Below are 66815 nucleotides of genomic sequence, written 5' to 3'. Positions count from 1 at the left end.
CCTGGCTCGGCGAACGGGGGATGCCACTCTACAAGCTCCTCAAAAAGACGGATGTGTTCGTCTAGACTGAGGAAGCTTAGCACACTCTGGAGAGCCTTAAAGCGTCACTGACACTGGCCCCAATCCTCGTCGGTCCCAAACGGGGAGAACCCCTCCTCCTCTATGTCGCGGCAAGCAACCATGTGGTGAGCGTCACACTGGTCGTCGAAAGGGAGGAGCCGGGACACCACCTTAAGGTCCAGTGGCCCATATACTTCATCAGGGAGATACTCACCGACCCCAAGGTCCGGTACCCCTAGGCGCAGAAACTCCTATATGCCAAGCTGATGGTGACCCGGAAGCTCCTGCACTACTTCACCGACCACGAAGTCTTGGTCATCACTTCATACCCGCTTAGGGACATCGTCCACAACCACGACGCTGTGGAATGGATCTCCAAGTGGGCACTCGAACTCATGGGCCACGACATCAGGTATATCCCTTGTACCACTATTAAATCTCAGGCTCTCGTGGATTTTGTCGCCGAATGGACGAAAGTGCAGCTACCGACCCCGGACGTCACCCACGAGTACTGGACAATGTACTTTGATGGATCCATAATGGCGCCCGGCTCGGGGGCTGGAGTGGTTCTGATCTCCCCGGATGGGAGTAGGCTCCGCTACGCCATATGTCTCCATTTCTTGGCCTCAAACAATGCTGCGCAATACGAGGTCCTCATCAACGGGCTGTGCATCGCCATCGAGCTCGGCGCTACGTGACTCTACGTCCGTGGTGAATCAGAGTTGGTCGTTGACCAAGTCATGAAGGAGTCCTCCTACAAAAGCCCCCTCATGGCAGCATACTCCCAAGAGGTGCGGAAGCTCAAGGACAAATTCTAGGGGATCGAGCTGCATCACGTCCCCCGAAAGGACAACGATGCCGCTGATTTTCTCGCAAAATTGGTCGCTAGGCGGGACCCGTCTTCGAGCGGGATCTTCATCAACGATCTCCATGAGCCATCCGCCTGCATCCTAGAAGGTCCAACCCAGACACACCCCGATGCTAAGCCAGTGCCCGGGGGCTCCAACCCCGACGCCAAGCCGGCACTCAGGGGCTCCGACCCCAGTGCCTCCATGACGACGTCACCCGCTGACATCGTCGTGTTGGCACTCGATCAAACCGACTGGCGAGCGCCGCTACTCGCCTACCTCCTTGAGGAGGTTCTCCCACCCGAAAGGACTAAAGCTCGATGGATCGCTCGATGCACCAAGACCTTCATCGCGCTCGGTGACGAACTTTACAAAAGGAGTCCATCGGGGGTGCTCATGAAGTGCATCCCTACCAACCAGGGGAAGCAGCTCCTCCTCGAGGTCCATGCCGAGATCTACGGGCATCATGCGGCCTCGAGGTCACTGGTCGAAAAATCCTTTCGCTAAGGTTTTTACTAGCCCACCGCACTACGAGATGCAGAGGAGGTCGTCTGCAGGTGTGAGGGATGCCAATTCTACGCTCGGCAAACTCATTTGCCAACACAGGAGCTTCAAACCATCCCCATCACCTGGCCATTCATGGTCTAGGGCCTCAACATGGTAGGACCCCTCAAAAAGGGCCCAGGCGGCTTCACTCACCTGCTCATAGTGATCGACAAGTTCACCAAGTGGATAGAGGCCAAGCCTATCACCAACATCCATTCGAAAGAGGCTATCAAATTCTTCCTCGACATCATCTACCGGTTCGGCGTTCCTAACTGCATCATCACTGACCATGGGACTAACTTCACCAGGAAGAAGTTCCTAGACTTCAGTGATGGATACGACATCAGGATCGACTGGGCCTCGGTTGGACATCCATGTACTAACGGTCAGGTCGAGCGTGCTAATGGCATGGTCCTCCAAGGACTTAAGCCACGCATCTTCGACTGACTCAACAAGTACACCGGGCGATGGGCTACAGAGGTCCTAGAGATCCTCTGGAGCCTGAGAATGACCCCGAACCGATCCATAGGGTTCACACCCTTCTTCCTGGCCTACGGAGCTGAAGCAGTGCTGCCCTATGACCTCGACCATGGTGCCCCAAGAGTGAAGGCTTTCGACCGTGACTGAGCCATGGAGGCTCAGCAAGACATAGTCGACTTGCTCGAGGAGGCCCGTAAGACAACCGTCATCCGCTCCGCTCGCTACCAGCAAACTCTCCGTAGGTACCACGAAAGGAAGATTAGGGGGAGGATCCTCGAAGTCGGTGATCTCGTACTCTAGAGGACCCAATCAACGAAGGAAAAACACAAACTCTCTCCACCATAGGAAGGACCCTATATGGTGACCGAGGTGATCCGACCAGGAACCTACCGACTGAAGGACGACAATGGCAACGTTCTCACCAACACTTGGAACATTGAACAGCTACGTCGTTTTCTCCTAAATTTGGTCTTACCGCTTTTATTCAACACTTGCTCCTGTAAAGCACCCAAGCCTAAACACTTTCAGCCTAGGTCGCTCAGGGGCTCCATGAGGGTACAATACTAAACACTACCTCTATTTTTTACTATCACATGGTAAAAACTCTTTGCCCGAACGAAAGTGCATTCCATTCCTTTGATTACCATATGTGACTTTGTTTTTTACTCCCGACCGAGCACACCCCGCCACGACCTATGGTTATGAGTAGACAAGCCTCGTGGGCCTAAGGATGGCAACGGATCAGGTTTGGTGCAGGTATCCACGGGTTTCGGGTTCTGCGGGTTTGGGGATGGTTTTTCACCCACGGTTTTCGGGTTCGGGGCCCCGAAACCAATCGGGTTCGGTTTCGGGTTTGGTTTTCCACCCGTGGATATCCAATGGATATCCGAAATAAATCATTTGGAATTAAAACTCATGTTTTATAATATACTAATAATAATTTGTTTACTTAGATTATTAAATTTATTTAAAGTTGACTCATGAAAATATTTATTATTTGTTGCCTCTTGTTTATACATGTGAATATGTGTATATATATCCGCGGGTTTCAGGTATCCATTCGGGTTTCGGGTATCCGTTCGGGTTTCGGGTATCCGCGGGTTTGGTTTTGGTGATGGATTTCCACCCGAATTGGTTTTCGGGGCGGATTCGGGTTTCGATTTCGGGTTTCGGTTTTGGGTGCACGGAGACTCCACCCGATCCGAACCCGACCCGTTGCCATCCTTACGTGGGCCATGCCTAGGTTCTTAAAAGTTGCAGCCTACAGAATGAATGGGCAGGTGTAAAAAAGAAAGGATAAAAACAAAGCTATGCTAGCATAAAAACAAGGAACGAATAGTGATTCTATCACAAAACAGAACTGATGTATTCATTGATACAAAAATTGTTCACACGGGGGCTCCCCCATGAACTTAACAATTACATTTGCTAACAACTTCTACTCCAAATACTACTATGGCCGCTCGGTGGCATCGGCTGATGCCAAAGGAGAGGCCACGGCACATGCCGCCGGACATAACCACCACAGCAAGGGCCCCGCCCGGTTCCACTCCCTTGACTTCAGCGAGCGCAATGGGTACCTCAAGGGTGTCGCACCCATAGATGCTTAGCAGAAGAGCATGGAGCTCCTGACCTTCTCATGCAATCGAGGTACCTCCTGGGCAGGGACGCTGCCCGCCGTGGTATGGCCGCCGTGGCTGGAAGATGTCTCATCAAACTTTATGAACTGGCCAACCTGAGCAACTGCAAGGGCGAAACCTCCCACCGGTGCAGCCCCGAGCGTCTTCCTCTCCGACAAGGCTCGCCTAGAGAAGACTCACCGGAAGGAGTCCACGTGCGACTCCATCCCGACAAAAGCCTCACAGATGGTGATGAAGCTGGTGACGTGTAGTACCCTCTAGTGCGCCACCTCCTTCGACGAAAGCAACCTCTTCTCAGCAAAGGCGGCCAGCACCACCTCATCTACGCTAGATGACCTCCAGCTCGACATTACGCTCCGAAATCATGAACGGGTCTGTGGGTTCTCCTTTCCCTCTCCCTTCCCCTATTTAAGGAGGAGATGCAGCAGTTGAAGAAGGGCAAAGGATTAGGGCAAAAAACCCACTCCCTTCCCCCATTCAATGCAGATGGGAAACGACGGGACGTGCCCTGACCAATGGCACGCATCCTGACCGATGGGATGCACCCTGCCCGATGGAACGGCGCCTGATCAAACGGGACGTGGCCTAGGTATGGCCCACCACTACTGCACGACCGGGCGTGAGAAACAAAGTGCCACCACACGTAGGTGGCCCTCTGCCTTCCCAGGCGGGACTTAGAAAGGCCCAACTACGGGATCTCCGCCTAGGAGAGACCATCGGGCTTCCTGAGTCAATTGGATAGCTTAGGAAAACACCGAGACATAGGTAAGGAGCAAAGGGACGCCCCATGTGGGCCATGCCGACTCCATCACGAATGACGAGCGTGGATTACGGTCGGACATTTTTGATTGGAGCTCTTCAAACCCCATCACTCGAGTCATCAAGGTAACATTACCAACCCCCACTATTTCTTTATATAATCATTCATTCATCTATACACGCATTTATTTATTCCATACATCTGAGGCATCGCATATGCAGTTAAATGCATCACAACGCTCTGTGTTGCGTCATGAAGCGGTAGTTGCCTCATTCAACATGAGCAACGACCGACCGGGGTTCGAAGGCTGGCCCATGAAGGGCTCAAGGCCGCCTCGCATCAAACAAAGTCAGGGGAGAAAATGTAGATGAGCCCCGAGCGGCCCTCGCCTAGTCTAACCCTCGAAGTAGACAGGGTCATCTCAACCTTCTTGTTTGAACCTAAACCTCTACCAAACCCACAGAATCTCCATCGAGAGGAGGCCAGTGGGCCACCCGGGTCGGTCTCTGGAATGACCCAGGCATCTGCTGGGTTATAGGTTAAGGAGCAGTGGAATGTCACATGAGGGCTATGCCAAACCCGTCACGAACGACGGACCTGGACTTCACTCGATCATACCGTTAGCGAGCTCACCAAGCACGTCACTTGAGCCATCGAGGCAAATGACGTTAGCTCAGCACCTCTGATTGCGAGAAACCATGGATGGGGTAACGCACAAAACTCAAGTGACCCCTCCCAAGCCCAACAGGGCTCAGGGGCTCAAGACACCTAAAAATTGCCTTGGTTGCGCCCGACTCTAGGACCTGCGAAGCTCCATCTCGCTCGATCCCTAAACTACCTCGGGCACGTCCGATGCCTGGATCCAGGACTCTATCTCGCCCGATCCCTAAACTGCCTCGATCGCGCCCAACGCCAGGATCCGTGACTCCGTCTCACCCGATCCCTAAAACTGCCTCGACACGTTCGACGCCAGGATCCGTGACTTCGTCTCGCTCGATCCCTAAAACTGCCTCAGCACGTCCGACGCCAGGATCCGCGACTCCGTCTCGCTCGATCCCTAAACTGCCTAGGCCGCGCTCGACGCCAGGATCCGTGACTCTATCTCGCCTGATCCCTAAAACTACCTTAGCACGTCCGATGTCAGGATCTGTGACTCCGTCTCGCTCGATCCCTAAACTGCCTCGGTCGCGCCCGATGCCAAGATCTGTGACTCCGTCTCGCCCGATACCTAAAACTACCTCGACACGTCCGACGCTAGGATCCGTGACTCCATCTCGCCCGATCCCAAAACTGCCTCGGCCGCGCCCGACGCCAGGATCCGCGACTATGTCTCGCTCGATCCCTAAAACTGCCTCGGTTGCGCCCGATGCCAGGATCCATGAAACTCTGTCTCGGCCGATCCCTAAACTGCCTCGGCTGTGCCTGATGCCAGGATCCATGAACTCCGTCTCGTCCGATCCCTAAACTAACCGCTGACAAGACCCCTCCAGGCGATTCTGACCGAACCGCCCCGGGGCTCGGGGGCTATACCTGCGGGTGCGCTCGCGCGCACCCACTGACAAAACGAAACTTCCCCCACTGGCAACACGAAAAATCCGCCAGACAATTCTACCCGAATCACATGGGGGCTCGAGGGCTACACCCGCCGGTGCGCTCGTGCGCACCCACCGTCAAGACAAAAATCCCCCAGACGATTCTACCCGAATCACCCCGGAGCTTGGGGGCTCCTGTCGGGTTTATAAACTCGGGGTCCCTCATGGACTGGCTTCCCAACAAAGGCTCGGCCCAACAGACGACGTTGCGAACGATGCGCAACTCATGGGCCGGCCCAAACACCTAAAAATGACAGACCAGAAGGGTGATCCAATCTCCGACCGGAAGGCCCCGCAAAGAAGGAACAACGCTCGCTTTCGACCCTGGCCCGCCTCTCCGACTGAAAGGCCTAGCCAAAGAGGAACAACACTCGCTTCCGACTCTAGCCCACCTCTTCGACCGGAAGGCCTGACCAAACACCGCTTCTAAACTCCGAACTACGTCTCCAACCGGGGGCGCACCGAACTCCTGCTTATAGCTCTTCTCCGACCGGCGTAGTCGGAGCCAATGGGACCAACCGACCGGGGACGCTCGCTCGGTGAGGACCAGAAAATGTACGGAGCAAGTATGGTACGGCACTCAAGTCAACCGCAAGACCGAGGACCATACCATGTACACCTACAGGACAGTACCAACAGGACATGTCAGAAGAGTGCCCTGCAACATTTCAGGCATGTCAGACCAGTGTTGTGGGCGCCGACATTTGCCCTACAGTGTTGTGGGCGCCTGCAACAACTGCCATACCGGACGAGCACGGTAAAACCCCTTGCATGCCTCTAGGCATCAACAGTATGGCAGGCACCGACATCTGCCATACCAGAAGAAGACGACGCAACCTCCCACATGCATCTGACATTAACAGTGTTATGGGCGCCTACAATCATCTTGTACCCGACGGCATGGGCAACAAGACTCAACATACGTACACTCTCTCCCTCTCACTTGTAAGGCCATCCCCTTTATCTATAAAAGGGGATGCGCTCTCTCCCAACAGATAGATCCCTCAGTTCATTTACATCGATTCATCCTTTGTAGCTTTAGACACTCTAAAGCTACACAGAGCGCACGCTCGAACACTTAGCACATAGCGGAGCTCCCATTACTCTCGGCCCCTCAGACCAGAGTCCGACCAGACAAACTTCGAGCACCTAGGCTCAGAAATAGAGTCACCGACCGACCCAAACTGAACGTAGAGCACGTTGCCTGAACCAGTATAAACCATGTGTCATTGAGTGCTAGGCCACCTCCGATCACAACGTACAGCAAAACTATAAATATTTACGTGTTAATCACTTTCTGCACCGACACCAACCGTCTCGGTTAATCGATTAACCAAGGCGGTTGGCCAACCGCCTCCGTTAAGACCGGATTAATCATGAACTTTCGACGAAAACCGCCTCAATTAAGACTTTTTGCCCGTCTCAGTTAAGATTACTGTAGTAGTGTCAACTCTTCCAGGGGCAATCAGGAGGGTAAAGCCACTAATCAAGCCATGGAAGAGACATAGATATATTAGGAGCTCATACAGTCATATACCACGTAGTTGAGCCTGTTCTGCTTTCCTACATAAGTTTGTGGGTGGAATCAACATACCGGATCATATGCCCTTGCTAAAATAAATCTTATCTATATTTATATCTATGCCTATATCCATATATATATCTATATCTATACTTATATACCTATATCTAATACTAAAGAAGCAAAATTTCTACCACATGTTTTTTTGTCCGGCTCTAATCCCTTCTTTGTTTTGGTTCTGTGGCCACCCGATTTCCTTTTTCTTCTCCCCTTCTGATTCGATCAAATAAACAATAATTTTCTTTTCTTCCGTTCCTTTTCCGTCTCCACTTCAGTTTTGGTGTAATAAACAATATTTTTCCCTCCAGGTACGCTTCAGTTTTTGTCTGATTTCTTTTGGCGCCTCCCGTCATCATTATTTCTTTTGGATTTTCTTTTGTTTTTTGTTGCCTGTGTTCACCCGTTTGGATATATTTTCTAAAAAATCAAATATTAAATGTTATATATCTTTGAACTATTGACTTTTCTTTAAGAATAAAGATTTCTACCGTGAAGTTGTTAATGTAATTTTGATTAGAAACATATTCTTATTAAAACTTAAATTAGTCAATGGTTCAACTATAATCAAAACATGGATCGAAACCTTGAGTAGTTTATTGTCTAATTCCAATCTAGATAAATCTATCTATGTAACTACTGATAAGGGCTAGCATGTGAAATGTCGAGAGAGGTCTCCTATGATAATCATTAGTGGACAGACTAATACTTGACATGTATGCAGGGTCCTCAAAGATCATGAAACTAGATATTTAACTATAGTAGCACATAGATAAAATGAAAACCTTGACACGTCAGCAACTAACTCTCGGTCGAATTTAGAGATTTAAATTGTAGATTTTGGTGGATCCTTAAAGGTCACGGAACTAGATATTTAACTATGGCAACATATAGAATGAAAATTAAAGTTAAAATATATTATGTCGAAATATTTATGTGCTTTGCAATAGGAGAAAAACCATAACATGACTGCATTTTAATTTGATACAAGCTTAATAATACATTGCCATATTATTTATGTTTCATCATTTATAAAATTAATCAAAAGGTATAATTTATTTTATAATGACCATGACATCTCAAAGGTCACAAAACGATATTTAACTATAGAAACACATAGATAGAATGAAAATTAAAGTTATAATATATTTATGTCAAAATATTTATGTGCTTTGCCATAGGAGAAAAAAACCATACCAATATTTATGTCAAAATATTTATGTGCTTTGCCATAGGAGAAAAAAACCATACCAAGACCCTATTTTAATTTGATAAAGGCTTAATAATACATTGCCATATTATTGCCAATGTTAACTTATATTTTGGATGCCACAACCATCATAAAATAAATTATAGATTTTAAGAAATTTTGTAAATGATGAAACATAAATAATATATATATATACCATTTCTATTGTCGTTCTATAAATATTTTTCTTCCGTTGCAACATACGAGCATGTTTGCTAGTAATAAAAATTTCCTCCTCGTTTTTAGTCCTGTTATTTTGGTCTGGCCTTCCCTGACAAACTATGTAAATGCCCACCATCCACACCGATCACAACCGAGATCGTCACCTCCAGAGTTCGTGCCCGAACCCAATTCCAAACGCGGAGCCCAAAACCAATTCCAACACAGAGGAAAGCACATAAACATCTAAAATTAGAGGCACACAAACAATATGGATTCATAAAACTCTTGGTCGGTCCGGCGGGCATGGGGTTTATCCCGTATTCATGTTCAGATTCTATGAGTGCAAACGGTAGTGCCGGACCCTACGGGGAGGTGCCGATGTGTACGTCGTTTGTTTTTCTCTTTTCTATATGTCGTATTTGTGGGTGAACCTAATTCTAATCCTATTAAGATTCGATTCTGCCATGTATTTATATGAGATCAAATATTCCCCAAAGCACAAGTATTTCTATAACATTTTAAGTTCTAACATCGACACGTAAAATTCTTTGGCCCCGTTTGTTTCGCTGAAAAAACAAGTCAAAACACTGTTCCGGCTGATTTGTTGTGAGATAAAAATATTATTCTTGCTGAAAAAACAAGCTGAAAAGTACGGATTATAAGAGAAGCGAACATGACCTTTACTTGATTTTGATCTTTTTTTATTTCTTTTTTTTTTCTACCTATCCTTTATATTTCCTTTTTCATCCGTGTTTCTGTTTTGCAGGTGTTCTCCGGTTCCTTTTCTTTCTATGGTTTTGTTTTTTTGTTGGTCTGTTGTTCTTTTCTTTTCCCGTTTCGCTTGTCTGTTTTCTTTACGTGTTTTCTTTTATTTTTAAAGGTTCCATTCGATTCAAGCTTCTTTTACATGGTTTCTGTGGAAGACAGATGATGGAGTAATCGACGAAGCCTTGCGAGATATAGCTACTTTTTGCTAAACTAATCTTCACCAACTTTTATGTTGTTGCTGGCACAATTAGGTTTTCTTTCATTCGTGTCACTTTTCTTGATCGCCAAAAGCACTGTCAAGGCGCGCCGCCGAACTGTGGCCTTCGAGGCACGTGCCGCCAAAGGAGCAAAGCCCGCTCGGTAACCACAAGAGCCGCGCTTGTGCACCGTGGTGGCCTAGGTCTGTATGGTGGGGCCACCGTGCGCCAGTCCAGGTTGTCTGGGCGTGATTGGTGACACTGCGCGAGCGTGCTGTTGTGGCCGTCGCGTTGCCAGCTCAAGCTGCCTTGTTGTGGCCGCTTTGCTCGTGACTGGCTCCATTACGTAGCCACGCTTCTAATGATAGCATAACAAACTGTAATCCCGTTGCAACGCACGGGCATATTTGCTAGTTACATAAAAAGTAGAAAAATTTGAATGCCCAGGAACTCACCCAATAACACTAGAACGAATTTTGGTGCTGATATCATTGATCTTGAGCTTCATCCAGAAAAAGGGCTGTCATCGATGTCGCTGAATGAGCCAGAACCTCCACCATTGTTGTCACATGTGAAAGTGTGCCTCAAACATCCAAGCCAAGATACCATCAGATATATAGCAAATAAAGGGAAACAGCCAGAACTTTGTAAAATACTAGTGTCACCAGGACCATAGACCTTGCCAAGGAATCCTCATGATCGCATTTACCGTAACGCTGGAGTAAAACCATTTAGTATTCATCTAAGCCAACACACATGTATTTTATACTTTCAAGATGCTATTTTAACGAAGTAAAATAACCAAACACCAGAGTAAACCACAGTGAGCGGCCATCCTTGACTTTCCAAATAGCCAATTTGCTACACCGTCCAATCAGTTTCAAGTGAAATTTTCAGAACTAGTTAGTTGTGAAACTCATCGCATTTTACATACCACTAAACTGTGGCTACAGGAGCAATCGCTGAACAACCTCCAAACTACGGTGGAAGCCATGGCGCCCCCAAAGTTTGCAGAGGATGAAAAGAACAACTCACCATGCCAATTCATTTTTTTGAAACGGCATTGTAAGATAGCAATAATATCCCGGCTTTCTATGACAGTTCATCGAATTAGACGGTCATAATTAAGCAGTATATCAGCACTCGATCAGATGGTCACGAGCAACTGGGTGAGACCTCTTGTCGGAGGCCAGCGTGAGAACCGCTGCCATGGCTTTCCCGCTTCGACGCTTCGGGAGGCGTGGGGCCGTCCGTGGGCGCGATGGTTCGCTGGAGTCTGGAGACGGAACGGGAACCGTGGTGGACCGGCGGTGTCCTGGCCCGCGGCAGAGAGATAGGGTAGTATTCATAAGGATGTTACGGGGCCCGCAAGTCAGGAGAGGTGGCGGGGTTGGTCCGGCCCAGTTGGCCCAAAAAGCGTCCCACTTCCAACACGGATGCCGGTTGCGAGTGCGTACCGGTGCTGGATGGGGGATCCGCATCCGCAACGGAATCAACGGCGCGCGTGAAAAGAGGCAAGAGCGGATCGGAGTCGGAACTCGGAAGACAGAGAAGGAAAGGACCCAATAGCGTCTAGCATTGCGGGGGCTATATATTGCGACCCCCTTCCTTCCCTGTACCAACACAGACCGCAAGATGGCGGTTGCGAGGAACAAGGACGTCGGCAGCTTCATCGGCGATATCGGCGTCACCAAGGCTGAGCTGGCGAACAAGAAGGCGGCCGGGACAGGCATGGTGAAGGCGGCATCCTGGAGCGACTTCGGGACCTGCGGCACCAAGCCTGCAGCGGGGAACAAGACGGCGCCTGGGAGCGAGCCGGGGCCAAAGGAGGAGCGCAAGGCCGAGACGGCGGTGGCCATGATCACGAAGGAGACGGTGCCCGACTCCTTCATCGACAGGATCAAGACACGTCCCTCGCCGAAGCTGCCTCCTCTCTCCCAAGAAGAAATCGAACTCTACTCCGAGTTCTTCCCCGAGGAACCCGAGGCCATAGCACTCGAGCTTGAAAACATCACCCGTTGGAATTACTTCGTGGACCTGGAGCAGGACTGCCTTAGGCAGCACGCGCAGAAGGGGTACGCCGAGGTGGGCGTCGACTTCACCAACGGTATCAAGCAGATCTTTATCCTTCCCCAGGAGTAGGTGGGCATCGTGAGGGAAGTGTGTCGTTTCGGTGGAGCAAGGTTGTCTAATTGTTATTAGTTCGCCCCTGTCTAATTATTTATCATCTTTAGTACTGTGCCGTCGATCTTTAGTACTGTGTCGTTGTCTTTGTTTATCAGTATGTGAAGATGTTGGCTATCAGTATGTGATGATGTTGTCTTTGTTTATCGGTATGTGGAGATGTTGGCTATCAGTATGTGATGATGTTGGCTACTCGTATATCAGTATGTGATGTTCGTATTGGGTCTGCATTATCGATGATATGATATATTGGGTCTGCCTGTTCCTTTTTTTTTAACATTGCATTCAACTTGCACTGCCGATTTTAGTGTAGAAATTCTACAGAGCAAGCACAGCATAAGATGATTTTAGTGCTAGAAATTAGCACAGAAATCCAGTTCATCTGTGAAATGTTTGATAGTCGCGAAATTCTACAGAGCAAACACAGCGTAAGATGGTTTTAGTGCTAGAAATTCTAGAGAGCAAGCACAGAAATCCAGTTCATCTGTGAAATGTTTGATTAGTAACAGGGCAGATCGAGAGCGATGGGGCGCATATGCCCACCAGTGAAATGAGATTCCACAGCTACGGATCTATGCCGCCTTCGATCTTTCAGGAATGTAGTAACTTTTTGAAATTGAAACAGAATGATAATGACATTCAAGGATAGATAAAACATGTCCACTGAAATGAGAGATGTATTGTTGTTGAGTGTTGACAACGATTACATAGCAAGGTTCAAACAATCTATTGTGAATATTTAACCACCGTATGGAACTGGGCTAACTAAGCAAAATCTCTGGAGTTCTGATTCGCAAAGAAATCAGTCTACGCAGCTGCACAAAGGCCAAAAGAAGAACCCCCAAGCAGCTGCACAAAGGCCAAAAGATGAACCACCAAGCAGCTGCACACAAAGGCCAAAAGATGAACTAGTATTATAAAATAAGATAGGCCAGTTATAAACAAGCCCATAAACCGAAAGGGCATACTACTCCGTACATTGGAATTACATCAAACAGTACAAAATTATTCAAGATCAGTTCTTCACATGTGAAGCATATGATGCTTAAACAGGGACACAAATAAATGAGCAACTGGAAAACCTTTTCACCATCAAGTGTGAGTGCGATTCTACCCTCGCTCTTGTACTTGAGATGCTCAGCGCGGGTGAACTTGGTGAAGCCACTGAAAAATCAAGGCAATGAACCAAACAAGTCAGACTCAGACCCTTCATCGATGCTGTGACATGGGTTCAACAGCAAAGCATCTTCATTCCCACATACCACTTTCTGCTCTGAATGATCTTTTGGCAGCCAGGGAACTTGAACTTGGCACGGCAAAGGGCTTCTTCAGCGTTATTAGCATTGCTTTCCTTGCAGCGCACAGAAAGTAGGACCTGACCAATGTCCACACGAGCACAGGTACCCTGGGGCTTGCCAAAAACACCCCTCATTCCAGTCTGGAGCCGATCAGCTCTGGCACATGAAAGCATCTTGTTGATACGAAGGGCATGGAACCGATGGACCCTGACCATCAGGAGGAAGGCATCCTTTCCAGCACTCTTGGTCATGTACTTGTTGCAAGCAATGTGGGCAGCCTCAAGAGTCTCACTAGAAACATTCTCCTCCCAACTCACCAGGTGGACACAGAAGGGGAACTCATCCACTCCATTCTTCATCCCAATCATAGATCCTGATCTTGGGGTCAGGGACACCACAGCAGTACCTGGACTTTGGGTATGGCTTGCTCTTGATCTGGCAGTAGCTTCTTGCTGGTCCTGGTCAGAGAAATAACAAAGGACCTAGTTATAACCAATGTGCAGAAAATGACATTGAAGCATAGCATATCATTAGAAACACAAGTGCAGACAAGGAAAATAAAGCGCACACAGACACCTTATCCTCTACATCACTATTTCATTATATAGGTGCAAACTCCACACAAATCAGAACTAGAACTTCAACCTCGAAAACCATTTTTTAATGATTCAGTGCAACTAACACATAGTCCTTCTAATTCTATCAAAACAAATCCTGTGGACCATGATACAGATACTCAATCAAGTGACATCATTGCTCAGGTTTAGGGAGAGACAAAATTAGTCCATAATTCATGCAAGATGGTCACAGAGGGCCGATTCACTGTAAACAGAACCCACACATCACACAAAATGAAAGCCAAGCCAATAAGATATAAATAGACTATTCAGTGCTCTTAACATAATAAAGTTATAGTATAAAACACGTTCTACTCCTTGTTACATGTCCACAGAAAGGGAATTATTTTGCTTGTAATAACAAAGGCATCCACTAAAACAGAATGGAAACAGACCATAAGAATCAGAGATCAAGCATTCAATGTTTTAGACAAGAAGATGTAGCTCCGAATCGGCGACCCTAGTACAGACAAACAGGCCGCACCAAATCACAGAGCTTTGCAAAATCGTGTACATATTTGTACTAGGATGGCAAGGAAATTGACTCGGAACCCTGGAGATAGGACATGATAATATGAAATTCTGCCAACTACAAACACCTCGTATGCCAATAGAAACTAAGAAAAACAATACAAGGGGTCATTTGCCATTCTTCAAACTCCTGGTGATGAGACTAATTTTAGTACATAATACCAGCCAGCAGTTTACTGCAGCAGTAGCAAAATGTGATAAAGGAAGCTGAGGCACAGCTCTCTCCTTTCATAGGAGTCGGCTTGATAGGTTCCTACGCGCTGAGTCCAGGTTCATCAGGTGTAACTTGAGCGCGGATTGGCTCTCGAACAAGACCCGTCGACGATGAATTGTTTTCTAGCTCTTCTGTAGATGAAACAGATGCTGCAATGTCAACTTTCGCTGTTTGCTCTGAAGGCAATTTAGGGAGAGATTTCCGTTGGGGCTTCTTCACTGCATTTGCAGCGGGTACTTTCTTGACACCATTTTGGGAGACCCTTTCATCTCGACTCAGTTGAGCTGAACGAGCTGGAGGATTTGAATTTCCTTTGGTCCCTCCTGAGGATGTGTTCTTGGAGCGACCCAGCTTTGGTGATCTAGCTCTTGTTGTAGGGATCTAAGATCAACAGAAAATAATATTGGGAGCCATAACCTTTATACCTAGTGGCAAGCTGGGTAAGAAATTTTTAAGTGTGACATAGCTGTTATTGGAAATTCAAAAGCAACAATCCAATGAAAACAAGACCTAATTTATTGTTTTCTTATTCATATAGCTGCTAACTCCATCAAAATATGGATTATGGACTTGCAATGAATTTAGCATAGAACTATTAATTAGATTGCAAACCTAACAATACAACAAATGCCCCAACTAAAGACAAGAATAGCAAGACCATGGGGGTAATCGTTCATTTTATCTATAAGCTATGAATTAAGAACCTTGTTTACAACTGTACAAGTTACAGAAAATTCAGGTGCACAAAGTGCATGATGAATCTTAAATATTGTATAGGCAAAAAACTGTAATTGGATTTAGCTATTACAAAATGTGATATGTTATATTTGAGTACAAGACTGCAAAGCTCTTTTGCTGTATGACTCAATAGAGTAAAATTTTGTAGCTACAACAAAACAAAAAACACCTTTTATTAGCTATTGCATGATGGTAAACTGAATTAAAGAACTATTGCATTCTTATAAGTCATGTTAAAACTTAACAGGCAGAAACTTGAAGGATGATTATTTGATTAATATAATCTTTTCAAGTTGAATTGTAATGCAGATAATTTTTTTTGTCCTTAGCAGTAAACTGAGATATTTTGTGATTTAGATATAGCATATATCTGCAGCTCGCAATTCAATGGAGGAGAATAGGAAGAAGAAACTAAGCCATAAGTAAGGGGGGACAATTACCTTCTTCAACTCAACCTTGGGGGGAGGTGGTTCCTTATAAAAGCTGGGCATTGGTGTTGCCTTGAAATTTAAACTCTTTCTCAGCATTTTGAGTTCAGCTTCTTCAGTTTCCTGCACAGAAGTAACAAATGGATAAAGTCAACATTATAATCAATGTCGCAACAAGCAATATCACTTCCATAGTAATATGAAAATAGAATAAGGGCACAAACCTTTGATTTTGCCTGCAAGTTCCTTTTCTCCAGTTCCTGTGCATGAATCTTCTCCTCGAGCGTTGAGTAGAACTATATCATTGCAGAACAGTGTAAGCAAAGAAATGATGCCCATATGTTCTTAAACTAAAACCAGTGCTAAGTTATCTACAGTGAGTTACCTCTCTTCTTTTTTCAGTTCTCTCATCACACTTAAAACTAAATCCATATGATGGAGTGCTGCCAACCCTTTGAGGTTTCATGCTTTCATTTGATTCTTCTTCAATATCCTTTTTGACAGAATGCTGGTTTGATGCCTTTTGAGTCTTCTTCTTCTCTCTGGATTGGAATGAAGCACATGATATTGCAAGAAACTCTTTTATACTTAAGTGCGCTAGGTAAGAGAATAAATTTACGGAGGAAAAAGTATAGGGTATGACTTGGTTGGAAACATATATATATGTAGCAAGACTTGGTTTCACAGCGCAGTTTCAATTATCACAAGATGGAAGTCAAAGCAAACAGTAGTTTCCAAAATGGTAAATGCCAAAGTATGAACAAATTAAAAAAAAAATACTGTAAAGGCGTACCCAGTGCAGAGAGCTCCCGCTCTGTGCGGGGTCTGGGGAAGGGTGTCAGTGGCAAGCCTTACCCTCGCCTGTGCAATGCGAGGAGACCGCGACTCAAACCCGGGACCTTCCGATCACAGGCGGTAGGACTCTACCGCTTGCACCAGGCCAAAAAAATATTGTGTAACTATAAAATGTCTGTGGTACATGCACAAACAATAATAAATGTTCAAATAAACAAGATGATCCCAAGGGGGAAAAACTCCTTAGCATATTTGACGGAACGAACACTTCAAAAAATTCATTAAATCATGCTATACTCTTATGCTACCAAAAAAATCTAGCAAACATAGTTGTACCAATAATTCATAGCATTTTCACACTCAAGGTAATATGGGTAATTAAAACACTCATCCAACCTAGGAAAAAACTAGTTGTCTTTTTAATTAAGAAATAGGCACCCAAATTCGCCCCGACGAGGACTTGACTTAGGTGGTCTGAGCGTACGTCCACATCAACCAACTGAGCTAGGATCAGTGTTTCAAAGACGTCGCCTAGGCATCCAGGCGTACCCAACTCGCCTTGTGAAACAGTGGCGCCTTGTCGCCTAGGCGTCCAGGCGGACCCAACATTCACCTGGACCCTTAGTCGCCTTTTAAACACTAGCTAGGATCAGTTCCTCACAATCTGAGAAGTTAGTAGGCCTGGCTTAATTGGATGCTTAGAGCACTGATTTTAAGTTGAGAAACAGAAACCATGAAGCAACACGGAATCACAAAGTGCAAAACGAAGAACCAAAACAGCTTACTTTGAGTCCTCAAGTGATGGGCTCTCCTTGGCAACTGGATAGAAACTGCTCTTTTCGGCCTTCTAATGAAATCACTAACAACAAAAATGTATAAGGTTCAAACTTCAAACGGCAAGGCACATAAACATTCCTAGAAGTAATATAGTAGCAATCATGCATATCACTATAAGCGCTATAAAAATATAGATGGGAACATCGTAACTCATAAGCTATAACAAAAGTTGAACTTACTTTCTTACTGGCACCAGCATCACCAACGCTTGAAGAGCTATCAACTAGATCTGGATCAGAAACCCGTGCAAGCCTTAGGATAAGGACTGGGAGAGCTTTTCCTAGCTTGACTCTTATCCCTGCCTCGAGGGCTCTGTCGCTGAGATTTAGTAACAACCTTCAGTGAATGGCCTAGAACACATGAAAATGCCAGAAAACACGTGACTGTCAGCGGACCACTGATTGAAGTCACCAGAACTGGCAATGTGTAAACGTGAAAACCTTACCTCAGGAACTCGGGGCTTTATGTCCTGGGATTGCGAGGTGACTTCCATTTCCACTTCTTCAGATGGGTTGATCACCTCGCTCTTGCCCGAATGCACTCCATCAGCCAGCACGTCGTGTTCTTCTGAGTGGCCCTCTACACTATCACTGGGCGTCAACTTCCCCTTGGCCCCATTGTCAATGCCCACTGCACCAATAGCATCAGTAACCTCCGTATTCGCATCCATGTTACGCTACCGTCTCAGGATTTCTTTAGGCCAGATTAAAAAGAGAACTCCCAAGCCACTAGCTTGCACAAGCTATCCGCAATCACCGCAGGATCATGCTATGCCGGTCAGCAAATGAATTCGCATCAAACTAGACTGAATGCAGAGAAAGAAACATTTGGTTTCAGCGCTCACGGCAAAGCTGAGATTTGCAGAATAACACGAGCAGTCCATCCAAGAAAGCAAGGGAGTCCTCACCTGCGAGAGAAGGAATCAGCTCCTCAGCCCCTGGCGGATCCGATCTCCGCTCCACCCCAGCGGCGCCCAGTGGGGACGAAGACGGCGAAGAATCCAACCGGAGGGGTAAGGCAGGCGCGGTCTCGGTCAAAGGACACCTGGATCTGGATCGAGCCGTAGCTCTTGAGCGCATGAAAGGAAATGGTAAGGGAAAGGTGAATGCGGGAGAGCAGCGACGGTGGCGAGAGACTCCGGCGGTGGCGGTGGCGGCGGTGGGGCGGGACGGTGGGAGGGATACAGCGGGGGCGTGCGTGGCTCGTGCTTTGTCTGGGTTCCCGGGTGGTGCCTTACTAATGAGCCACTTTCTGCTATAGCACGAACGGATAGGTCAGCTCCGGTTTCCGATAGAGTGATCTAGGTTCTAAAAAGAGAACTTACTTCGACGGCTCAACCCACCTAACTTTACTTTGGCCGCGTTTAGTTCAAACACAAATTCCCAATAAATGCTACAGTAGCTATCACATCGAATCTTGCGATATGTGCATGGAGTATTAAATGTAGACGAAAAAAACTAATTGCACAGTTTGGTTAGAAATCACGAGACGAACGTTTTGAGCCTAATTAGTCCACGATTGAACACTAATTGCCAAATAAAAACGAAAGTGCTACAGTAGCCCGAATTTCAAAATTTGGCCAACTAAACACGAGCTTTGCTTTCTTTTGACAATAACATTTATATGTATACGGCCGAGGGAAGAATCAACGGCTTTCTTCGCCCTCCTACGTTCCATTGATACGGGATGGGATCTAACTCTAGACAGAATTTTTGAAGTGCCATCGGTGAAGGCAAGGCCAATGAGACTACTATACGTGTTTTCCGTGGGCAACCAAAGATTTAATGCTCTAATTCTTCTTGGTTTGTCTTTCTTCAGCAGATTTCTCATGAGTAGATGTTGTTCTGTTGGTTTTATGTAAGCTGTGTTCAAATGAGTTTTGCCTGAGTTTCACTTACTTTGACTTTTGTTTCTCTGGATTTCGAATGAGCCTAGCGCGCCCGCCACTTGCGCCCCTCCGCTCTCACACGCATGCATGGAGGCCCAGCACCTGCAAGTTGGTGTTGTGGCAGGTGGGTCTCACTACAACATTCAAATATCAGATATACTTTTACAACATCCAGATAAAATATTTGCAACATACATCTAAAATAGATAAACATTTGGGACATACTCCCTCAGTCCCTAAATAATTGTCGCCGTTGGTGTGCGTGCCGCAAGTTTGATTCAATTTTATGGAAAACACGTGCAACATTTGGATCGCAAATAAATTTATTAAAAAACTAGATTAAAATTTTTTCCAATGATACTAATTATGTATCATAAATATTAATATTTTTTAATATATATTTAGTCAAAGTTGTTTCTCGAGAAGCGCAAACGACAGATATTTAGGGACAGAGGGGTACAGCTGAAACACCATTGCAACATGTGCAACATGCCAATATATTTTTGAAACATCCAGATGCAACACTTGCAACGTACAAAAAAAAAGACAGATGAAACACTTGAGACATGCGTCTGAAACACTTGCAACATAACCATTGTAACATGTGCAATATCCCGATCTACTTTTGAAACATCCAGATGCAACACTTGCAACATACAAAAGAAGACAGATGAAACACTTGAGATATATGTCTGAAACACTTGCAATATACGTGTACAAAAAACAGATGAAACATTAGGGATAGACGCTTGCAACATACGTGTACAACTATTGAAATATATGCAACATCCTGATCTACTTTTGCAACATCCGCATGAAGCAATTAAAACAAACATCTGAAACAACTGAAACACTTGAAACATAGACTTGCAACGTGTCTGAAAAAACATCCAGAAACACTTGAAACACAACGTCGCCGTGCGAGCATGACCTACCTCTTGGAGAACTACGGTGGCGCAGGCCTCCCCTTTCTGCCGACGACGCGAGGTGGATGGGGAAGCAGGCGCAGGCCTCCCCTGCTTCCCCTTCCACTACGGGAGAGGTGGATCGGCGCGACACTAGATGGTGGCGCTTCCGATCTCGTGCTAGCACGAGCTGTCGCCGCTCTGGTGGATCGAGAAAGCCGTGGCGGGTCTACGCGTGAGCTGTCGCTGGTTCGGTGGACAAGGCGGTTGACGAGCTGGAGAAGACCGCGGCGGGCCAGAGGCGTGGTGGAGAGAGAGGAAGGCGGGCAGCGGGGAGGTGCGATGGAGAGGGATCAAGGTGGGTGGCCGCGCTCGGGCAAGGTGGAGATGCTCGCTGTCGAGCCTTGGTCACCGTGGAGAACGTCGGGCGGTGCGGCAGAGCGTGGTCGCAGCGGAGCGCGTCCGCTCGAGCTACAGTGATTTTTTCTTGAGGAATGGAGACAGCAGGCTACGGGTGTGAGCGAGAGGCTATGATCATTGGGCCATTAGGCTAATGTTACGGCCTGCGAACAGGAGCGTCCGGAGGATCGGATGTCCTCACCGCAGCATTTCCATTTAGATTTTGAGCCAACTTAATCTTCTTCTTTTTCTTCTTTTGCCAATTAAAAAAAGAAAAAGGTCTAAATAACCCCCTCAAGTTTGGGTAGTTATCTATTTAACCCCTCAGACTATAAAACCATATATTGAACTACCTAAACTTGTCTAAACCAGACATATGATCCCCTAGAGTGGTTTTGTAGGTTAGTTTTGCTGACTTGGTAAGCCACGTTGGATAGAGATACCACTGTGGAGCTTGGGCCCACTTGTCAGTTCTTTAATTCATCCACCCACGCCATTCTCTCTCTTGACTCATTCTCTCGATCTCTTTTTCCTAGAACCAGCGACCAGTAACATTGTCATCTGTCACGGCATACCTTCCCCTTCCCTTCCTCTCCTGCGACGCCGCCCGCTGTCACCTAGCTACAGCGGGGAGTGTCCAAGGCCAGGGCTCCCGGTTTCGCAGCGTCGTGCTCAGCCGATACGTAAAAGCGACGACGGCGGCGGCGTGACGTAGAGGTGCGGCCCTGTCCGCGCAAGAGAGGAGCCCGAGGCGGCAACGGGGCCATCGCTGGCACCAAGCGCGCAGCTGCCCATCTCGTATGGAGGGGTAGCTGGTGGTGCTCGATAACGTCCGCGCAGACAAGGGGAAAAAGGCTATCGAGCTGCTCCCGCTCGCGGTTGCTCAAGGTGGGCCACAGGTGCTGCCGCACACCGACGGAGGACGACCCGCCCATGGCGAGGAAGGCGTAGCTACAACGCTTCATGGAGATGCGCAAGGGACGAGTCGCCACGCTCTCCTTGCCGTCGCTGCCGTGCCGACCCTGGCACCGCTTTGCTGCGACCCTTCGACCGTTCACTCGCTCACGCCAAGTCTCCATCAGTCACATGCCTTGTCGTTGACGCCGTCATGTTGTTCGGCCGGCTTCGATGCCAGCAGGGAGATCGGCGTGCATGTCGTTGCATTCCTGACCATCAGCGCCTGCGGCCTTATCGAGCTGGGCCTCGCGCCATTCAAGCACGACTGCACGAGGAGGCCTCGGTTGCAACCTTTGGAAGGAGCAGGAAGGCGTCCCTGAGTGGCTCGCCGGTCACGCGCCGTGGTTCGTGGTGCACTGGTGTACATGAACATGAACTATGACAGCATCACGGTGATGACGAACTCGCAGCTGCCAGCTGCTCAAGTTCGCCTGGGGTCTGGGCCTTCCCTCTGGCCGACAGTGGGTACCCATTCGTGTGAACATCCGTCCGGACCTAGTCAAGGGTGACTCCGCCGTGCTGCCCCCAGAGTTCGTGTCCGCCGTCGAGAGCCGCGTGCTGCTGACTAGTGTGCACAGGAGGCGGTGCTCCAGCACGAGGCAGCTAGCTGCATCGGCGACAGAGCGCTCTCATGCGGCGGCAGCATTCAGCGCGGCTTTGGGCGTGGCAACATGGCGTTTGTGTTGGCGGCGTGGTCGGCGACGTACACGGTGCAGCTATGGTGCGGGTTGGGACTTGGGACGATGCCGCCAACTTACGTGACTGCAAACTCCCTAGCCCGGCCACCTAGGGAGCAGCACGTACCACCGAGACAAGGGAAGGTGTGGCCGGCTCAGCTAGTGGAATTTGGTGCCAAGGAAGCCAACGAACAAGGAACGGACGATGGGCATAGCAGAGGCGGCAGAGCAAGGAACAATAGCGCAATGCAACGGCCGGAAAAAAGAACATGTGCCCTCACACCACAATAGCATCTGATGCCAGCTAGGACTGCCACGTAATCAAAACCGGGTACAAAACCACTATGAGGGGTTAAATATCTGGTTTTCAAAAATTTAGGGGGCCTTTGGATTGCAGGGGAACAAAGGAATTTTGGAGAATTGAGTTTCCTAAGGATTGATTCCTACGTGGCTCTTTGGCTCACAGGGAAAGTAAAGGAAGAATTCCTTTGGATTCCATTCCTGTGGCCTATTTTATAGGAAACGAAGCATGAGCTCTTGAATTAGCGAGTAGTTGCTTCTCAGGCAACTTATTGACCAAAACTTGGAAAACACTGACTTCCATTCGGAAGTTCCTTTTACTTAGGCTCTCGTGGTCTGTTAAGATTTCATGAACACGCTCAACTCCCGACAGTTTTGATGTATGTATGAGATTCTTACTAGATGATGCTGTGATGATTCTTGTATTGTAGGGAGAACAAACAACGTGAACTCATCTTCATTTTGTGATCGTCGTCGATAGTTTGGATCCATGACTAACACAATGGAAAACCAACTAGGGATACTCAAATATGTTGCAGGTTCACTTTACAGATGTTTACCACCTAATATATAGTAGAGACCAAACAAGTAACTAAGTTGTCCATCCGTACATAAAAAAATGTTCATATATAGGATTAAGTCTACTTTTGGCCCCACAACTATTGCATCGGTCTAATTTTAACCCTCAACTGTAAAACCGTCTAGTACCGGTACTCCAACTGTCAAAACCGTTTACTTTTAGTACCTGGGCGGGGGCAAGGCTGTTTTGACCGACGTTGAGCGGTTTTGACACGCAACCTCCATCTCGGTGACATGTGGGGCCCACGCGTCATCGACTCAATCCCTCCCTCTCCATCCTCACGGCCATGGCCTCGCGCTCCTAGACGCCGACGAGGAAGGCGGCCGCGGTAGCACACGCGCGGTCCGCGAGCGAGCCGTGCCACCCGGCGCTCGCGCGCCTCCATGGCACCGTCCGCACGCTCAGGGCATGGTGCGGCGTCGGCGGAGCCTCCTCCTCCTCCGGCCACGGCCTCGCGCTCCTGGACGCCGTCCTGGCTACGCTTAGCGACCTGCTGGCCACGCCGCGGGCCGCGGAGGCCCTCCACGACGCCGCCGCCGCCGACGACCTGGACCTCGAGCTGATGCCTCACCGGTACGGAGGCCGAGGCGGTAGCACAGGCACAACGGCTACTGTGACTGCGAGGTGGGCGTGTCGGCCGCCGCCGCCGCCATCGGCGGGCCCACGAATAGTTCGAGGTTCAAGTCGGGGCACTGCGGCTCCCCCGCAGTGCCGCTGCTGTCGGTGCTGCTGCTGCCGTCGTCGTCGAATGACGACTCCGCCGGCGCTAGCGGCTTCATGGCGAGCTTGATGGGGGTGGGACAACGATGGGGTGTAGCAGCGTCGCCGCTGCCCTGTGGTGCGCCGCGGCGTCGGGAGACGCGGCGGCGTCGGCGCCGAGCGCACGGTGCGTCTGCTTGTCGATCCCGCGGGCTAGGATCTTGCGCTTGATGTGCGTGTTCCAGTAGTTCTTGATCTCGTTGTTCGTCCGGCCCGGGTGGCACGGCTCGCTCGCGCGACTGCGCGTGTGCTGCCACGGTCGGCGCCGCGGCCGCCTTCCTCGTCGTCGTCCTGGAGCGCGAGGCCGTGGCCGTGAGGATGGAGAGGGAGGGATTGAGTCGATGACGCGTGGGCCCCATATGTCACTGAGATGAAGGTTGCGTGTCAAAACCGGTCAACGTCGGTCAAAACAGCCTTGCTCCCGCCCAGGTGTTAAAAAGTGAACGGTTTTGACAGTTGGGGTACCGGTACTAGACGGTTTTGTAGTTGAGGGTTAAAATTAGACCGACACAGTAGTTGAGGGGCCAAAAGTGGACTTAATCCTCATATATATTTGCAGAAATTGAAATTCAGTTATGAGACTTGTGACTTACTAACCGAAGTGTCTGTGCCTGCTTGATCACCGACCAGATTTGGAGAGGAGCTAGCTGTATATGAAGAAGGCTTTCTTGTGGTGTTCTGTGACTCAACAGATGTGGAGATGAGCTACTTGGTCTCTTCAGGATGCAAATGAGAAGGCTGCATTTGTATGCAGATCTCTTGATGTGCTTTGGAGCTTACCTGATGGTGTTGGGGCTACTAACGAATGCAGACCAGCAAAGAACTGATTGCTTGGAGAGGACCTGATGGTGTTGTGGGCTTGGAGCTTCTACGAATTGCAGATCAGCAAAGAACGTGTGTGTGTATATGTATATGTAGTTTGGCACTTGTAGTAACGTCCAGCACATGTGTAACTGCTAGCTTTGCTTTCAATGCTGTGGAGTTCATATTTTAAAAACTGGGTGTAGCTGCCATTTCCTGTGTTTCACTGAGCTCTTGCCAAAGGGCATCTCATGTAACTTTCCTTCGTTGTCAATTCCATAGGATTTGAGAAGCAATGTGATCTCAATTTCTGAGTTTTTTCTTTTCCTAGCCTTTACCTATCATGTAATCTAAAGGGGCCTTAAGACGTAGAAAATCTGGTTTTATAGGTTGACGAGGTCAGTAGACAACTTTTTTTTTTAGCCTGGACTCCTAATGTATAAGTTGTAGTATCTGTACTCTACACAACACACTCACACCATCACACACACGTATATCCCTACAAGCTACAACCTATACACTTCAAACGTCATTCTAAAAAACACCAAAGCCACACGAGCCTCGTAGACGACAAACACGTCGTAGTCCCATTATAACGCCACGCGAGTATTCAGGACCTGCAAAATCATTTATTGGGAATAAATCTCGGTGAGAAATCACTGAACCGAGCAGCGCTAGAACTCAGGACCGGTGGCTTCCACACCGGGAGAGCTAGCCAGCTTGAGGAGGCTATATAGACTTTTTTTCAATAAAAAAAAGTTGAGAGATGCCCCAAGTCATCACAAATCAGGGCCGTGTTTAGTTGGAGGCCGATTCGGCGCCGCCGGATTCGGCGGCACTGTCATGCACTGTAGCGTTTTATTTTTATTTGGTAATAATTGTCCAATCGTTGACTAATTAGGCTCAAAACATTCGTCTCGTAGAGTACAACCAAACTGTGCAATTAGTTTTTAATTTCGTCAACATCTAGTACTCCATACATATATCGCAAGTTTGATATGACGGGGAATCTTCTTTTTGCATAGTGCCAAATTCTGAAAAATAGGGGAACTAAACATGGCCCAGAGCTGTATAGAGAGTAGGTGAAACTGACAAACATTGGGAAGATGGCGACAAAGAAATGCAAGCCTCTGGTCTACTAGGCGGGCATCGCCGTCGGCAAACCGAGGCCACAGGATTAGGCGATTAGAAGCTTCTCCGAAGTCCCCTCTCGTGCTGCCGCGTCTCCTCCTCGTCCTCTCCAGTGTCCAGGTAACCCCCCTGCCGCCATCTGCTGCTCTTCTTCTTCTCCAAGATTTGCAAGTTCTTGACTGCACACAGCAATCTCCAATCCCCCTGATTTCTTTCACTCTGAGAATACCACTTCCGATTTTGGTCGAATTATTCAGCATTGAAGATAAAGAAGATAAGATATAGTTCCCAATTGCTGACCATGTCTGTGGAATCCATCGTATTGGCGTTGACGTTGCAGCTAGGTCATGGCGTCCACCGTCTCCTTCTCCCCTGCCAACGTTCAGATGCTCCAGGCTAGGAGTGGCCATGGCCATGCGGCCTTTGGGAGCTGCTCCGCCGTCCCAAGAGCCGGGCCAAGGCTGCGCTCCACGGCCATCAGGGTCAGCAGCGAGCAGGAGGCGGCGGCCGCCGTCAGGGCGCCGTCCGGGAGGACCATCGAGGAGTGCGAGGCCGACGCCATCGCTGGGAAATTCCCTGCTCCCCCGCAGCTGGTTAGGCCAAAGGCCCCTGAAGGAACACCGGAGATCAGGCCCCTTGTATGCATTCGATGGGTTTCCTACTTTCCTCACTGAATTCTGTGTGTTCTTACTGTAACTGCAAAATCCTGATTTGTGTATATACATATTCTTCTCCCCATGTGTAATTTAGGACATGGCAAAGCGCCCTCGTCGCAACCGGAAATCGCCTGCTCTTAGGGCTGCATTCCAGGAGACAAGCATCTCTCCTGCCAATTTTGTGCTCCCATTGTTTATCCATGAAGGTTGGTAGTGGAATTCACTGACATGAGTGTTCAACACAATTCAGATTTGATATATCGGATTTGCTCTGTGATGATCTGTAGGAGAAGAAGATGCTCCTATCGGAGCTATGCCAGGGTGCTATAGGCTTGGGTGGAGGCATGGGCTGCTTGACGAGGTATTGAAAGCATGAGATCATGAATGTGTATTTGTAATGTTGTTTTCAATGAATTTTCTGGATACAGAAATATATATGCATTTTGCTGCTTGGATCAATAGTATTAAGTAACTCTTCAAACCGATGGTATATGCAGGTTTATAAGGCCCGCGATGTTGGTGTTAACAGTTTCGTGCTCTTTCCTAAAGTTCCTGATGCATTGAAGGTCTATTAACTAATATAACAAATTTCTTACTTGTTTGTGTCTTATATAGAGTAGCTTACACTCTTGTTTCCCTCCAGTCTCCGACAGGAGATGAAGCGTATAACGATAATGGTCTGGTTCCACGTACAATCCGCTTGCTCAAAGACAAGTTCCCTGATATTGTAAGCTTATGTACCCCTCATTCAATGTCTGGCTTGCGTCATAGTTCCTTATATCTTTCCTTAAACTCATATGACCACTAGGTTATATACACGGACGTTGCGTTAGACCCTTATTCATCTGATGGTCATGATGGTATTGTGAGGGAAGATGGTAAGAAAGATGGCCCCTTTGTTCTTATCTTGCACATATGGTCGTGTCCATTGGCTGCATATTGATCTTGTTACTCCAAAAAATACTTTAGTGTCAAAGAAATTTCACAGGCTTATACTGAAAACTTAGTTGCTTAAAACTGTTCACCTTTTCCCTGAAGATGCTGTACACAATATATTTTCAAGTCTCCATACATTGTCTACAGTAGCATTGTCAGAATTACTTTTTCCAGGAGGCCTTATACCTTAGTGCCTGATATTGGTCACTAGAAGTTAGGTTGTACTTTGTAACATGTTTTGTGCTTTTTGTTTGCCTAGCTGAAACCACTTCTTGCTGCTCTTATTTTTCAGTCGACTTCAGTATTTCTCTTTCATGGAGTAACTGTTAAGAAGCACTAGTCAATGCACTAGTCAATATGTCAGTTTGGTTTTCTGTATTATATGTTGCATAATGATGCTTGAGTTTGAATTTGTTACTTAATGATTTTTCTCGTGGATGAGATATTAGACAAGTCATAATAAATCTCCAAAAATGAACTTTGTTTTCTCCAGCTAATCATTGACTTGTTTGTGTCCTGCATCAGGAGTAATTATGAATGATGAAACAGTTTATCAGTTGTGCAAGCAGGCTGTTTCACAGGTTCATCTCATCTCTTGATTTTGTGTTTGGTCACATATACATGCTAGTTTTTTTTCACACTAAAATTCTCCATATAAATAGGCTCGTGCTGGTGCTGATGTTGTCAGCCCTAGTGACATGATGGATGGGCGTATTGGAGCACTTCGCTCTGCTCTGGATGCTGAGGGTTTCCATGATGTCTCCATTATGTCCTACACTGCAAAGTATGTTTCTGCTCTTCTTGTCACCATGTCATCTCCATGCCCCCACATTCGCCATCCTGTTATGTTTCTTTAGTTTGAACCCAAATGATGCATCTGTAATGTATGTTTTTGCAGGTATGCCAGTTCATTTTATGGCCCATTCCGAGAAGCTTTAGATTCAAATCCAAGATTTGGAGATAAGAAGACGTATGGAACTTGCACCAAAGATGCTATTTCCATCTAGTAAACAATTTAATTGCTTTGGTATTAAATGTTGGCTTTCTTTTTAATCTGAAGTTATCAGATGAACCCAGCCAACTACAGAGAAGCCCTCATAGAAACCGCAGCGGATGAGGCAGAAGGAGCTGACATTCTGCTAGTAATGCTCCTGCTGTATAGTGGCTTGTTATGAAGATAGAGTTTCTATGTGTACATCTATAACCATGGTCCTTATTTGACAGGTGAAACCGGGATTACCATACTTGGATATCATCCGACTTCTTCGGGATAATTCAGCCCTACCGATTGCTGCTTACCAGGTCAGTTCATTGGCTCACCCATGCAATTCTGAAGTTCTCCCCTTCATTTGGTCAAAATGTTCACGTTCGTTGTATGGTGCCAACTGCCAATGCTGTTGGTCTATCCAATCGTCTATCATCTAGCATTGGCACTGTACTACATATCAAATCATCTAGCATTGGCACTGTACTGCATATCAAAATTCTGTCTTTCCAATTTCTGGACACCTGGCTTTTCAATCCCGTATTCATTGCCTTAGAACCTCTCTTGTTATCTTGTTCAGATCAGATTGCACATAAATTATCCGGTGCTTGCTTCAAACAGCATCAGTTAAATCATTTTGAGAATGATCAGTTGAACAAAGTTAACTGTAGTTTGCTACTATGTAAACCAGTGCTCTGCCACTCTACTATACATCTGTGCACATGCAAATGGTGATTGAAGTTAACTTAGGCCCGGTTTAGTTCCCAAAAATTTTCACCCCAAACTATCACATCGAATCTTACGGCACATACATGGAGTATTAAATATAGACGAAAAAAAAACTAATTGCACAGTTTGGTTGGAAATCGCGAGACGAATGTTTTAAGACTAATTAGTCCATGATTACCCATAAGTGCTACAGTAACTAACATGCGCTAATGATGGATTAATTAGGCTTAATAAATTCGTCTCGCAGTTTCCAGGCGAGCTATGTAATTAGTTTTTTTTATTAGTATCCGAAAACCCCTTCCGACATCCCAAAACATCCGATGTGACGTCCAAAAATTTTCATTTCGCGAACTAAACACACCCTTAGTTGTCCAGCAAACATGAACAAGGTTCTTTCTGCTGATACAAGTATACAACTACAAGCAGAACCAGCAAGTCATATGAAACCTGTCCTTGCTTTATCTATATCCCATGGATTTCATTTTTCCTGTCCTGTGTCCTGTGTTTGCATATCTAATCGCTGTCTGGAAATGCATGTGTTATCAACTCTCTTTTTTTAACTTGGCACCAACAAAAGCGTACTTGGTGGGGGCTTCCAATTACTACTACTGTACTACAGACAGAGCAGTTAATGCTGATCATCTGCTAACCCCCACCAAAGTTTTCAGTTACTGGGCACACTCTTCCGAGACAGGAGCTTTTCATACGTTAATAAATGCTCCATGTGTCAGATTAAATTACCTTCTCTGAAATGCTTTGCTCGCCACTCGCCTAGTACTAATCCTGCCGTCCTCTTCCTCTTGCTCGTGCAGGTCTCCGGCGAGTACTCGATGATCAAAGCCGCGGGGGCGCTGGGCATGGTCGACGAGCAGAAGGTGATGATGGAGTCGCTCATGTGCCTGCGGCGAGCCGGCGCCGACGTCATCCTGACCTACTTCGCGCGTCACGCCGCCGCGGTGCTGTGCGGCATGGGGCCCAAGTAGTCAAGTAGAGGCCCGCCATTCCTGCACTGCATGCCATTGTGTAGCTGAGTTGACTAGCAAGCAAGTAGCTTTATCGTGCGAGGGTGTGTTTGGGGCCGGGCCTTGGATTGCAGGAGGCCTGGGATTCGAATAATTTGCGCCGGGAGATAGCTGTGCAGAACATTTTCGAATTGCCATCTGGATTTCATTTCCCAGTACTAATCTTGCGCGTGCTGCCACTAAAAAATTTGAAGTTTGAACTTTGAAGCGATTTTGGACGGCTGGCAGGTCAGCGCCGGCGCACCCCCATCTGGCTACCTGAATGAACGAAAGAATTGCAAGGGGGAGTGTGCACAGCATGTTGAAGGCGTCGCAGTCCCACATGATCCCACGAGGATGGATGGGGACCCATCCTCCTTCCTCGGTTGCCGTAGGAAGCAACGGTGATCTGTCCAGCGCAGGCCCCGACGGCCGAACTCGCCTCACTCACAAATGGATGTGCCAGCGGCACGCAGCTGATCGGATCTCGAGTTGCCTGCACCGGCAACGAGGCAGACGCAGCTGCCGCGGCGAGACCAAAACGGAAGTAACAGCAGCCATGAGCCCATGAGAGCGGATGAGCCTAGCTGTGAGCTGGCCTGCCATGGCCAGAAGATGGAGGAAAGGAAATGCAATGAAAGGGGCAGTTCTCGTAGCGTCACGTGAAACGTGCACGGACACCGAAGGATATATAAAAAGTTTTTCAGTTGAAAAAAAAATGGAGCTCGAGCTCTACTCCCCAAGTTATGGCATCGCCAGCTCGAGCTCTACGATACGATACGATGATCATCGCCCGTTCATCCGATATGAATACGATGATCCGTTCCTCAAGCCTCGCCGGCCTTGCATGTGACCTTGTCGGGGTCGGCGGCCGCTGGCGGCCTGGCGCCACCGGAACGGAATGCCGCTGCCCTGGTCCTGCTGCCAGTTTGCCAATGGCACTCCAGTGGACTCCACTCTGTGTAGCGTACTTCTCCTCTTCGTCCCCTGCGCTGCTTGGTGCATTGCACGCGTGGCCCATGGACTCCGAACTTTTTCGGCTTCGCTTTCCGCTTCTCATTACTCCGAGCACGGAGCGCCGGCACGGCGATGCGGTGCGGCGACGCGTCTGCCAGCCGGCAAAGCTCGTACGGATCAAAGTGTTACTGCTACCAATAAACAAATTCGCTTGCAGATGAGAGGCACGAACGAGCATGATACCATGATCATGGAGTGAAGAGCAAGATCGAGCTAAGCAACAAGGGTACTGCTGCTATTACTAGTAGAGAAAGGAGAAGAAAGAATCCGCGGAGCCTTTGAATCCAATCTGATCGATCGAACCAACCAACCTCGAAAGGCAAGCAAATTTAAAACTACAAGTGAGAAAAAAGCGGCGGGAGGAGGATGAAGAACCAACAGCTACAGTGCAAGATGTACTGATGCGTCATGGCGACTCGACTCTGTCTGTCATTGGCGGGTGCGCCGCCGCCGGCCGGTGGATCAGCACGCGGCTAGTTGCTCTTGTACGGCGTCGCAGGCGGCGGGGGCGACGAGTAGGACACACCGTAGACGGGCGGGAGCGGCGGTGGGGGCGACGAGTAGGACACGGGGTACACGGGCGGGAGCGGGGGCGGGGGCGACGAGTAGGACACGCCGTGGACGGGCGGCAACGGCAGGTTCCCCGCTGGGTCGGACGGTGGCGGCGGCGGCGAGGAGTAGGGCGTGCCGTGGGAGGGCGGGAATGGCAGGACGCCGCCGCTGCCAGGTGTTGATGGTGGAGAGCCGTGCTGGTTGCCGCCGTGGCCGCCTGGAGAACCACCACGTGGGGACGGAGGGTGGTAGCCGGGTGTCGTCGGCGGGAACGTTGAACCTGGCGTGCCCGGAGTCGTCGGCGTGGATGGCGATGACCCTGGTGCGCCCGGAGTCGTCGGCGTGGATGGCGATGACCCTGGTGCGCCCGGAGTCGTCGGCGGGTATGTTGAACCTGGCGTGCCCGGAGTCGTCGGCGTGGATGGTGACGACCCTGGTGCGCCCGGAGTCGTCGGTGGGTATGTTGAACCTGGCGTGCCTGGAGCCGTCGGGGTGGATGGCGACGACCCTGGCGCTCCGGGGGTCGTCGGCGGGAATGTCGAACCTGGGGTGCCCGGAGTAGTCGGTGTGGATGGCGATCCTGGTGTCCCCGGAGGGTATGCTGATCCTGGCGTGCCGGGAGCCGTTGGCGTGTGCGGCGGCCAGACGCCACCGGGATGCTCTGTGGGTGGTGGCACGCCCACAGGTTGACCCGACGGTGCCCACCCGGACGACGGCGGCGGCGGCTGGTAGCCGGACGACGGAGGCGAGCCACCATGGGATGAAGGCCCGGATGAAGGCGGCATTGATGGCTTGGGGCTGCTGCCGTCTGTGGGCGGCGACGGGTGCGACGGCGTGGTGGAGCCAGGCGGTGGCAGCGGCTGTGAAGGCCCGCCGGGACCCGACCCAGGCAGGCCAGACGTGGGCGGCGCCTGGCACTGCGCCGTCCTGCAGTCGAACGGCGCGGCCGCGGCGGCGCACTGCGGCGGCGGGCGCTGCGCGGGAGCGCCAGGGATGCAGTTCCACCTGCCGTCCGCCGTGGCGACGGCGCACCCAGGGCGCGAGGTGAAGAAGTTGTCCTCGTAGGTGAAGTTCCTGAGCGTCCCCTGCAGCACGCACACGGCCGGCGGCACGGGCCCCCTGAGCAGGTTCCCGGCCACATTGAGCTGCTGGACGGCAGCCATCCCACCGACGCTCGCCGGCAGCGGGCCCTGGAGGTGGTTCCCACTGACATCAAACACCGTGACCTTCCTAAGCAACCCGACCTGCGGCGGGACGCAGCCGGTGAGGTCGTCGTCGATGAGCACGATCTCATTGAGCGTGTCCGCCATCCTCCCAATCGACGGCGGGATACACCCGCCGAGACGGTTGTGCGCGAGCACCACCACGGACGCGGGGGAGTTGCCGAGGTTCCCCGGGATGGGGCCACGGAGGCGGTTGGAGTTGAGAATGATGGCGTCGAGCGGGCGGTCGAAGACCGCCGGCGGAATGGGTCCCTCGAAGTCATTGAACCTGAGATCGAGGTACCTGAGCGCGGGGAGACCCAGGACGAGGGCGGGGAACGCGCCGACGAAGCGGTTGTTGCTGAGGTCGAGCTCGTGGAGGAGGCGCAGGCGGAGGAAGGTGTCGGGCAGCACCCCGCAGAAGCGGTTGGAGTTGAGGTGGAGCAGCGCGAGGTCGGGGAGGCCCAGGGGAAGGTCGGCCGGGATGTGGCCCGCGATGTCGGCGTGGTTCAGGTCGATCCCCGCCACGGCCAGCGCCCCGTCGGAGGGCCGCGGCGCGCAGTAGATGCCGTTGTAGGCGCACACGTTCGGGCCGACCCAGTTGGATGTGAAGTTGGACGGGTCCGAGAAGATGGCCGTCCGCTTCCACGCTTGTAGCGCCGTGTAAGCCGCCTGCAGCGCTGGGCTCGTCGGCGTCGGCTGCGCTGATGCGGGTGGCGCGAGGGTGAGGAGGAGGAGGGCGAGGGCGAGGGCGAGGACGACGCGGCGCCACCCGCTGCCTCCGGCAGTGGAGGCGCGAGGAGCGGGGATCATGGCGGGCGGGCTGGCGGCCGCGGCGGTGGCGGCGCGCGCGGGGGTGGCGTGAGGTTTTTGGCGGGGGGCGAGGGGAGAGGAGAGGTGGTGGAGGGAGGGGAGTGGAGTGGAGGAGGTGGGCGGGTGGCAGTGGCAGGGCTGCGCGCAGTGTCCCTTGTCAGGGACGGAGGGGTCAGGTCACATGGCAAGGGTAAACGCGGAGGCGGGAGGGTGCACGGGATGGCCGGCCTCGCGACGCGGTGCAGGTGCAGTACAGGAGCAGGACGGTCGGAGCTCGTGGCGCCTGCGTGGCCGGTGGCCGTTTCGCTTTTGTGGCTGGCTGGCTGCGGCTCTGTTCGGTTGCTCTACACGGCTGATTTCTATACGGATTTGTTTGGAGAGAAAAATACGCCAGCTTATTACGAGGAACGCAACGGGGTCGACGTCGGCGTACTTGGGCTGGGAGTGACGTGGCGCCGCGGAGTCAACGTGGAACGGTCTGGCGCTAGGAGTCACCGCCGCCGTGGCCGTGCCCGTGCCCGTGTGCTCCAGTCCAGCGTCGGCGTGCATGGACGGGACGGTCGCGTCGCGTGTTGGAGACCGACAGATGCACTGCAATGCCACGGTGATGCCGTCACTCGTCAGTCGTCACTGCCATTCGGCACACTCCACGCTGCACTGCACTACGGTGAGTCGGTACTCCAAACGCAAACTCGCAAGTTCAGAAGTTGGTTCCAGCTCGTCATCGTATTCGTCTTCGAACTTTCACTAAAAAATACTCTCTCTGAACATCTCCCGCCCGCGAAGTGATTAGGGAAGTTTCAATGATGCGTACGATGCATTGATGATGATTTCTATCCTCATTAAATGACTTGCCACGTAGGCAAAACGTTGACATGGCAACGTAATTAATGAAGAAAGAGAGCAAAAATCATATAAATGATTTCTTCATGAAGAAATCAGGTCTACTCTTGACCCAATGCACCAAGAAACCATGAAATCGTTATTGGGGAGAAACCACCAGTTTCTAGGGAGCTCGTGTCGCACTCCTATTAGAGGAAGAAGATAGAGTTGGGAGAGAGAAAGAGAAAATAATTATTACTCATCGAAACCATAGGTTGAAAAACAATATTTTTTTTGGTACGATATCCTATGTTATAGAAACTACTGGTTTTTTTTATTGGAACTGCCTTTAGTAAGCAGTAATTAATGGCGGGGCTTTGTAATGTGCACCGCGCCCGCGTGCACTCGAGAATCTCAAGGCCACCGGTGCTGGACTACTCGAGTTCGAAGTCTCCGGTTCCGAGCCGAAGCTTCTGCGCTCATCACACCACCACTCCTACCATGAAGCACGCACGCATGCATGTAGCTAGCCTGGTCAACAGTTCAGTTTCGTGCGTGTTGCCGCCGACAAGGTAACGTACAAACGCCGGTGGCCAGCCAGCGGTAACCTCTGCTAACCGCTGCACGTCTGAATGATCCCTCGTTTCGTTTGGTTTTCGTTTTGCTTGTGAGCTGAGCTGCGAGCCTGGCAGACTGTAGAGTGTAGTAGAACCGTCCGTTTCTGGTTCTTTGACAGCTTCTGCATTTTCAGTGCATTCAATTCAGGCCACGTTTAGATTGCAAAAAATTTCAAACCGATGAATAGTAACATTTTCGTCTTATTTGGTAAATATTGTTTAATCGTGGACCAACTAAGCTCAAAAGATTCATCTCGTGATTTCCAACTAAACTGTGCAATTAGTTATTTTTTTACCTATATTTAATGCTCTATGCAAGCGGTTAAAAATTAATGTGATGGAGAGAGAGTGAAAAAACTTGAAATTTGGAGGTGATGTAAACAAGGCCTCAGTAGGAATAGGTGGCCGGAAACGGCAATCAATTAACCTCTGGTCTGGCACTCTGTAATGTAGCGTTGCCCCGCCCATGCTCTGACGGCCAATTGCCACTTTGGCGTGTCCTCCGGTGTCAGTCAGTGCGTCGTGCCCGTATTCAGACTGGGAGGCGCGGGCCCATGTGTCTGTCGGTCACAGGCAGTGGGGGAGTGCAGACGGTGACGAAGTATTTTTTTTTTCTTTTCGTTTTTCATTTATTTCTATTATATATAATATAGAGTGGAAGCAGGCCGCAGGTCAGCCCATGCTCGATCGAGTACTACCAGTGACGGGCGGGCCAATCTACAATCAAAAGGCCCATTCCGCGCCAAGGCACCGCTTCGCTTCCATATGCGCAGCCGCACTCCCAGTAGCAGCAGTACTAGCGTCCGGCCAGTGATTGTGCCAGCGGTTCGAAGCATCCCGTGCGTGGGGACGGGCAGGTATGGTGCCATAGTTCTGGAAATAAAGTCTAGAATGAAAACTTTTTAAGAATTGATTTCATCTTCGAAGGATGGAGTTCAAATATTGATGCACATCTCTAGCTAGAAGTACTATAAATTTACCAGTCGGTAGACATGTTTAGTTTTTGAGCCTCCCGGTGACATTTGTAACTATATTTCGTTGAATAAATAAAGATAATGCTCCACTTAAAAAAAAGAGTGTCTACCCAAAAACCATGTGTTTTATGCAGTTTCAACACATGAATTTTTTTGCACCATAGAATTAAGATTCAACAGCCTCTATCCTCCTTCTACCTCCAGACTTCTCCTTCTTCTCCCTCCAGACAATCACAAATTACAAGATCACAGATCCACAGATCACAAGAAACAATTTTTTTCTATGCAAAGACAAAAGGACAAATCGGACCAGCCCCGGGCGATTTTGCAGCCTCGCCTCGCTCGCTGGTATGCATGCATATGTCTCGCTCGCTGGTATGCATGCATACGTCTCGCTGGTATGCTCGCTGGTATGCCTCGCTCGCTGGTATGCATGCATAGAAGCAACAGTTTGACTGCATAGACTAAAGACAGTTGAAAAGAGAGAGGGAGAAATTTATGTGTTTTTTGTGCTAAAACACATGTGTGTTGTATAGCATTTCTGAAAAAAAAACTAGCGTGCATTTCTGAAAAAAAAACTAGCGTCCGACCGTGCTTCCGGCGGGGGTCGTTGGTGCCATTTCTCGTGTCCACAACCGTGCAACACTCCATTCCTCCGAGCTTCCCACACACACGCACGACGTCCACGCAGCTAAAGCAGGCGGCTGTGGCAGGTGAGTCACATTGTAACATGTACAACACATAATCTACTTTTAAAACATTCAGATACAGCTTTTACAGCATGCGTCTGAAGAAAGATGAAACACTTGAAACATGCGTCTAAAACACTTGCGAGAACACCTAAAAACACTTGAAAAGTCGTTGCAAAACATATACAACATCTTGACAAAAACACTTGCAACACATACGTGTGAAAAATACGAAACATCCAAATAAAAACACTTGCAACATACGTCTGAAACATTTGAAACAGACGTTTGCAATATACGTGTATAGCCATTGCAACATATGTATATCCCGATCTACTTTTGCAACATCTATACAAAACACTTGCAACATACCTCTGAAACATCTGCAACAATTAAAACATACATTTGCAGCAGAGGGGGAGAGAACGAGGCCAGTCGATTCTGACCGTTAGGGCAGGAGCCGACGGTGTGCGAGCACCACCAGCACCGGTCGCCCTCGTGGTTGCCCATTGGCTCGGCTGGAGATGACCTGAGGCGTCCCGGCACCTGTGTCCAGCCACCATCGGCAGGGGCAGCGACAGCAGCCCGCGACAGCAACGCATCTTGACAGCGCTGGGTTAGGGAAGAGGCCAAGGAGGCACTGCGCGAACTGAGGGAGGAAACAACATGGTCGGCTTGGGTGGAGGAAGAAAGCAACAGTGGCGACGCGGGGGTTCTGCTGCTGCCAGCAGACATAGGAAAGAGACCTGGAGATGGGGAGGGCGAGACGGAGCGGAGAGATAGAGAGACGGGTGAGGCTGAGTGGAAACCGCGTCCGAACCGACGCAAGCGGACGGACGCCCGTGTTCGAGTATTTTTGTCCCAGTTCGGGCCTTGTTTGGATGTTATTTGATTCACTTCAATCCACATGTGTTGAGGTAGATTGAGGTGGAATTTAGTTCAAGTTTCACTCCAATCCACACCAACACATGTGGATTGATGTGAATTCGACTACATCCAAACAAGGCCTTAGTCACGTCCTTCCCTCAAATTTGACTGCTTATGGGCCTATGGCAGCCGATCCTCAACTTCTAAAATCCCATTTTGGTCCTCAAACTTGGCTGACTATCAACTTCTATAATACTTGCTTTTGGTTCATGAATTTGGCTGGCTATGCCATCTCGGACCCTCAACTTCTAAACTACCTACTTTTGATCACTGAACTTTGTTTCGGATCTTGGAGGCTCCAAAAATGATCTAGCTCGCTTCGTAGGCTGACGTGCCATGTACAAAAAAAAACAATACTGAATTTAGGACTGTAGCAAGCGACGAGGAGAAAGAACATCATCATTGCGGCATAATGCAAATGGCACAATGAAAAAAAAATAACAATGAAATTCTGAAGTTCTTCATGTCACAAACTGAGGCAGCACAAGAATGCTGAACAAAGAGAAGTTGTAGTAAAGTTGGGTCTGCAGCAGGCAACAAGGAGTAAAAAAATAAATAATAGGAAGATAAGACCTGAAGCCAAGTTCAGTGATCAAAATTAGGCATTTTAGAAGTTGGAAGACCGAGATGGCATAGCCAGCCAAATTCAGGAGCTAAAAGTAGGCATTTCAGAAGTTGGGGACCGGAATGCCATAGCCAGCCAAGTTTGAGGACCAGATGTGACTTTTACTTTTTTAATGTACGGAGCGTGTCATTCTATACCTTCGGTGTCAACGATGTGTTTATGAGTTTCATGATCATAATTCGTCTTATTTCATCTCTGCTTTGTCCCAATTTCATGCGTAGATTCATAAACCACTCTAGGTGGAATTGTCTCAATTCCTAAACCACTTGCTCATCTTCCTTCTCTGTTTTATTCCAATTTCAGATAATACATTCATAAATTACCTCAATCCCCATCTATTCGGGTGAATTATGATGAAAAGTAATTAATTTCTATCACAATTCACTTCAACACACGTAGATTGACGTTGATAGAAATGCATCCAGATGTTTTTTTAATATGGGCTTAACTTTGTCTAGGACGATGGTGGAGATGGTATTGGTAGTAAAGAAGAAAGCAACAACAACAGTTCAATAGAACAGGATATTTAGGGTCTGATTGGTTTGCGACCAAAATTTACCATGCTATGGATTTGGCAAGCCAAAGTTAGGTAAAAAATTTATCATGGATTTGGTAAGCCAAATGTGAGAGATTGGCAAGTTTTGTTAGCAAACCAAACAATAGCCAAAATCATGGTTTGTCAAATCCTTGGCATGGCAAACCCATCAGCCCCTTAGTCTCTTTGGATCTTGAATCATCTTCCTTTCCCATTCCAATTTGTCCATTTCTAAGCTCGAGATCTTATCCTCTCTATCGTAAGGTCGTGTAAATCCATCCAGTTTGTACCGGTACTAATTATTTCTATGCCATGAATGGAGGGGTGTGCTAACATTGTTATTATCTGGCACAATTACACCTTAAGTTTGTTCAGCCGGCTACAAACATATGCATTGAAACATTCAGTTGATTGGCACGAGTCTATCATTTTGTACATCCATAAGGCTACAAACATATGCACTAAAACATTCATTTGATGGGCACGAGTCTATCATAACTACGATAGTTCTGATTGCTCCTTTCATCAGCTCCGAACCAGGCATATTAAGTGTGATTCAACTTTTAGAAAATGCTTCTACTGCTCAAAGAACAGAATGTCGACCAAACATGTAGAACTACAAGCTGCTTTCGCGTAGTATAATTTTCACAACACTTCGGAGCCTACTTTTGGCTTTCAGCTTCAACTTTTTCAAATAGGTGGAAATAGACAAATATTTTATAGTTGTTTCAATAAAGATAAAGAGATAGGGGTAGGTTTCATAATCAAACAACCTATAGTTTTTTCACAGCACAACTCATAACAGCTTTTCCATAGCTACAACAACTTTTTCAAGCCCATAGCTGAACCCAACATACGCTAAAACAATAAAAACGAAATGTTGCTAGCCCTAAATGTGACGAAGTAGTTAAAAAAAGAAAAGAAAAGAAAAGGAAAGACTGTACTACGGAGTATGTGATGCCGGATACAGCAAGTTTCTACGCTTCCTAATCAGCCTTTCAAGTGCATTTTATGTCCTCCAATTTGCTATGCTGTTATGGTCATCAACCTGTAACATATTTGAATAATGGAATCGGACATGTCAAGATTCTTTTTTTGATATGAACCAAAGCAAACCAGAGAAAACATGTACCATTGTACCTGGAGGAGAAATTGTAAGATGCTATCTCGACAACATGGAAGGAGACAGCGAAGCTAACTTGATAGTGCCTCCACGACATAGAATGTTCCTAAAACACATGACTGATGTGCCTCTGTGGCGGTTCACCTAGCGGAATCTGAAAAACACTTCATGTGAATTAAAAGCAGATATCTATTGCCCCTAAATATGATCGCATATGCAATAAAAATGTAGCAAGATAGATAAGCAGGTTCCCATCAATAGTCAACATACAAGTATAACTAATTATGGATTTCCGTTGAGTAAAACAGCAACAAGGTTAATTCTTACCAAAATGAATTTATGTCCTAACATAGTACATAGGTCTCACAATAGTTCAAATTTTAGAAGAAAAAAAAATCAAACATGAGAAATGCACATCAAACTAGTGCTCAGCAAGGAAAAGAAACTAAATACAGCTAGAGAGGAAGGTACATGCAAAAGATAAGAAAATCTTGCAAACGGTGCTGATTCAGAAACTAGAGGTAATTGCATATCATACACAATTGTACATCACATGCAACATGTGGGTGATCCGTGATTGACAACTGAATGGCTGGTCAATTATAAAACAGGCACAGGCATGTGCCGTATCTGGATAGTACCATATCAGGATATCTATAGGCAAACAAGTTTAGAAATAAAACCATCAACATGGACCACGAGGAAGTATTCCATACCTCTCCAATTGACCATTTTTCCTTCAACCAGATACTATCATCCTGATTTTCATTTTTATTGTCCCTGTTGAATAAACATAGGGAGAAAATGGATATAAGCAACAAGAAAATTCACAATGTCGCATACAATAATTCCAAAGTTCACTAATCAAATCGACAAAAGCAAGCATATATACATGATTCATGAACATTCAAGTCTGATTGGTTAATTTTAGAAAGTCCTTTGTGAGAAAGAGCAGCGCTTTCTCCATGACATCTACACAAGTACTGCATATTCACGGAATGAAAAAATAATACCCATTCATTATAGTGTTGGTCATTTTTTTTCTCCACCTACCCCCTGCCCCCCACAACACACACAAAAGAAAAAGACATGTACTCAAGTTCTGCATATTACATACTCACAAGTTCAGCATACTCTGTGCATCTTATTGAAGGACTTACTCAACAGGAGCTTGGTTTGTGGCACTTGTAGGAGCCACAATTCCACTAAGTAAATCTTGTGACTGCCTATCAATGTCTCTGTGATGGCTAGAGGAGGAAGGGGACTGCTGGTAGCTAGCATGAGGCTTTGGGAAATTGCCAACACTGGGCATGTTTGAGCCTTGCAAACTCCCAGATGACTGTTGTGATATCTGGCTTCCAAATGAACCTGTAAAATCCTATATAAGTTGAAATGGCAACCAAAAGCAATATGCAGAATCACATATTTCCTAAACTAAGAAAAAAATAAAAGAGAACAAAGAAAATGATATGCAGAACTGTCAGTGTCTAGTACGTTTATTTAATTCTGAGCCCATACTAGTGTCCATAAAGAGTCCAAGAGAGTTCCTGTTGAGTCCAACTACAACCTAAAAAAGTTGTATATAAGTTAATGTATGTGCTTCCTAAGGGATATACAGGATTATCCCCAAATCTTTAGGCATACATTAGCAACTTATCAAATGGTTAGTTCTTTATAAACGGATGCCAAAAAGTAACAAAGAGTCACGAATCAGAATGATTAAAGACCATCTAGACATGGATAGACACAATCACACAAACTATATTACTCATAATTGGATTGACCATGTACCAAATTCGTTGAATAAAGGGTAGCAGTGTAATTGCATGGATTAATCAATAATGCATACCTGAAACTCCAAATTTCATATCAGAACGGCCAAAAGTAGGTGTAGGAAATGCTGGATGGCTCGGCTGGTTAGATTGACCAAAAATACTATTGGTTGGGACTCCTGGTGTAGTTCTGCATGAGATAGCTCATTGAATTTAATACGGTACATGCACACAGAAACAGACTGATCAAAATGCATAATAATGTCTGTAGATTATTTTGAAGACCACTGATTTCTGATGGAATCATCAGTTTATCCAACAAATTAACACTAAGGTTACTACTGCCCATCCTCCAAGATCAAGTGAATATTACCTGGACCCAGGTCCAATATTAGATGCTGCTCCAATTTGACTGAAACTACTAAACACTGGTGGTCCGTTATTTTGAGAAACCCCAAATGGTGAGTTATTTTTCACTTCAGGGAACGAAGCCACAGTTGGAAAGCTTGGAGTTTGTGATACCGATAGACGTTGATTGCTCAGAAAATTATTAAACTCTGTCAGCTTTGCATTTTGCAAATTTCTTTCACCCTCGACCTGAGGAAAGGAAACCAATGAATTGGAGTTCATTCTTGATAAAAATCCATCAAAGATCATAGTTATGATGACTAAACTATACAGTATGTCAGTATATAATAGAAACTAAAGTAAGTAGTGTTGTGTTGCTAAAAAAGGCACAACTCCAATTGTTCTCTGATAAATACCAGGTCATGTTGCTCAAGCAGGTACAGTTTGCATGCCTCTACCATTACAAAACCTAACAGGGATAAGAGACACACAGATACGATATCACAAACATTTGATAATATCACATGTGGTTTTCATACAATTTATGATATATCATTTTCCATGGCCCTTGTAGGAATGTTTTATCACATATTTCAATGTGCAAGATCACATACTTCAAACTGGAAAATTCCAATCAAATCAAAACTTGATAATGGGAAGAAAGTTGGGAGTGCTAAAGCTTACTATTGACTGCAGAGGATGCCCTTGCCTGCCTTCCTCATACGCTTTAGCTCTCAGCTCTTCAAAGCTAATATCCCCAGTGATGTCACAAGGACCACTAATGCAAACATAATACAAGAAGATGAGCGCAACTGCACTGAGGGAGGCAGAGGCCACTGGTTGAAGCACGATGAGTTACTTATTTACCTCCTGATGTGAGCATAACACGTAAGCTTCCAGAGTGGAGTCTCATTCTTAAAATCCTCAGCAATCTGGTGTCTGCAAGACTCAGGATCTGTACAGGAGCTGGCAAAAAAAAAATCATAAAGTTGATGACTCACATATAGCAAGGAGTAATCAAGCAGGATCAAAAGTACAGTGCTCCACAATCGCGGACTCACATGTGGGCTGTTGGTGGAGGCTGCGCCGCTTCCTGTTGCTTCGTCGGAGCTGAGGGGTCCCTTACCCACTTATTTTGAAATGGCTGATCCGACAAAAATCCATCAGTCACACACAAGAACACCCATTACACCATTACACAAGCTGAATTCCCCAAGTGAGAACAATTCATTAAAACAGATTACTTGTATCCATCAGACCAGACAAACCTTTGCCGGACCAGGAGCGTTTCTGGACTGCGCAGCCGCACCGCCTTGTACTCCAAATCCAAACGGATTGGGCTTCTGCTGCTGCTGCTGGAACTGCGCACCTAAGGAAGACTGCTGCTGCTGCTGCCTGCTCCCAGAGCCGAACCCAAACGGGTTGGGATTCGCCTGCTGCTGATGCTGAGAGCCGAACCCAAACGGGTTGGGCTTCGCCTGCTGCTGCTGCTGCTGAGAGGACGCGTGCACGAACCTGCACTGCGCTCCGTACTTGCAGCTGCACCATCCAGAACGTGAATGAAAACCACAGAACTACGCAAATTCGAGGTACGGGCATCCCGAGCGAGCAAAGCGACTGAACTGAAATAAAAGCGGAAGCAATGGCATGCCGCGGCAACGGAGAGGGGAGGAGAAGACCCCGTACCTGCCGCGCTGGAAGTTCCTGCAGAGCTCCTGCCGCCGGCTCATAGTCGGGAGCGGGGAGGTGGACCCGACCCGTGCGCTGGAGCTCAAGCTCTAGGGTTTCGTCCCCGCCCGCCGCCGCCACCTCCAACTGCAACCGCCTGCTCCTTCACGCCGCGCACGGAACTCGCGTGGACGCGACGCACGGCACGGGGCCTGGTAAAACTGGAGCAGCAGAAGGGAAGGGAGCCCCCCACTTTTCCTTCCACGCGGCGGCCGGCATGGCACGCGACGCGGGCGGACGCCGTCGGAGTCGGACTCGGGGGAGTCCTGCGCGACGTGGGCCGCGGTCGAATAATGGTCGGGTCCTCCCTGGGCCTCGGCCTGAGTGAGATGCAAGCGCTGGGCTGGGTGCCGCAGACCTGGTAAAGATCCGGCCTAGCCCGGGAGCAAGTGGGTCCATCGTATCTTCCTCCCCAGTCGCAGGCCCACTGGTGTAGTGCTGGTGATTCGGCAGCCAGCGAGGCTGATCCGGGTGGCTGGCCGGTGGCCACAGGCCACAGCTCTCTACCTGGATTCCGCGAGGCCACGGTGCGCGCTCTCTTGTCTTGTGCCACTGCCACCGTCTCGCCGTCGCCTGAGCGAGAGCCGAGGCCACGCAGGCAGCCACCCAGGCCAGGGGGATGTCGGCGCCGGCGGCGCAGGCCGTGGTGGCACTGGCTCTCGCGGCCATCCTCTCGACGCCGGCGCCCCAGGCGGACACCTTCTCCAACGTCCCGCCCACGCTCTCAGGTGCGTGCGCTCGTGCGTGCAGATATGCTTCGCAACCTTTTGTGCATGCGTAGCGTAGGCGTGGCTGACGAGGAGTTGGTGAGCAGGGGGCGACGGGAAACAGGAGCGGATCAAGCACCCCAGGTCGGCCAAGGCGCTACAGTGCACGACCAAGTGCGTCGGCACCTGCATCCGCGGCGGCGGCGGCGCGCCCGGCGAGGGCCCCCTCAACGTCAGGAGGTAAACCAGCCGCCGAACCTGCACCGGCGGACGGTTACTGCCGGTGCGTACGTTTCACTTCACCTGGTCCATGTCGTCGTTCACGTTGGGTTTTTGTGTTGTGCCGCGCAGGCCCCTCGTGGTGTTCAAGGACGGCTTCCGCAGCCGGCAGTATTGGTGGGTACCTGCAGCTCCCTCTTCTTTCACAAACAGTGAGCTCAAGTCTGATCAGTTTGTTGTTCAATTAGCCTGATAGAGTGCTCGGATATCTGCAACGGCATCAAGGATGGGCAGGATGGACCCTGAGGCGACAGAGTAACTCAGTAACTTGTCAAGTCCAAAGCTCTTGAAGCAACTGTCATGGCTGCAGTGCAGGCTGGACTGAGATCCAGTTTTTCTGCCGGGCCTCCAAAAGCAGAATTTCAGAGGCAACAAGGGTAATAAGGTACAGTAACTTAGTCAGTAACACATGCAGTTGGATCCAGGGGCATTTGCTAGCTGATACCTTTTTTTCAACAAACTGAGAAAATCTACTAGGAATGTAGTGTAGTAATCTTGATATATCATTAATGCAAATGGAGGGTATAGGCTATGGAGATTAAATTCTCATGGACTGGACTTGTCTAATATTACATTCTAGCTCATACACGATAATAGGGTCTGTGCGCACAGCCCTATGCACGTGGATATACATGTTGTCAGAACCATGATGAACTTAAGTTTTTATCTGGAAGTAGGAGTTATGTACAGATTTTTCATGAAACTCGACAAGATGTCAAGGAAGACGAACCAATTAAGACATTCCAACGGACATACATCTGACTTCCAATGACACGGGCCAATCCAGTGACTGCTTTCTCAAATTTGAGACTCCCATGGTCCTTGGATATAAACTTACTTTTCCAGACATACTGGTAACTCGAGAGACAGCTATTACACTGTTTCAACTGTCCATCAGGGCTTGGACTTCGTCACTTGTGTTGTTTATGTTCTCCTGCTAGCGATTAGGCTGTCTGAAAACATGCAAATATATCAGCTGAAGGCAATCAAATTTTGTTGTGACTGATTTCATATATAACAGTCAAAAAACACTAAAGGCTAGTACAGTTTACCATTCATGTTATCTGGGCAAGGAAGCATCTGAATCTCGGATGGCAGTTAATTTAAAGATCCCGTATCTGGCAGGACGAGGTAGCGAAACCGAGAATCAAATGGAATGATGCCGAAAGTACGGGTGCCCAGGAGACTTTGCCGCCTTTGAGACACACAGTGATCGACAAATGTAGCTTGCTGCTGAGGTAGAAAATGCGAGATCCAAATAGGGAAGCTGTTGTCGTCAACAAAACCACGGGCAAAACAGTGTAGTATCTTAGGGACCAGAAGCTTCCCTTTTCGACTTACTCCTACCGATGCTCTAATGAAATCACGCTGTGCATCTTGAAGTTCTTCCCTCACATTGTTTGCTGTGTATATCTTCACCTACAGTGATAATTAGTCCTTTGTCAACCATTAAATCTTTGCGCTAGGGACAATCATGAAAGGCATTCTAGCAAATCAACTAGCTTGTCAACAAAAAATATAGTGCTAATCTTGGTGTCAAATGAAGGAAACCAAAGGAAAATGCTCTGAGCTTACCCCGGGAGAAGAATACATTCCACAGCTGAGGGCAAACGTCAAAAGTGGCTCAGGTGCCGCAATGCAGAATTTTTTCTGCTCCTCAGGTACCTTAATCTTCTGAAGGGCAAGAAGCAGGGCCTTCAACCAAAGACAGCAATAACTTTTAATGGTTTGTGTTGGTTAGCTGAAGGAAATCGAAATAAGAAGCACTGTCAGCTAAATGCCCTGCAAGGTTTTCAGTAAGTGGTATACCATCTGTGGCCTATGACTTGGTGGTTTCATCTTCAGAATTACATATTCAATAAATGCAGCACTGAATGGGTGCCCACCAATTGTATATGCGGCCTGGAGAGAAAACAAGTATAATGAATTAATGATATGATTCTCCAGAAATAAAAGCATGTCACACAACAAGCAAAAAAAATGGAAATCTTGAATTGCTGACATGCTATTAACTTAAGAGTCCCAGGCTCCCACTCCCAGCTAACATAGGAACAAATATTTTTTTTCTCGAACAAGCTTAGCATGTATGTAACATAGGAACAAATCTAATGTACAATATAATTGGTTCCTTTAGCAAACCTTTTGCATCAGTGAAAACAGTTTCATGTCGCTTCGTGGAACACCATAAGCAAGATAAGCCTGTAAAGGGATAAAAAAATGTCACAAATGTTCAACATGTGCCCTCCCACACATTAAGCTACCCTAATAAGAACTAAAGTTTTCAAAATCACGTACGTGCATCATCAACGCGTTGTATAAGTTGATCCAAAATGCCAACCTTGCATCATCATTGAGGTGAATAGGGTTTATTTCTGCCAGCTGCTCAATGAACAATCTGCACTCTAATAGGCGTTCATTAGTACTGTTGGATTAACCCAAATACCATGAAGGACGAAACAGGTGCTCATCTTTAATGGCATTGAAATAAAAGGTAAAGTGGTACTAAAGAGGCAATGTACTGAATCGTGGAGCTAAAGCCAGTGGATTATAGTATGATTTGGTACACCAATTGTCATAGTTTCAGTTAGTTACAAACAGTAAGGTGCAGGTATTACAAATATTGCTTGACACATTACCTGAATTTGCGAAGTGACTCCGCAGCGTATTCAAGTTGTTTTTTCCCAACTGACATCCACGAAACTTCAGCTGCCGCACTGTAGTTGCCTATGTCAGCCCAGCTAAGCTTCTCACGGGCTTTGTAAGGGTCAAAAACAGTCTCCGAAGCTAATAGATTATTGTTGTAGTTCAAATCCACCTGAGGGCTCTGTACCCAAGAAGATATGGACGACGGTTCCGACAGAGACCAGAAGGCAGAAATTGAATAATTCCCAGTGGGGGATGGAATAGACTGCTGAGCCAAGGAGGAATTCCTTGAGGAGTCTCTGCAGGAATCTGATAGCGAAATAAAAATGTTCCTCATGCAGCGGACGATGTCCTCGGAGAGCTGATTAGGATCTGCGAAGCCTTTAACAGAGATCTGTCTCTGTAGTTTCACAGCTTGTTCATGCAAGGCAGCACGAGGATAAACCTCCTCCCCTTGGCTACTGCATTTTTCGCCCGTGGTATCCTGGTAGCAACATGAATGTTCGTAGACAGTGAAAAGACGGACTAAGAAGATAATAACTGAGCTAAAATTTGAAACATATATAGTTTCTTAATTTAGTCAGGAGATGATGCGTTGAGATCAGAATGGTAAGTGAAGGTATTTGGCATGACTATTGTAGAAGGATATGGCACGTTTTTGGAAAGCAACACAGAATTTCCATCCCTTACAGACTGAATGCAGTGGCCAACGTTATAGTAGTACAAACTGATTCAGCAAGATAAATCCGTATGTTATTTGCAGTCTAAATGAATCTTGCAATTGTTAAGCAGGAACAGGAATAATGTCGATGAGCAGAGAAATACGTACATCTGGTCCGAGTTTCCCGGAGTGGCAGGAGCAAGCGGACGGCGGCGGGGGGAGGTGCTTGAGGCGGTACTCGACGAGCCGCCTCTCGTTCCTCTCCTGGATGAGCTGGAAATGCAGGGAGACCATCTCCTCCTCCAGCTTCGTGACCGCGGTCTCGAGGATGCAGATGTTGGAGAGCAGCTCCTGCGCCTGCAGAGGAGAGAGAGAGAGAGGAGAGACCGTCTAATGTCAGCGACCGCCGCCGGGGAAGCCAAGCCAAACCAACCGTGGGCGTGCGGGCGTGCGTACGTTGGTGGGGAGGTATGCCATGTCGGCGAGGGTGACGGCGGCGCGGCCCAGGGCGCCCTCGAGGACGGCGTGCAGCGCCGTCTCCTCCTGCAGCGCCTTGCGCAGCCTCTTGACCTGCGCGCGCGCGCGTGCGTGCATTCCATGTGAGGGGGAGTGAGGAGAGTAGGCATGGGCAGGCGGGCGGAGAGAGAGAGGGATCGGTGACTCACGTCCTGCTCCAGCTGCGACCTGCCGGACGACCGCGCGGGCTGAGGCTCCGGCTGCGGGGAGAACCCCCTCCTCGCCTTGGCCAGCGGCAGCGGCATGGTGGTGTCGTCCCGGCCTCACCCTGACGGGCTTCCCCCGCCTCGGGGCTGAGACGGCGAGGTCGGAGTCTGGCCCGCGCTTTCGCTGGGGTGAGGAGAGGCGACACTGCCGCCACCGCCGGCAGAAGGAGCAGGGAGGCGGCTTGCGTGGCGAGGCGACGGGACGGGAGATCTTCGCTTGGTTTGACTGCCTGGTGCCCTGGTCTTCAAATTTTGAAATGCACGGTCGCTTATTGGCCCTGCCGGCTGGGCCGCGGGGCGGGGAGCGGGGCTACGTGGCCGTGTCCACGGGCCACGGTGGCGTGGAGTGGGTGGCCGAACTCGCCACTCGAGGTGGTGGAGGCAGGCGGGTAGTAGACCCAACCCAACCGAAGCTACTCTACTCGGTCCACGCTTCCACTTCCACACCTGGGCTCGGCTCGGCCGGCGCATTTGGTCAATTGGCCGTCACGATAGATCGATGACATCGATAGCAGTAGCACCATCGCTGTCGCACGCATTGGTTGTGCTGAAGCGTGTAAGCTCGGCAAACCGGCGTTGGTTGTGCCGTGCGTGCCATGGGAACTGGGATGGGTGGTCACACCACACGCACCTGCCGGCCGGCTGCCGCTACAGAGGAGAGGACGGACGGTCAGTGGATCACCTAGGAGAGCAGCAAACGCCCGCCCGCTGCATTGTTTACGCGCTCGGTGCGAGAGGCACGGTGGCGCGATCCGCGGTCCTATGCGCGTGCCGGTGACCGCCACCAGGCACCAGCCCGAGCTCGTAGTTGTAGCCCGTACGAGCAGCCAGCAGAGGAAGGCTGATCCCGTCCCGTCCCGCCACGGCGCCACCGAGCGAGCCCGAGACCGCGAGACGCGTGCCAGTGCCAGCCCTTGTCCCGCCCGCCTGTCCGCTTCCTACGATTTCGTCTTTTCCTTTCGGAGGGAGGCCACGACCGCCATTGTTTACTGCTCCCGTCGCTAGTGCCCACCAGGCAGCCTTCCGCCCTGCACGCCGCTCGACGCCACTCCTGCCTCCTGGCACTGGCATTGCGTTTACGGAGCCCAAGGATCGGATCGCAGATCCACAGCCGAGTTCAAACTTGAAAACCTGGTAGTAATCGCGATCATGCTCTCCTGGTCCTCCTCATTCCTTGGGCAGATTAGGCGTCCCACCATCCCATGGACGCTTCGGCAGATAGCAATAGCATGGCAGTGGAAGTTGTTGGGGCACAGGCGCACAGCAAATGCAACCACTACCATCCACTGGGCAGGACACTCCGGCACTAGCTAGAGCAACTCGCCCACTACGACGCAGCATGCTGCTCCCATTGTCGCCGACCGGCCTGCCGGCGCAGTAGCAATTCAATTCGTTCCGACGGGAGTAATGGTATGGATGCAATGCAACAGCTAGCTGCGACCTGCGACGACACTGGGACGAGCAGGGGGGACAAAGGCAAAGCAGAGCGCATTGAAACGCTACAAAACAGGCGTGGCCACGCCGCCCAAAAGCACACAAGCTACTGCTCCATGCTGCTTCCGCTGCTGCTGCGGCGGCCATAACTGCCAGCACCGCGGCTCACTGAGCTACAGTACTAGTATGCAGTTCCACGACTCAATACGCACAACAAACCAGTCGACTGGGGTGCAAAAGCCAGCGATGGCCGCCTTTTTTTTAAAATTTAAAACAAACACACAAACCGCCGTTAGTCAGCGAAACCATTTCCTCCATGTACTAAATCGATTATCCAACCTCAGGTGATGGAAATTACGCATCCGGCCAAAAAAAAAATGTCAGGTTTAACAACACAGGTTTCCCAGGCCTCCAAATTGTTGGAAAGGCCCAGCACGGTATGTGTAGACCGACAGCAGCGTCCCCAGCGCAAGCCAGTTCACCGCGCAACCAGGGGCCAGCAGGGGGGTGTGCTATGCCGACACCCAGTCACTCAGCTGGGCAGTGACCTTACCATGCTGGGCGGCAGGAGGACCCTTCAGGCGAGGCACCGCATTCGCGAGGCGAAGGTTGCAGTAGATGTACTCCATGTTGCGGAACCTCTCTTGATCGGCGAAGGACCGCTTCTGGGTGTGCAGCCTCTCGGATAAGCTCTTGTCAAGGTTGTACCTAGTAGCGCCGAAGCATGTCTGGCCTAGGATCCGAGCAGCAAAAGATTGTAGCTCCTTCGTGCCACTCCCATGTCTCTCCCACCAGACATCTGCGATTTGTTTCAGGTAAACACAGGTAAGGACACAACTCCTTTAACGGAATTATCATCACACTGGTAGGTTTCTATTCTTTTTTTCTTTGTAACAGTTCAAAATAAATTCCTGATTCTAATTTCTACACCATTTAATCCAGAGGACACAGACTAACTTCTGTTGAACGTGGTAACTTAAGCAAGTTGAAAGATAACTTTGTTGGCAACATGCATTAGTCATTTTCTAAGGAGGGGCACAAGGTAACAAATACGAAGCATATCAACAGTGGGTATCAAAATGCAAATCATGAACTTGAAACCAAAAAAAAAAAAATCAGATATGGTATTTCATCAGGTGACAAATTATCATGGGAGCAAAGGCCTCACACCATAGCATATAGAAGCATATATCAAATGTACTTCCTCTGTCCCAAATTATAAGACGTTTTGGCATTTTTAGATTCATAGCTTTTACTCCCTCCATTCCAGTATACCCGGCGTACAAGGCCATATACCAGATACCAAGAAGGTTACGGAGATATGCGCCCGTATTAACAGCTGTGCTTTGCTGTGCCGCAATTAGCATCGCCCCGCTGGCCACTAAATCATCTTTTATTCGAGTATACTAAGCTAGTGCAGCGACGGTTGAGCTGCATGCATGCAGCATGCGTGCATGCGTCGCTTCGAGTCGAGCCGGAGTAATGACTATATGCCTTGGTACTACTGCCCCCCTGCTATTGTGGCTGATTACAAAAACTCGTGTACGCCGGGTAAACAGGAATGGAGGGAGTACTACGTATCTAGACATAACATATATCTAGGTGCGTAGCAAAAGCTATGAATATAGAAAAGCCAAAACGTCTTATAATTTGGAACGGAGGGAGTAGCATCCAACTATATGGGGGTATTGCAGAACTACTAGTCTACTGCCTCCAGTCATAAAACACGAGATTTCAGACAAGCAAAACACTTTTTTTTCTGCTGTTTCTCCTTGTCTGAACATCATGCTTTAATGACTGTGGACACAGCATTATTTAAACCTGAGTTATTGTTTACTTAAATTAGCATGGGCCTTTCTTTAACCCAAACCGTCATTAACTAATTAACATTAGCGTCTACCTTGGGATTAGTAGACAAGCATGCATGGTATGTTCAATGAAAGCAACTTAGGACATATATCATGACAAGGCATTAACTTGACAAAAGGAACAAGGAGCAATTGTGGCAGGCAGCGAGATGAGCGCAGCTGTGGCTGTAGAGATTGTTGTGTGAATATGACATTACTCATTAGCGGGAAAGAACCAGGACTTCTGCCTTTAGGCAATATTGCATGTACATAACAATTTGTACACTGGAGAATGGTACTCCTGCTCTATTTAAGTTGGTATGGAGTTCAAGCATCCTAACCAGATCTAACATGTTTAATTAAAATTTGGATAAACCAGAAATAACGGCACTTAGTAGCAACACAAAAGAGCATCACATCAAATAACAGACAGACTATGAATATGAAGGTGCGAAACCAGGAGAAAGGTACAAATTAAAATGTCCTGAAATATTTAGATCAAAGGGGTTCACACAGTGAATCAGGACTGGCCTTTACCTTGAGGTGTTCCAGTAGCTTCCTGAATTGCTGAATCTGAATCAAACAAACCTGATCTTCTTTGATATAGATCCATTTGTTCAGCTACATGCAATGCATGATAATGACTTCTAGCCACTCGGATAATGCAGGTCGTGATGCCACTGCTGATTTCAGAATCATGGCGGTACCGGTCAGCGTAAAAGAGTCCTGGATTGAGAATATAACCAGCAGCATGGATTGGGGAATGCAAATAATTGTCCCATATGCGATCAATCATCTGCCAGTAATTACCATGCTCATGACCAAGATTTTTTTTTATACCTTCTTTTGCACTATCCATGGCATCATACAGGACACTCACTGGACAATTATCATTTTCCAATTTATACAATACACTGATAAGTGGGCCTGTAACCTTCAAAACATTATCAGCAGCACTCCAAAATGCACTATCCGTTTGGACTACCTCACATATATGCATGGACAGACTTGTACAAGCCAGATCAGAGGAAACCCAGTTCGACGAGCTAAACAGCTCCATCAGATTTTCCCTCTGAGACACTAGGGTCTCAAGCGTGAGAAACTTAGCCACCGATTTCAAGTTAGAGTTGCTTATGATCTCAGAGTCAAAATAAAAGAACTTTTTCATCAGTTCCATGGGTAATGCATGGCCATACAAAAACAACGTGATTTCTCTTGCCTTCGTTAGGACATCTTTCACATGATCCAGTTCAGCTATATTCTCAAGCAGAAGATTGATGCAATGATCAGCACATACTGTGAATATGAATGACTGGTCATGTTTCTTTAGCACAGCATGCTCTGTAGCTTGCATATGTAGTGAAACATTATTGGTGATGACCTGAACAATGTTGTGGACACCGATATCATCAATCAAACAACAGACCATTGCTGCAAGCTCATCAACATCATCAAATATTGTGGAGATGTCTATGGATCTGAGAAAAAGCATCCCTTCTCTGCAATGCACGAAAGCACTAATGAAGCTTCTCCCACACCGGCTTTTCCAGCTATCCAATATCAAACTGCAGCCTCTTCTCTCCCAGTGTTGCCTCATAGCCTTTTCACGCTTTTGAACTTCACTCAGTTGCACTTGCAGAATATATTCATAAGAAGGCATTGCAATCCGAGCCCCACGGGTGAGCAAATCAACCACGCCATTAAAAGACGGCAAGTGAACAAAATCAGACTCAAGACCAGCCTCAAAGACAAGCCTGCCTATTGAATTTGCTACTAGAGAATCCAGGTTATCAGTTGCTCCCATCGAGCGTTCTGATTCAGGCTTATGTGACAAAGAGTGGTCCACAGAGAGGCTGCATGATTTGGTTCCATGGCCTGATGACGATGATGATAGCTCTGCTTGCATATTAGTTACGCAGACATTTTGAGGACCACTAGCTCTTGAAGTTTGGCCTCCCTGCCTAGAAGAACTTGCATTCCAACAAACAGCATTAGCTACGCAGACATTTTGAGGACCACTAGCTCTTGAAGTTTGGCCTCCCTGCCTAGAAGAACTTGCATTCCAACAAACAGCATTAGCATTTGCTTTTGTTGTTGCCATGGGCAGCTGGCTGCAAAAGTGTGAACTGAAGGTAGAAGCAGTCCACCAAAGACAAATCCCCTTAAAATTTGTAGTATGTAGTTAAGGCAGCTGGCGGCAAAAATGTTTGATAAAATTGACCCAGGTGGTGAGACAGGATCCTTATCAGAGGAAACTCAGGATATGCCAACAGAAAAAACAATTCTACTTGGCCTATCCTAATTCTTGCATTCCTCAAGTGAACTCCTTGACAAAAAGTATTCTTGATGCACAATCCTGAAAAGAAAACATAGGCTGTTAGGAAAATTAGTTTAACAGTGTTTTATTCCCAAAAGACACGTATCAGAAATAGAACATTCCATAAACTAGAGGAGCTAAGGACTTAAGGTGCTTCCTTGTCAAGAATAAATGGTTTTAAAAAGCAATAATTATTTGCTGCAGGATTTTGTTTATTTAAAAATAACAAGTCTATCTTTGCCTGAGCTACAGATATTTGAGAATCGATACAATGAATTAACAGTAACCATGACAAGCAAGCTCAATAATTGGCCATTTTCAACATGCTGCCATGAGGAGAAGTGTACAATTGGATTATAAACATGGATACAATTGTCTATACATCAATCCTACAAATTTGAAGGTTCAATGATTTGCAATGAACCTTACATATTAATGCATTTCCTTATGCCTTGGGATAAAAACTACTAGTGCAGCATTTCTTTATTTCAGCAATAATGATTGATGACGCATATTCAGAGGGCAAAGCGTAATAACGACAATAGAGATGCCATGCTTTTTCAGATGCTGATTGATGCAGCAGAGTTTATGGGTGAAAAACGCAAAACTGCTTGCATCACATGCACATTAAATAAATAATATGTTAAATAGCTAAATAAACAGAACTCTTTTATCTTCTAGATTTTATTCCAATTCTTGATGGATTCGTCAAGGAATACAAATGAACTTACTTAGGACAATGCGATTGCTACGATATCTAATTATAAGGATACCATTGCATGGAACCTCATAGCTTGCTACCATTCCTAAGGACAAAATTATGGATTGAGTATTAAGATATAGACTAGTGTAGAAAAGTTTGGAAAACGCTCAGGATCAACCAAGGACATGTAAATGAAAGCTTACAAGTAGGAAACTAAATACTACAGTACATGCAGTCTTGTGATAAAAAAAAACATTTCAAACCATATCTGATGTGTTGCACAAACAAACTTCATTGGGAACCTCAAAATTCAGGAAGCCAAATTTAGTATGAAGGTTGACTCCAGCACCCAAAAAAAAATGCAACAGTAACAACAAAGCCCTTTAGTCTCTATCAAGTTGAGGTGGGCTAGAGTTGAAGCCCAACATGAGCCACCAAGAAAAAAGAGAAAGAAAGAGAAAATAAATTAAATACAAGGCATCAATAATAACGACACATAATTAACCAAGAGAGGAAAAAAATAAAAACACGTCATTATGATAAGGCCTAGCAGCATTAAAAATATTCATCCCAACTCAAAAGCTCCTAAGTCTGCTTACTGCAAATCAATGCAATTAGGCTACTATCTGCATTTACCACATTCAGATATTGAGGGATGCAAAGTGAATAAAACAGAAAAAACAGAAACAGTATTCGGTGTAGTAAATCATATGCATAGCATGTCCATGCCCATGCTCTCCGTAAACATACATAGATCCAAAGAAAGCACTTCCTAGTCTGCTTTTTTTTCAATTAAGAAACCTAGCCATGTGACCATGTTCTGATTAGCTCAACAGCTTTTAAAAATCTACCATGACTACACAGGACAAAAACAACGTCCTTCCGTACGCAGCACGGACCCCCTATGCGTTCACAGTGGTGAAGCGTGAAGGGCACAGGCGCATGACGTCTTAGTTTTAATACCCGCCACACGGAGGTGGGAACAAACAATTAAAACTTAATCAAACGTTGTTGCGAAGCGGGAAAGAGTTCCCGCGTCCAAGGTTCCCCCATCCCAAAGCTTTTGTGAGTCTCCATCCCCATGTTGGAGAATATACCATTTCCACTCTTTACAATCATACAGGGAGCCACAACAGCACCCCACCCCTGGTATATTTCCACTCCTTACAATCATACAGTGCGCCACAACAACACCCCACCCCTGGTATGTGCTTGACTGGTCCATCATCCATGCAAACAGACCTACGATCCATGGACGGATCTCTCACGCGATCGATCAGAAGGACCCACCCAGACCTCGGGCGGATGGCTGGACAAAATCGCACATCACAGGCGCGGATCGAGTAAAGGCCATTGTTGTACGCATCTACACAGCTAGAACAGATCATCAGAGTCCGCTTAAGCTAGGGTTTGGGTGCTCGGTTCCGCACGGCATCAAGGGAACAGAAGTGCGGGCATACCCTCGGTGCTCACCGCGGGCGAAGCACCAGTCCAAGAACTGGCGAAGAGGGCCCGACGAAGACCTGGGCACCTCGCGTCAGGCGGCGGCGGCGGCGGCGGCTGTAGCGAGAGCGAGCGCTGAGCGCAGCGCAGCGGGGTGAACGGGCAACAAAAAAAGCGAAGAGTGGAGCTGAAGCGGGTCCCAGAGACCCGGACTGAACTACTGTATAGAATTTGCATGGGCGTGGACCAGGCCTGGATGCTCCTGTGCTTTTGCGTTTTGGGTTCTGGTCGAGGTGTCTCCGTGTCTGTCTAGGCCCACTGGCCCAGGCTCCAAACCACGTCGCTGACCTTGTGTTTATTTTCTGTTTTTCTAATTCTTTTCCTTGTTGGATTAGAGGACTGTTTTTATGTGATATATAATTAAAAATATACAGGTGCTCCTTATTGGAATTTTTAATTTTCGTAGTACTTATTAGATGAGAGAAAATTAATAAAATGATAAATTTAATAGTTTATATATGGTCATGAAGATATCACGAACCATATTAATATTGTGCATTTTCCTCTCATTATTGGTATTATCTGTCTTAGACACTAGCCAACCAGAACTTATCCATTATTATCTGACCATGAAATATCATCGACTTTCTAAGGCCCTGTTTGGATTCAGGATCCTTATACGTAGTAATTATCTGCTAATAATTATCTCTTTTAGATCTAAACAGGTAGATAATAGACTAGCCAATTGTTAGCTTGTGCTTTAGATAACAACTATCCCACTAGCTGATCCAAATCAGATAATAAGCTATTAGCCAGATAACTATTATGAGATAGTGAATCTAAACAGGGCCTAAGTAATCGTGCTTTCTATCTTGCAGGCTATCCAGGATTCTAACAAGAAGCCATAAATGGTAAGCATATGTTTAGTTATTTTTACAGATTATATATTTGTGACATTGTAACTAGGGGTTAGAGGTTCGGTTTATAGCGACGGCTCATTCGATCTTTTTCGGTCCTAAAATAGCATGGAGAATTGGAGAACCAAGGGTTGGGTCTTCGGTCTCCTTAGATTGGTCCTTTGTTCTGGTCAAGCGGATTGATGGTGCACGATCAAGCATACGGTGTTGGCCAACTCCACCGCCTACTCCATGACATCTGGGCATAGCTCTGCCTAGCCAACATCGAAAACATGACACATCCATAGCCTCATCCACCACATCCATATGACCGAGCTCCACCAACCTATTCTCCCCATTATGTATTGTTCATTTGATCCAAAACAAATAAATTAGAGGGGATTGAAGGGTGTTGAGGATGATTTTAACTCGTAGATGATTTAATCCCCCACGATCCTATCGAATCCCCTTGATTTGGGATCCGACGAATAGGCCCTTGAGGAGCTTCTTGCCTCCATGTTCTTGCCCACTCTTACGCTACCTCCCTTCTCTTCTCAAACTCCACCTCCGCTAATGCCTCACACACATCAGCCTCTGCGTGCCCCCGTTTGTGGATCTGGAGATCACGAACTTCATCTCACCGTGGGACAACATGCGAGTGGTACAGCTAAAGCCCTAGTGATAGAAAAGAGTCCGATGGCTGAGCAAGCAACAACAAGGACAGCGAGGAGCTACAACAATTGTGCTTTAAGGATTCAGATAGGGTCGATGGTGGGTTTTAATAAGCCCCAAAGTCTATTTTGTGTGTGTTAAACCCTACATGGATTTTAATATAGGTTGCTACACAATATTTATTACTGGAGCTAGCTGGCATTAGCTTGACCCCCAAAACTTAGTGTCACTATTGCTGATGCCTTTCTTACTATATTTGGAAGCTATGCTGGTTGACACAAAACGTTCTCTTCGTTGGCCGACAACCAACTTAAAATTTTGTGGTGGTTGAAGTTACTGGTGACAATGGTGTCACAGAAACCTACCAAAAAGGAAGCGTGGAGACAAACCAAAACCATGTCGAGAACATGTACATGATCATGAGAGAGCACGGATACATGCGATAGTTGGGTTTGCCATTCTTTTGTGTTGTTCCTACTCATTAAGGGCCTGATTGGATGCTCACATGTGTTGGCCTAGGCTGTCGGGATGCAGTTACAAATTGTTTGGATGTCTGCACCATGACTTGGGCTAGATCCCGCTCGTGCAAATCTCCCCCACTGGCCTGGCTCTAGGGAAACGAAAATGAATTTTGTTTCCTCATGGGCTGGCTCCCGTGGGACGCGACGCACGCTTGCCGACGTCCGTTCGTGGATCTCCTAGGCATACTTGTGCTCCAACATCTTGCAACCAAACAATCACTCCTTGCTTCCCGATGTTGTGGGCACATGCAACCATACGGTCATGCCTTGCATAGGGGAAACCTAGCCAATGGTGGCATGGACGCGAGATGTGAGACAAGTGAAAGCTCTAGTTTGGTTTTGGTTAATTGATGAAACCCTAAGTGCTAACCTAGTTTATCAAAGTGATTATGAGATAGATAGCACTACTCCAAGTGATGAAGCAATGGCGAAGATCATGACAATGGTGATGGCATGGTGATGATCAAATGCTTAAACTTGAAAAGAAGAAAGAGAAAAACAAAAAAGGCTCAAGGCAAAGGTATAAATAGTAGGAGCCATTTTGTTTCGGTGGTTGAAAGGACCTAGGATGCCGCCTAGAGGGGGGGTGAATAGGCGTTTCTGAAAATTAACACCTTTGAATGCGGAAACAATTAGAAAGGGGAGTTTCCAAAATGGAAACTCCAAATTAATAGTATTACCACCCCTCACAAGTTAGCCACAAAGTGAACAAGGTATAAAGAATATATCTAGAGGCTACAACCCTGCAACACCAAGTTAGAACAGAGAATAAATATTTTCAGTGTAGGCAGAAAATACCGGACGTGTCCGGTATGAATACCGGACGTGTCCGGTATACACGATTTCTGCAAATCAGCCCCAAACTTGCTCCTTTCGATTTCTATCTTCAAACCAAACTGCAGGCACCTAATGGAGATGACAGTATGCACAGAGAACCTGCAGCACAGCTAGAGCAACACAAATATCAAATGAAATGCGAATTAAGACACGATATTTGTTTTACCGAAGTTCGGACTCGTTCGAGTCCTACTCTCCGTTGAGGGGGCTGCGGGCGACCCAGCGAAGGTCAGCCCTAGAGGGTACCACGAAGGTCACTCTAGCCGGAGTCTTTTCCAACTCCTTTTCCTCCTTCCACTAATTTGATTCCGAGGCGGCGGAATCGACCGTTACAAACTTTCCGAAGCAACCACAATCTCTCGGTTGCTCTCCGGCGACGCCTAGCCGTCTAGGACCGAAGAGTCCAAGAGTAACAAATGCAAATCACGAGATTGACAATATGCACAAGTGCTCAAGTGGTGGCTTGCTCTCTTTTTCAAATTCTCTCTTAACCCACAAATTGATTTTTGCAATTTGGATCACACACTCACTAAGAGAGGGTTTAGGAGAGTTGGCAAGGCTCAAAAAACGTGTGTCTATTTCAGCAGAATCAGCAGCCTCCAAAGGTGGAGGCTTGGGGGTATTTATAGCCCCCTTGAAAAACTAGCCGTTTTATAGCCGTTGCAATACCGGACACGTCCGGTATGCATACCGGACACGTCCGGTATGACTTACACTGCGCCAACGGTAACTAAGTTACAGTGATGTTGTGAGGCGTCGGAACTCCCGAAGAATGCCGGGACTTCCGACTGTCGGAACTCCCGACTCAAGTCGGAACCCCCGACCCTCAGTAATTTTGAAAAACATGTAACTGAGTTAAAGTTAGTGAGGTGTCGGAACTCCCGACACATGTCGGAACTCCCGACCGTCGGAACTCCCGACTCACGTCGGAACTCCCGACCCTCACGGCTTTTGAAAACTAGCCGCTGGCATCTGGTCATCCATACCGGACACGTCCGGTATGAATACCGGACACGTCCGGTATGACCAGGACAGTGAACCCTCCAAGTCGGTCGAAGTGCGACACGTCGGAACTCCCGACCCATGCCGGGACTCCCGACCGTCGGAACTCCCGACCTATCTCGGAACTCCCGACGAACCAACCCGAGAACGACAATTTTACAGCTGCTGGACAAATACCGGACACGTCCGGTATGAATACCGGACACGTCCGGTATTGCCAGACCAGCAAGAAATCAGTTAGCTCATTTGTCTCTCAAATACTCAAAACTCACATGGGTTGGCTTGAGCACTTATGAAACATTATCTATCAACATGATGCATCCCTCTTAATAGTACGGCATACCTATTAAACTCAAGACAAACGGAAATATGAATTTGTACCACTTGAGTTGTTCTTTTGAATTGATGCCGTCCCTTCCAATCTTCATCAAGTAAGGGTGCTAACATGTTGATGTTGATCTTTTCACTTGAGCATAGCCATCTTGAGCATGTGACTTGATTCCATTCATCAAGTTTGAATAATCCCAAATGTATCAAGTCACTTCCATCAAATACTTCATTATAGATTTGATCCTTCACATCAATATGACCATCTAAGCTTGATTAGTACCTCAACTAAATGCAAGTACTTTCTTCTTCACCCTAGCTAGGTTCTTCGGCCGCCAAGCCGTCGCTTGCCCTTCACCCTTGCTTAGTACCTCGAAGCCTTTCCTTGCTATCTTCACCATCTCAAGCCATCAAGTCACATCTTGTGTTGAATCATCCATTCATATGTATTGTTATCTTTTTCATTTTAATTTAGCAAGCTTCAAATATGAGACCATTCCATATGCAATCCCTCATGTCTCATTAACTAATAATCACAAGCTTGCTTTCACATAGTACATGGAAATCCCACAATAAATAAGCCTTCACATGAATTTCATTTGCATTGTTGTCTTGTGCTTGAACTAGATTGTTTATACAACAACACATCATTTTGGCTTTCATTAAGTGCCTTTGAGATAACCTATTACCTGTCCACACTTAGCAAACGGGTTAGTCCTTTAATCACGTTGTCATTCAATCAACCAAAACCCACTAAAGGGCTAGATGCACTTTCAATCTCCCCCTTTTTGGTGATTGATGACAACTTGATTAAAGCTTACAAAATGATATAAACATTTAAACTTTTGGGTTCAATGATTTATGAGAGGCTCCCCCTTAATATGTGCTTATGATTAGAATCCACAAAATGACCTCAAATGTCAATTGCACATACTAACACAAATAGGAGACTCCCCCTAAATCATTGCATCCGTGGGGTGCATGTGTGTGTGACAAAGTGAAATCGTGATGCATATGACATGATATATCATACAAGAATAAATATAAAGGCATCACATCAAATATTTTCATTCTAGCATGCATAGTCCTTATGAAAATAAATATGACACATGTAATTCACACATAGCACTCATTACAAATTTTCTCAAGTCCAGAAACCACTGATATATATAGATAAAGATCATGTCTCAGGAGATACAAAGATAAAGCATAAGTAAGTCTCATCTCTCACATGATACAATCTATCTCAAATCCAAGATACATCAATGAAGCTCAAAAACAAACTACAGCCTGCAGTACATATCTTCAGGTACAAAGATAAGCAAATGAAACTATCCTGAAACTTTAATCAGTCTCTCTCCCCCTTTGTCATCTATCACCACAAAGGTCCAACAATGACATACAAAGGACAAAGGGGCTACAAGCTGTCACGGAAAGCTGAGATCACTCATCATCAGCATCATCTCGACCAGCATCCTCATCATCTGAGCGTGCAACACCGGCTGGACGAGAACCACCCGCACCAGACGGGTCATAGCCACCAGACCCGTAGAAGCCACCACCACCTGTCAGGTCACTCCACCAATCTGTAGCATAGTCGTCTGCAGTGCTGGGACGTGGCTGAGAGTGAGTAGGCACACGAGCCTGAAGAGGTAGAGTGTCAGGGTGCTCAGGTGCCTGCTGCTGCTGCTGTCGCTGTATGAACTCAACATACTCTCTATCATATCTAGCCTGCTGCTGCTCCTCAGTCTCAGGCTCACTAGCTGCCTCATCTGATAGAGGAGACCTAGGAGGATCAAGCTCAAGATTAGAAGCAATTTGCTTCAAAGTCCGAGTGTCCTTCCTCCTAGCCTCCCTCTCCTTCTGCTGCCTAGTCTGGATGTCACGGCACATCCCAAAAATGGAGCTGAAAAGCCTGCGGATAGGCGAAGGAGGACTACCACGGCGTGAAGTAGAACGTGAAGGTGCACGTGGTGAAGGTGAAGCTCCTGCTGGTGCACCACTCTCAGGTGCATCTGCCTCTGGTGCTGCTGCTGCTCCTCCTGGTCCAGCTGGAGGTAACCCGGTCTCAGGCAGATCTGCAATAATCTTCAGGGCCTTGTGAATCTTATCATACTCAAATGTGTGCCCTGTCACCTGCTCAATCATATGCATGATATAAGGAGCAAAACCACAGCCCTTGAGGGGCCTCTCTCCGACACTCCTGATCTCGGACCAAATAAAGTCAAACACGCTGAAGGGCCGAGCATCAGGTGCCATCCTGTGGAGTAGGTTCCTGGAGTAATCAGCAATGGTGCCCTTGTCTCCACCCTTGCAGTCAATAGTCTTCCTGAACATCCTGTCCAGGTACCTGTAGGTAGGGTGAAGACCTAGAACCTTCCCCACAGCTCCTCTCTGACCACCAGGAGGATACATATATGCGAGCTGCTCAGGAGGTAACACCTGCTCGGTGTGGATCCTGTCCCTCTGGAGATCATCCTCAGAGAAACCAAGCTGGGCGGCAAATACATCATAGTCAACACTGTACCACTGGCCCTCAAGCATCCAGTGCATACGCCGCTCATCCTCCTCAACAAATAGAGTAGCATAGAACTGAGCTACTACCTCTGTGTTCCAGTCATGCTGGAACTCCATGATCTCATAGACCCCAGTGCGCTGGCAAATGGCAATGGCATGATCAACTGAGGCCTTCTGCAACTCTGTAACGTACTGCCAGTCAATCCACTGAGACCTGGCAATCACAGGGTTCCTGGTGAGAATCACACTGGAGTAGAAGTCCAGGTGAAAGGCTGTCTGGAAGCGGTGATCGTACTGAACCTTAGGTAAGCTCCTCGGATCAACCCTTCGCTCATCTCTAGCCTTCCTGGTCATACCCTTTCCCCTGTAGTCAACTCTGGGAACATAGGAGGGCACATTGGGCAGACGTGTCTCAAGAAGACCATAATGCATCCCCTGACCAGGCTGGTGCTGAACTGGAGGAACTGACTCCTCCTCCTCAATCTCCTGCTCCTCATCTGAGCTGTCACCATCTGATCCTCTATGAGTGCTCTTCCTCTTTTTATCTTCTCTAGGCTCCACTCTGAACGCATCAGAATTAGTGTCAGAAGAAGAGCTCCCTGACCCCTCTACATACTGAGGAGCTGCACTAGAGGCAGCCCTGGTAGGCCTCCTGCTGCTTGGCTGGAATCCAGGATGCATCTCCTGTCTTGCCTTCTTATACTTTTCAAGTGCTGGATCATGCCTGTGCTTGGACCTAGGCTCCTGTCGTCCACTCATGACTGCTGTCCTGTATCCAAAGATTTGCAAGAAATTTCAGATAAATGACCAAAGTTAATCTCGAATTGCAATTAGACAAAGAATCTTTTATCCATGATTTTACAATCATCTTGACAAACAACTGTCAAAAAGTTTGCAAAACGTAGATACAAAAGATACTAAGCCTAACAAACAATTCTAGGTAGGATTGAATCAGAGAACAGCAGGGAGTCTGCTCTGCTGGGCCATACCGGACACGTCCGGTAGCATACCGGACACGTCCGGTATGGGCGACCAACAACCCTAACCGGGGTTCCTTGATTCTAACCATCACGGATCCATTCCAAACTTTGGGCATTGCTTCTATATCACTAATGTAGCATATTGACCGAAGGAATTTCAAAACAAGTCTTCAACCATGTAGATCGGACGAGGTCCGCGATTAGGGTACCTTTGGAGAAGAGACGAGAATGCGATGTGAAATCCAAGTCCCCGGGCCTTCAATCTTGATGCAAGCCTTCTCCAATGCGATCTCCCTCTCTCTCTTTTCTTGGTGAAATCGTCGGTTGCCCTAGGTGAGGAAGAGAGGCGCCGGCTGGGTGGATTTGGAAGAGGCAAGTCTGTTTGGGCCGAAGGGGTATGGGCTGTTTTTATAGTCCTGCTCATACCGGATACGTCCGGTAGAATACCGGACACGTCCGGTATACGCGGGCTGGCCCAAATAATTCCAAAATGTGTTCTCACTCTTCCAAACCCTTTCTCTGTTGTTGCTCAGTCCAAAAAGGTGTATGATCTTGATCCAAACCGAGTACTATCACTTTTCTTATCGAATGCCATCAATTTATTTTCTCTTTTCCAAATAAATGGCATAATCAATAATTTGCTTGCTTGAGAGAGATAAAGTGAGACAAAGTAGATTGTGGACTTAAGAAAGCCATGTCATGTGTGATTAGCCAATCAAACAATCAAGGAGAGCTATAATCATCACATGGCAAGGCTAGGTCACAAAGACCAAGATTCAAATAGTTTTTCAAATTCACACCACCTACACATGCTAGTTGTGGGTTTTGAAAAACATCTCTCCTATGTCACACAGATGCACATTCTAACATGTAAAGGGCCTTAGATGCACTTACAATACATGTATGTAAAAACATACCTTTGCCTTGAGCCCACAAGAATACCACTAAGAAGACACATGGCATGATAATCTTTATGTTGACCTTGATTGCCAAGTAATCATGCTTGATACAAATTCAATTTTTCATCCAAAGGACTACAAAGAGTGCTAGATAAATTTGTTAGTCCACAAAGGTGCAAAATAGAAATTTAGCTCCCCCTAAATAAGTGCTTCAAGTATTTTGAATGACTTTCAACGAGCACTTTTATTCTGATAAGAAATTGAGAGCCAATTTTCATTTTGACCATGAACCAAATAAGATTGCCATATTTAAAAGTGAGTTTAAGAGATGCTCACAACCCACTTAGATTTGATAAAAAAACACAAGTTTCTGAGTAAGTTAGGGATATATGAAAAATGTATGGATCGTATACTCAGTTGCAACACAATTAGTGTTCTGGTCCATGCAGTACCGGACACGTCCGGTATATATACCGGACACGTCCGAAATACACAGAGCAGAAGCACTTTCTGTCCCTGGTAATACCGGACACGTCCGATAGTAATACCGGACACGTCCGATATGTGAAAGACAGAACCAACTAAGTTGCTGCTTGTGATTCTTCGTTTCAACTGTAATATTTATTTATTGTATACTTGCATCTCAACAAATAAATTACTTCTACTAGAGAGCGAATAAAAGCATCATATGGCAAATATGATAAACATCAAATAAAACTTATTAACCACTTTCAATATTTCACAAATATGTCTATTTGTGAACTAAAGAACACGAAACAAACAAAGTGGCTATCCTACAAGGTTTAGCTACTTGTTACCAATGGTGAGGATGAAATCTATGATATGTTCATTGAATTATCTTCGGGTCAACCATATAAGAGATTATGATTAGAATTGGTTGATAGATTGAGTGAATATTGTCAATTTGCTTGCTCAACCACCCCGAAAACTTCATCTCATCACAAAGTACCTACATCATTAACCTAAGCACACTTTGGTACCCAACTCTTGTTGGGTCCTTTTGAGTTAGTCAATAAGTGCTTAGGCACCCAAATGGCTTTAGCATTAGTTTGTGGTGAACACATCACCTTACTAGAGCTAACTCCATTTGTGGTCTTCCTAAGCATATCATTATAAACAAATGTGTTTGGCTTAGGAGTTTTACCATTTGGGCATTCATAGCTTAGATGCCCCTTTCTTCTACAAGCATAGCATATGCGGCCTTTGTGTGCTCTATGCTTGCTTTGCTTGTATGGACATCTATCAACCTTGTGGCCCATCTCATTGCACCCATAGCATCTTCTCGTTGCAACTTGGGCTTCCTTTCTTGCTTCTTTGTACATTTGGCATTTCTTGGTAGAAGCCTTTTGATTGGCGGCTTCAACTTTGTCGGCCCAACTCTTGTGTGGACACATAGCCCACTCATGTCCATACAAT

General features: G+C 47.4%; 6 protein-coding genes and 2 pseudogenes across 8 annotated transcripts; 2 read left to right on the top strand and 6 right to left on the bottom strand.

The window, feature by feature from the left end:
* Nucleotides 1-12734: 12734 nt before the first annotated feature.
* LOC136526585 (large ribosomal subunit protein uL16z-like) lies at nucleotides 12735-14743 on the bottom strand (annotated as a pseudogene).
* On the bottom strand, nucleotides 13681-18735 carry LOC136529224 (protein WVD2-like 5; annotated as a pseudogene).
* A 7150-nt stretch (nucleotides 18736-25885) lies between these two features.
* LOC136526896 (delta-aminolevulinic acid dehydratase, chloroplastic) lies at nucleotides 25886-30410 on the top strand. 2 transcript variants are annotated; one of them, XM_066519468.1, is made up of 13 exons: nucleotides 25886-26040; nucleotides 26261-26558; nucleotides 26671-26782; nucleotides 26864-26937; nucleotides 27074-27142; nucleotides 27220-27303; nucleotides 27385-27454; nucleotides 28038-28093; nucleotides 28175-28296; nucleotides 28411-28482; nucleotides 28573-28654; nucleotides 28737-28814; nucleotides 30039-30410. In XM_066519468.1, exons 2-13 carry the CDS (start codon nucleotides 26268-26270, stop codon nucleotides 30207-30209), a joined length of 1281 nt encoding a protein of 426 aa, XP_066375565.1. In that variant the 5' UTR covers nucleotides 25886-26040; nucleotides 26261-26267; the 3' UTR covers nucleotides 30210-30410. The 2 variants fall into 2 exon arrangements, with proteins under 2 accessions (XP_066375565.1, XP_066375566.1); XM_066519469.1 differs by lacking the exon at nucleotides 25886-26040 and having other exon boundaries at nucleotides 26064-26558.
* Nucleotides 30411-31042: 632 nt separating this feature from the next.
* LOC136528386 (leucine-rich repeat extensin-like protein 7) lies at nucleotides 31043-33920 on the bottom strand. Its single transcript, XM_066521343.1, has one exon. The coding sequence runs from the start codon at nucleotides 33809-33811 to the stop codon at nucleotides 31718-31720; it is 2094 nt and encodes a 697-aa protein (XP_066377440.1). The 5' UTR covers nucleotides 33812-33920; the 3' UTR covers nucleotides 31043-31717.
* Nucleotides 33921-39705: 5785 nt separating this feature from the next.
* LOC136528097 (zinc finger CCCH domain-containing protein 46-like) lies at nucleotides 39706-44279 on the bottom strand. The gene is made up of 11 exons (XM_066520996.1): nucleotides 43930-44279; nucleotides 43512-43782; nucleotides 43305-43387; nucleotides 43111-43209; nucleotides 42928-43021; nucleotides 42269-42492; nucleotides 41973-42085; nucleotides 41284-41491; nucleotides 40840-40903; nucleotides 40141-40277; nucleotides 39706-40048 (listed from the first exon to the last, which is right to left on the bottom strand). The coding sequence occupies exons 1-10, from the start codon at nucleotides 43971-43973 to the stop codon at nucleotides 40230-40232; spliced, it is 1248 nt and encodes a 415-aa protein (XP_066377093.1). The 5' UTR covers nucleotides 43974-44279; the 3' UTR covers nucleotides 39706-40048; nucleotides 40141-40229.
* Nucleotides 44280-44438: 159 nt separating this feature from the next.
* LOC136528187 (uncharacterized) lies at nucleotides 44439-45857 on the top strand. Its single transcript, XM_066521113.1, has 4 exons — nucleotides 44439-44699; nucleotides 44786-44918; nucleotides 45030-45074; nucleotides 45146-45857. The coding sequence occupies exons 1-4, from the start codon at nucleotides 44591-44593 to the stop codon at nucleotides 45201-45203; spliced, it is 345 nt and encodes a 114-aa protein (XP_066377210.1). The 5' UTR covers nucleotides 44439-44590; the 3' UTR covers nucleotides 45204-45857.
* On the bottom strand, nucleotides 45772-49205 carry LOC136528186 (uncharacterized). Its single transcript, XM_066521112.1, has 10 exons — nucleotides 48927-49205; nucleotides 48718-48831; nucleotides 48430-48618; nucleotides 47594-48084; nucleotides 47253-47352; nucleotides 47097-47156; nucleotides 46767-46859; nucleotides 46533-46652; nucleotides 46010-46376; nucleotides 45772-45910 (listed from the first exon to the last, which is right to left on the bottom strand). Exons 1-9 carry the CDS (start codon nucleotides 49020-49022, stop codon nucleotides 46056-46058), a joined length of 1584 nt encoding a protein of 527 aa, XP_066377209.1. The 5' UTR covers nucleotides 49023-49205; the 3' UTR covers nucleotides 45772-45910; nucleotides 46010-46055.
* A 1451-nt stretch (nucleotides 49206-50656) lies between these two features.
* Nucleotides 50657-56901, bottom strand: LOC136528443 (uncharacterized). Of its 2 annotated transcripts, none has more exons than XM_066521403.1 (3): nucleotides 56745-56901; nucleotides 52802-54620; nucleotides 50657-51216 (listed from the first exon to the last, which is right to left on the bottom strand). In XM_066521403.1, exons 2-3 carry the CDS (start codon nucleotides 54363-54365, stop codon nucleotides 50930-50932), a joined length of 1851 nt encoding a protein of 616 aa, XP_066377500.1. In that variant the 5' UTR covers nucleotides 54366-54620; nucleotides 56745-56901; the 3' UTR covers nucleotides 50657-50929. The 2 variants fall into 2 exon arrangements, with proteins under 2 accessions (XP_066377500.1, XP_066377501.1); XM_066521404.1 differs by having other exon boundaries at nucleotides 56758-56901.
* Nucleotides 56902-66815: the final 9914 nt, after the last annotated feature.

The sequence above is a fragment of the Miscanthus floridulus genome, chromosome 19 (assembly GCF_019320115.1).
Source record: "Miscanthus floridulus cultivar M001 chromosome 19, ASM1932011v1, whole genome shotgun sequence".
NCBI classification, from domain to species: domain Eukaryota; kingdom Viridiplantae; phylum Streptophyta; class Magnoliopsida; order Poales; family Poaceae; genus Miscanthus; species Miscanthus floridulus.
The sequence above is the reverse complement of the archived record's forward strand: the minus strand, read 5'-3'. Positions and strand labels throughout refer to the sequence as shown.

Bases quoted from the DNA above. Each gene is read 5' to 3' on its own strand.
- LOC136528443 (XM_066521403.1), bottom strand. From the start codon at position 54,365: ATGGCAACAACAAAAGCAAATGCTAATGCTGTTTGTTGGAATGCAAGT. The intron at 51,217-52,801 runs GTAAAGGCCAGT...AACAAATCGCAG, and splicing joins AGCTACTGGAACACCTCAAG to ATGTCTGGTGGGAGAGACAT.
- LOC136528097 (XM_066520996.1), bottom strand. From the start codon at position 43,973: ATGAGCCGGCGGCAGGAGCTCTGCAGGAACTTCCAGCGCGGCAG. The intron at 42,493-42,927 runs GTAAGCTTTAGC...TCCTTTCCTCAG, and splicing joins GGCATCCTCTGCAGTCAATA to GTCGAGGGTGAAAGAAATTT. The intron at 42,086-42,268 runs GTAATATTCACT...TATCTCATGCAG, and splicing joins AATATTGGACCTGGGTCCAG to AACTACACCAGGAGTCCCAA.
- LOC136526896 (XM_066519468.1), top strand. From the start codon at position 26,268: ATGGCGTCCACCGTCTCCTTCTCCCCTGCCAACGTTCAGATGCTCCAG. The intron at 26,559-26,670 runs GTATGCATTCGA...TGTGTAATTTAG, and splicing joins CACCGGAGATCAGGCCCCTT to GACATGGCAAAGCGCCCTCG. The intron at 27,304-27,384 runs GTAAGCTTATGT...TATGACCACTAG, and splicing joins AAGACAAGTTCCCTGATATT to GTTATATACACGGACGTTGC.
- LOC136528187 (XM_066521113.1), top strand. From the start codon at position 44,591: ATGTCGGCGCCGGCGGCGCAGGCCGTGGTGGCACTGGCTCTCGCGGCC. The intron at 44,700-44,785 runs GTGCGTGCGCTC...GTTGGTGAGCAG, and splicing joins CGTCCCGCCCACGCTCTCAG to GGGGCGACGGGAAACAGGAG. The intron at 45,075-45,145 runs GTGGGTACCTGC...TTGTTCAATTAG, and splicing joins TTCCGCAGCCGGCAGTATTG to CCTGATAGAGTGCTCGGATA.
- LOC136528386 (XM_066521343.1), bottom strand. From the start codon at position 33,811: ATGATCCCCGCTCCTCGCGCCTCCACTGCCGGAGGCAGCGGGTGGCGC.
- LOC136528186 (XM_066521112.1), bottom strand. From the start codon at position 49,022: ATGCCGCTGCCGCTGGCCAAGGCGAGGAGGGGGTTCTCCCCGCAGCCG. The intron at 48,832-48,926 runs GTGAGTCACCGA...GCGCGCGCGCAG, and splicing joins GGTCGCAGCTGGAGCAGGAC to GTCAAGAGGCTGCGCAAGGC. The intron at 46,860-47,096 runs GTTTGCTAAAGG...TTTTCTCTCCAG, and splicing joins TGTTTTCACTGATGCAAAAG to GCCGCATATACAATTGGTGG.